This window comes from Gordionus sp. m RMFG-2023, chromosome 3 (assembly GCF_954871325.1).
Source record: "Gordionus sp. m RMFG-2023 chromosome 3, tfGorSpeb1-WG-v2, whole genome shotgun sequence".
Taxonomy (NCBI): domain Eukaryota; kingdom Metazoa; phylum Nematomorpha; class Gordioida; order Chordodea; family Parachordodidae; genus Gordionus; species Gordionus sp. m RMFG-2023.
This window is the reverse complement of record NC_088777.1, coordinates 45431334-45503422: the sequence shown is the minus strand read 5'-3', so window position 1 is coordinate 45503422 and position 72089 is coordinate 45431334. Positions and strand designations below refer to the sequence as shown.

The 72089-nt window shown below is 26.2% G+C and overlaps 2 protein-coding genes across 2 annotated transcripts; both read right to left on the bottom strand.

Moving 5' to 3' along the window:
* Nucleotides 1-50068: 50068 nt before the first annotated feature.
* Nucleotides 50069-50966, bottom strand: LOC135927506 (uncharacterized). Its single transcript, XM_065463523.1, has 4 exons — nucleotides 50875-50966; nucleotides 50709-50827; nucleotides 50562-50666; nucleotides 50069-50170 (listed from the first exon to the last, which is right to left on the bottom strand). Exons 1-4 carry the CDS (start codon nucleotides 50921-50923, stop codon nucleotides 50129-50131), a joined length of 315 nt encoding a protein of 104 aa, XP_065319595.1. The 5' UTR covers nucleotides 50924-50966; the 3' UTR covers nucleotides 50069-50128.
* Nucleotides 50967-58670: 7704 nt separating this feature from the next.
* Nucleotides 58671-61686, bottom strand: LOC135927034 (chorion peroxidase-like). Its single transcript, XM_065462970.1, has 10 exons — nucleotides 61461-61686; nucleotides 61158-61328; nucleotides 60952-61110; nucleotides 60816-60917; nucleotides 60640-60768; nucleotides 60472-60592; nucleotides 60044-60256; nucleotides 59271-59432; nucleotides 58847-59046; nucleotides 58671-58780 (listed from the first exon to the last, which is right to left on the bottom strand). The coding sequence occupies exons 1-10, from the start codon at nucleotides 61684-61686 to the stop codon at nucleotides 58671-58673; spliced, it is 1593 nt and encodes a 530-aa protein (XP_065319042.1).
* Nucleotides 61687-72089: the final 10403 nt, after the last annotated feature.

Genomic DNA, 72089 nt, shown 5'->3' with positions numbered 1-72089 from the left:
CGGACCCTTACAGTAGGGTAAATTACTGTCAATCAGCTAATTACACAAGAGTGAATGTAATACTTCTTTAATTCAATTAAACGGATCCTGATATCAGGGTGATTACTGTCAATCAGTGGATGTAAATTCACTGCACTGGGGGGCGGTGTAAGCCATTTAATTCCGTGCTTTTAAAGATACGATTTTTTATCATCCTTTTAAGTGGGTACATCTATATATTTGAGAATTTGATATGTTTATAAAAATATATTTACAAAAATATATTTACAAAAATATATTTACAACATAGAAATTCAATTAAGGATATTAAATGAAAGCTACTTTAAACTACATTGCAATAATCTACACTCTTGTTTGAAATATTTCAAATATATTTCAAGTTGACCAAAAATTAAAATCTTAACGAGTAAAACTATCATTCCAAAAAGAATGAAGTCTCTTCCCCCATACACACCAGACCCATGAAGATTAAATGGAAACTTGACAAAATATCGTAACTTATTAGGTTAGGTGGACTGGAAAACGTGGTTGGAGGGGGGGGGAAGACAAATATAACAGTCATCTTTAATGATGAGATCCAGCTTTAAGAAAATATATAAATTATACAAGGATTCTAGTAAAGCGAACTAAACAAACTAGGAAATCCTATAAGACGGTATATATTAAAATCTAATCCGGTTTTAAAAGATATTTGGTGATAAACCAAATCAAATTATTTTTTAATCAACAATATTTTTTTTATTAGACCAAAACAATCAATCTTCCAACTATATAATTTTGGGTTTTGAAGATTTATTAAATTTGAAATGGCGTTTCGATATTTTAAATTGTATAGAAAACATTTTAGTCCTTAGCTAAATGCATGTTATTATAGAAAATATAATAAAGTTCTAAAGATAATTGAAAATATAAGTGATAAATATATCAAATTCAAGTTAAATACCAGACTGCAGACCTGTAACCCGGCCCTAAGTCTGGGTGCATTGACCAAATTATTCTTTTAAAATACCATGGCAAGCCTAAAATTACCCGGGCCGTATTTTTAAAATGAAATATTTTATATCGCCACTAATACAATATAATTGAAAAAATCCGGGACGAGCCTTGCATTGCAAGTCTCTGATAAATACTAACCATCTATCAAATATTGTTGGCTAAATATGTACAATTCAATGCTTAAACAAATTAAAGAACCTGTTTGTCTAACAAATGTTTAAATATTTTTCAATAAAAAACCAGATCGAGCCTGAATGAAAAAATTATACTAGTGAAGAAACTTCTGAACTAAATGGGAATAAAGTTGTAATAAAATATTTTGTTTTAGTTTTTTGGGGGGAGTATTTAAATTTTATAGTTCGATTTTTCATCTTTTATTATGCACATATTTTGTTTTGGATAAATTATTATTTATAAATCGTAAATCGTTTGTTTTATGCGTATTCAAATTTTTATATGAAAAAATAAAATTTGTAAAAAAATAAAAAATTTTTTAAATAAAGATTGAAATTGATATATACTTACAAGGATTACTCCAATATTTGCTTTATTATTTAGAAATTATAATGGGAGATCCAATATTTATTAATATTAATTGCATTGAATTATCTCGAAAGGTAACAATAACATAACCCAATTAAAAGTTATCAAAGAAAAATTACTAGAGATATAAAAATGATCTCCAATTGATTCACAATTTTAATATTTTTACATTCCAAATTCGAATATTTATTTTTTATTTTACTCCATATAAACATAATTTATCGGAAAAAGATGTTAAAATCATTTATCTTACAATTATTTTTATCTTTTATAGTATTTATATTCATCAAACAAAATTAAAAATGCTAAAACTATTGGCAACTTTATTATATTTACTTAATTGCTTACTTATATTTTAATTAGATTTAAAAATTGAATATCTAGAAATATTTTATTTTATTTTCCTTTCTTGATTTTATGTTTTTGTCCCAAAATTTTATTTTATGCATATTCCTACTATATTTTTTTAGCATATTAAATCCAGGGATTTGAACCGAACCTGAACCCGGAGGAGTAATCCCGGGTTTTTGATAAATAAATCTGAACCCGAACCGAATCTGAACCCCATTTATAAAATTTTTAAAACCCCGAACCGAACCCAGGAATTTTTATGAACCCGGGTTCAAGCGGGTTCAGTGTATTGTTTAAAATCATATATTAAGATATTTGTATAATTGTAAATACAAATATTAATAATTTAGAGATTTTATAATTTTATCATAATACCTTTTAAGTGAAGTGATAATAAATTTTAAGCAACTTAATTCATTTAGGCCATTTTTTTTTAAAAATTTATTTTCAAAGATTCCTATTGGAGTGTTAAATAAATTTAAAGCAATTAAATACATTCACGCCATTTATTTTTAATTTTTAACTTAGTCTCAAAGATTACTAATTAAAGGAATGAACAAGTCAAAGTAAAAATTATTATATTGATTTATTTTTTGTTCAGATTAATTTTTAATATATATTAATGAAGTGTATATTATAATTGAAATTAAATTTATATATCTGTTTTTTAATTCTATGAAATCATTGCTATTTAAAATTTATCCTCTTTAGCTCTTTTATTTCAAGTTTATGACTGTTTTGTATTTTTAAATGTATTTTGCCTATAAATAAAATAAAAAATTTATTTTTATACCAAATTTATGTCTAGTTTTTTAATATCAATTCAAAAATTCTTAAACCCGAGCTGAACTCGGAAAAAACCCGGTTTAAAAATATTTCCATAAACCGAACCCGAACCGAACCCACCTTTTATTTTTTTACTTAAACCGAACCCGAACCGAACCCGGGCTAAAATTTTGCTGGGTTCGCATCCCTGAGTAAATCATCATTTATAATAAAATTTTACTTATAAAATTAATGCTTAAAATTTAAAATATGCGGAGAAAATATTTATTTTTCTTGAATTTAATTATATAAATTATTATTCTAATATATTTTTTTTCGATATCTTTAATCCTAAACCTCAAATTTAGCAAAAACATTGGGGTTTTAGGTACGTATTCAGGCTCATACTTAGAAATCATTTCTTATTAACTAATATTTTCCCTCCGAAAATCTATACTATATTTCCATAGATTTTTTGAAATTTTAATCACTGATTATACAACTAATTGTTACAATATTAACGTTAACTCAATTGATGATTACTATAGATAACTGTTTTTATTCGACTTTTGAATACATTTTTTACTCAACTTAAAAACGTGTTGTGATTCATCAAATGACTCTTTCCAATTTACAAATATTATTACCTATAAATTTGTCTGAAGTTTATTTAATCTTGATATTGAAAAAATTTAAGATTTTAGCTCAATTTTATTCAGATGATATACATATATCTGAGACCAATTAATTTCAGAATTTAAATCTTGGTAAAAAGATTAATTTTAAGTAGATTAACCTCAGAAAAATATGGAGGCATTGAATTCTAGTAAATATATTTTGGAGTTTTTTCAGGCTACGCGCCTGGGTGAACCTATTCAAAGTATTGAAAAAAATAATTTGGAATAGCTAAAAAATCCCGGGCCGCATTAATATTACATGATTTAAAAAAAATTTACCGCAAATCTAAAAAAATTATAGTTATTATATCATCAAAATATTTTTTAAATTTTTTTATTTTACTTTATTATGAAAAAACATATTGTAATGTATATAAAAAACTAGATTAAAAATAATATATACGAAAATTCCAAAATCAAATCACATAAATTTGAATTAAAAACCAAATGTATAATAATAAAAAATAATGAATATATGAACGTATAAAATAAATCTATATTAAAATGCGACAAAAGGAATATGAATAAAAAAATTTAAAAATACCAATGAAGAACAGGGATGGTATGAGAGGAAAAAAAAGGATTTAGGATGGCTCTTTGGCTATTAGACCACCATTGAAGCTGATATAATTGGCTTTAAGGATTGCTATGGCGAGCCTTTGTCCAAGAAAAAAACCCTCTCGAGGTTCATCCGAATGTTTGCTGATTTGAGATCCTAAATTTTTGAAAAAGCTAAAGCAAGTTTGCCGCAGGTGGCAAGTGTGGTTGAAATAATTGGAATGAAACAATGGTCATTAGTAATTTCTGTGTATTTCGAGGTTTTATTCTTTCAGGTCAATGATGTTGAGTGTCTGGTTAGATGGGGCAAGGAGATCAATACAAGAAAAGTCCCATACTAATAATTGGCCTCTCCTCCACGGAATTTGAGTGATGCCGTCTGGACCTTTACCATCAGGTCTAAAAAGACCCTGAGGTTCAAGTATGGATGGGATTTGTTCTGATTTCAAGGCGTGGATTGAATTACATGCCTGTGTCTTATGAATCGACCATTGCAGGAGCGACAATGTAAACTATGTCATTTTTTAAAAAAAAATGAACAATGAACATTTTTGTTAAACTATTTATTCTTTCTTTTGTTAACACTTCATAACGTAGAGAACAGTGTTATACATGTATTTGGGTTTAATAGGTATTTATAATAGATTTTGATTAAAATTTAATCGTTTTTATTACGTTGCTACATATTAAGACATTTTGCACCATTACCAAAGGGTAATGTTAGATCTATATATTTAGGAAATGCATATTGATTAGTTTCTATCATAAAAAAATGAAATGATCTTCAAACTGCTCATTAAAATTGAAAAAAAGAATTTAAGGGCATCTTTTGTCAAAATAAGGGAATGGAATGATCATGTTTGTTCAATTTTTTTTTCCCAGGCTAATATTTGTCAAAAACCTCTCCTTTAACAGAAAATTAAATGGTATCTAAAGATAAAATTTCTTTAAACTCGTTTTAACTAGATTTATTTAAGAGCAAACAATATAATCAATTAGCTATTATTTTAGGCAAAATTTGAACATTTAAATATCAACTATTTACAATTCACGTTAGGGGTTAGGTAAATAAGATAATATTGTTAACATTATTTTGAAAAATTAAAAAAAAGAAGATATATTATATTTTATAATTTTTACAAAATTTCAAATATAAAATAGTCTCTAAATACTCATTATCTTTTCTTTTCTTTTTTTAATATTTTTTATTATATAATAACTTTAATTATAGCCTTCTTCATCATAAAAAACCTTTATAAAAATTGGAAAAATTAAATACAAATGCTAATATTAAAATAAAAATATATTTAAAAAAAACAAATAAGAATATTATAAAAATTATATATATTTTATAAAGAAAATCATTAAAAAGATCTAAAAAAATATATTAAAAGAGGTACATATAACCCCCAGAGAAGAGTGGATGCTTAAAAAATTGGAGCGAAATCTGAAAATCTTTTATTAGGGTCCCTGAGATCTCAGTTATATTTTTCTTATAGTTCAAATGAAATTGAAGGCCTCACTTTCAAACATGCCTAAGGTATTGGTAACAATTGGTGTGAACACTGTGTTGGTGAGGCCAACATATTTGTTTTTTTAAAAGATTTCTGCCTTATCGATGGCAGAAAATGAGAGGTTGGACTTATCAGCAATATAGACACAAGTATAGTCCCAAGTCAGCGGGAGACCTTTAGTTCAGGGAATAAGGAACATACCATCGGGGTGAATGGCGTCTTCATTTGAAAGGCCCACTGGTTCAAGGGTGGAAGAATATTAAATTTTTTGAGGGCACTTAGAAGAATGTTGTTGATTATTTATGATGCAGTTGTCGCCTGCGGGAGAACCTACACAAGGGATTATAAGCTTTCGATTTGTTAGGCTGGCCACAATCGATGAAAATGGAGGGTACTTGAGCATTACAGCCAAGGCAAAGTGGATATACGTAGCTGTTTGCCAGTTATGAGGAGGTCAATATTGTAACTGGGGATGACTTCCAACCATTTATAGTCTGAGTTTGCTTTTAATATTATGTTATCGGGATTTTCCATAAAGAACCTGTTCCAATTTAGGTATTCAACGGAACGGGAGATCAAAGAAGCATCCTAGTCTTTTTAAATAATGAAAGAAGGACGACAGATGGTGGACAAGCTGTTGCTACTCCAAATGGTAAGGGCTTGGGATAGGTCAGATCTATAGGAGTTGATACATTATTTATGATAATTTGAGCAGTTAGACAATGTGAGATAAAGGCTGAAAGAGAAAGTTGCAGCGGGGAGATGATATAAATACCATGATTTGCTAGGGAGGGAGGTCTGAAGCCAGGATGAATCGAAAAATTTTATATTCAATATATTTTCGTCGAGGAGATCCTTGATTTGGATTTCATGTAAAATAGTAAATCACTTCATTTGAAGATGAGTGAGGATCTCAGGGCATAGAGGATTAAAGTATTTTTGATTAAAAAATAAGATTGATGAGCAGGGAGGTAGTTAAATAATATGTAATTTTGACAATGTTAAAAAATTTATTTAAAAAACTTTCGATGGCCTTTTGAAACCTTATCGGAAATACAAGATGTGTATATTATCTCTGTTAATAACATGGTATGAAGTGATTAAAGGAATTGATGTAGGATTTGGGAAGCAAATATAAGAGGGAATTGAGTGATACTCCTGTAATATATGACGATAATGGAGGAGATTGAGTGATAGTCTTATAATATGTGAGAGATACTCGAATGGTTGGAATAAAAGGCCCGCAACAATGACATCTTCGAGACACCATGAATTTAAGATAAGGAAGGATTTGGATTGACAATTTCTTAATTATTTTGTGAATCCTAATGAAGTCTTGTTGAATACACTCTTGAGATTTGATTATGTTATTACTGAATTTTAGAAATGTAGGGATTGAATAGCTGTAAAGAATATATGATGAGTATTCAGGATATTAGCAACACAAAGGAACAAAGTGTTGACGTTTTATTGTAATGAAAGAATTATTGAAATCAAGTTTTAAAATAACGTCATCAGATACACTATTTGATATAGTTATACTATCAAGATAAGTATAAATTTCTGCGTCTCGGGAACGCCAAACCCTAATTGGAGTGGCGATAGGAATGAGGAAAGAGATTCCTTGATTCGTGAAGCTATGATTTTTAGAAACAGCTCTTTAGAAGCTAGACACTATTGCGATTGGGCATACCTACGTCCATTTTTTAAGAGGCATTAGACCTGCAGCAAAAATCATAGAAATGATGGGGTGAAAGAAGCCTATTAAAGATATATTCAATAACCTTGTAAGGTTCTTGTTGGGTTTCAAAATATCTTATATGTAGATAACATAAATGCCATCAAGGCCTCAAGAAGAGTCGTTTTAAAAGATCTAACAGTTTTAATTGCCTAGTAAATATTAATTTCAGGGCAATATGATTGTTTTTATTTGATTAAACAAATTCTGAGTCACCTGGGGGTGTTTTTGTATCAAAGCCTCTAGGGTGGACTTGTTTATGAGAGCTAAGTAGTCTTCAGAAATCATAGCACGAAGAGCTGAGTTTATGTTAGAACTATATATGTTATTTAAAACTATAGGGGATTTTAATTTTTTTTACAATATAAAGTACACAAATCTTTCAAAACATATTCTTAGGAAATTGATTTTTTCTTTCTTTCTTTCTTTCTTTCTTTCTTTCTTTCTTTCTTTCTTTCTTTCTTTCTTTCTTTCTTTCTTTCTTTCTTTCTTTCTTTCTTTCTTTCTTTCTTTCTTTCTTTCTTTCTTTCTTTCTTTCTTTCTTTCTTTCTTTCTTTCTTTCTTTCTTTCTTTCTTTCTTTCTTTCTTTCTTTTTTTCTTTCATGCTTTCTTTCCTTCCTCTTTCCTTCCTTCCTTCCTTCCTTCCTTCCTTCCTTCCTTCCTTCCTTCCTTCCTTCCTTCCTTCCTTCCTTCCTTCCTTCCTTCCTTCCTTCCGGGCTTAAAATCTATTTTAAAATAAGATTCCCTATAAATTTAACTTTTTTTCCCCTTAAAACCACTTGGTGATTTCCAAATATAAAAATTATGATACCCGGTCTTTTCCGTGAACAATTTCATAAAAGTGTTGGCATAAAAATAATTTTTCCAGAGGGCTACAATTAATTTTAAAATTAGTAATTTTTATATAAATCAATTTGATTAATTTTATAAAAATTAATTTGGTGAATCATCTCAATCATTCACAATATACTTTTAACCAATACCTAACAAATTAAAAAATTTGAGGACCTTGTTTTCGGTTCAACTTTATGAATTTTGCTTCTAGCAATAGGAACCCTTCTATTCATAAGCACATAAACACTATATATATTATCATTTTATTTAATATCAAGTCTTGATCTGAAAATAGACAGAACAATATCGTCTTCAACTTATTTATTATTACAATTGGCATAACTCCAATGGAACAACACACGAATAAGAATTAATCACTACACACACAATGATTTATTTGTTCAACGATACATCAATTTTGATATAAAACACTAATCAAATAATTTAGAAATCATATATCGATTCAAAACTACCAACCCCAACTATGTAATATTCCATTATTAAAATCTTCTCCTTGACATCGATATTTATACATATCCCGAAAGCCTTAATATATTTTTAATTAAAAAATTTCTTTCTTTTAGTTTACTCAAATTTTATTTTTTGTTCATCCTTCATGAATCGTATGTTATAAAAATATATTCCTTATTAAGATGAGAATGTTCATGTCTACAATGATCTCCTCAGAGTTTCCTGCCCATTCTCAGGAAAACTTACAACATACAGTATCATTCTGTGCTATGTTAAATTGATTTTAAAAGAGCTTTATATAGAAACTATTTCCCGATTATTCCAATTAATTATTTTTATTGTCAGAATTCTTTCTTAGTTTTGGGGATGCGGAGGAAAGTATTCATCATTATGATCACTTAAGCCCACTCTTCCTTTACCTCAACTAAGCACCCATGATATTCTTTATAATATTAAGACTTAATTTAATATAGACCTAAATTGGTACTTGAACGATGTAACAATCCCTGGTCCAAAAAATGTTGGAGAGGCTATTAATTTCTTATTAAAAATCCCAAGGTATATTTCTTATATCAACTATTAATAAAAACTGAAATTATGGTTTTAAATGATCGAAATATGATAATTTTTATTGTTTTAGGGTTATTGATCGGGATTCGGGAATCAATCCTTTTATTAGGATTCCTTTTAAATAGTACGAACCTCATAATATTAAGCTTGAAGGAAGCAACATTTTACTTAATAAAATTGGTAAATATATTGCGATTATTGCTCATCAATCATTATACTTGATAAGGAAATCGTCATAACTTCCAATTATTTTACATTTTTTGGGAAGGGTCTCTTTATTTTTAAACTTTTTCCTTTCCCCCTTGATTTAAAAATAAGAACTTACTTGAATTTTAAACATTTATTCTTCTGAATTTAATTAGGCGATAGTTCAACTTCTGACCAAATAAGGTGGTTTCTCCATCCCTTCTTTTTTTATTCTCTAATGCTTGGAAGTTAGTAAACTTGAGGAAGAGATAGTCTATATGGAAGAAAATATAATGCCTTGCTTTTAACAGAGTAATACACAAGGAGACTTTCTTGACCCTCTTCTGACAAACTTTAAGAAATTGGTGGGAATTGATCCTTTCATTAAAGACACTCCTATCCTCTCAAATATTTAAGAAAAACTCGGGCTATGAACGACCTTATGCGGTTTAAATGTCAGTTATGGTCTTCTGATATCAGATGAGGAGTTTAGGGAGATCATAGAGTATAGATTAATCTGCGACCTATGTCTACCTCATAAATGTAAAGTATGCGGAAAATAGTTAGTTACCGAAGGACAGACATGGTCTAAATTCTAAAAGGCTGTTCAGTCACCACAGAGCTATTAAATTTATAATTTCGAATAAATTCGGTTTAACTAACTATCCAAATTTTCTGGAATTTTTTAACATACATTATGTATTAAATTAAATTATATTATATAAATTAAATTATTAGAAATTTTAATATCACAAAATGAGTTGTTTTACTTTTCCAGATTTTTATTTAGGATTTAGCAATATTATATCTTTCTTACTTTAAAACCAATAAATCATTTTTAAATCGTGCATACTAAAATAATAAATATAATTTACAATGTAAAATTATTCCATAAAAAATAAAACTCTCACTTTGTTATATTAATCAAATAATTAATTAAATATAAAAAAACACAATAAATAAAATGGCAGGCTCACTTATAAATGAGTATAGATTTGTAAAAAAACAAACCAGTAAGAGTGGAGTGATAAAGTTAAATACAAACAAGTATTATATTGTTAAGAGTAAGCTGTGCCATCATGTTAAGCAGTGAAAAATATGTTAGATAAACTGAAAATCGTGGAAAAAAATGACAAATTATAACATAGTTATTTTTAATGATGAGCTTCTATCTTAGTTGATTGAAAATCAAATATTAAAATACAAATTGTTATACGTAAATTTTAGTGAAGTGAATAAAACAAATCAGGGATTCATATGAGTTTGTATAAACTTAATCGAATTAGGGGTTTGAAGATATTTGGTGGAAAACTTGATCAATTTGAAATTTTTGATAATTACCTTTTATTCATCAATTGATTTTTTTGCGAAACCGAAGAAAATTAATCTTACAAGATAATGTTGGGATTTGAAGATCTACCAAATTTAGAATGGTTTTTGAATGAATGTGAAGGTTATAATTATAATAGTAAAATCTGTTTTTCGATCATTCTAAACTGATAAAATATTAAAATTTTTAAGTTAAAAATACAATAAGAGTTACCCTATTATTTCGAAAAAAATTAGAGCTGATATTATAAGTTTGCACAATCTCTTTCAAATATTTAGCTATTGGTAAAAGTTTTCATCACAAACGAAAATTATTACTGATTATATCAGCGTGTACATTAGTGTTGTTAAAGTTACTTTTGAAACATAACTAGTTACAGTTACTAGTTACATTGGCAAAAATATAACTAGTTATTACAGTTACTAGTTAGTATTTTTCAAAAGTAACTAGTTACATTATAAGTTACTTTATACATCATTCATATAACGCATTTATTTACTGAACGAATTTATTTAATATAAAAAAATTATGATATACAAATTATAATCATTTGTTTAAAAAAATATACAATTTATTTATTTAAAAATAATTAAACCGAAAAAAATATCGGATAATAGAATATTTATATTTACATCGAATAAAAATATCCTATATATTTGCATTGAAAAAAAAACATATTTATTTTTCATAAAAATTTGAGTGAATGTTTATTTGCTTTTAACAACAATTGGATTTCAAAATTTTTATCTAGGAAACGCGCTCGTTTCTTTCCTAAGATGAGTTTCCCTAGACTGAATAAACGCTCTACAGGTGCACTTGATTTAATAACAACATTATATTTAATAAAGAGTATTTTTAAATTTGGAAAATCGTCACTTAAAGATAATGATGTGCTGTTATTGGATTTAATAAAATTTTCAATAAATACATCATTATCAATAATATTTTGACGCTTTAAATCAAAAAATCCAACTATATCTAATGATGTTTATTGCGAACATGAGCCATTTGTGTTAGATTCACCGAGAGGTATTAAAGTATTTATTAAATTTAAAATTTCCATCTTTTTTGATCTATTCTTTTCCTGTCTTATCCAAGGCCAATCAGTTTTAAATATTTTAAATAGGGGATGAAGAATAGCAGCAATTATGTTATCATTATCATAAAGATCATGAAACCTATATATTGTATTATTAATTTATAAATAATAATTTATTTAAGTTACCTTTTTTTAATACTAGCTAATATAGCATCTTTTAAAGGTTGACAATATTTTAATTTTTGAAAACCTTCAGACAGATAAGTATCTGTGTTATTGTTGGGATATAATAACCTAGATACATATATTTTTCACCTTCTAGTATATCAATAGCTTTAGCTACTGGTTGCATAATCTATTTTTTTTAATTGTAAATTATTTATAAACATTAATTTAAAATCACTGCAATATTCTTTAAAATCACGATCTTGTGATGTAAATCTATACAATTCTAATTTATCACATAATAAATCTAAATTTAAAGGCATTTTATTTATAAGTGATAATATTTTAGATAAAGATGTATAAAAAGAACCCCATCTTGTTACATTGGTATACGGCAGCTGAAAATGTAATCTCTTTTTAATTTGCTCAGCTGATGGTCCAGATTTGTTTTGTGTATTCCACAAACGTTGACATTTAGATAAGCAACCTTATACACTTTCCTATAATCCTCATTGTTTAAAAGTATTTTATTGGCATCTTGTGATGCCACTAAGTATAATGTGTTATAGGAACATCGATGCCTGGGAAGGTAGTCGAAGTCATTTATATTATAATTGACTAGCCCAGAGGAAGACATTATATCTTCTATTAATGTATTCAATATCTGAATCATTATCTTCCTTTATTTAGATTTATACATACATATTTTTAAAAGTAACTAGTTACTTTTAGCAATTACATTGGTAAAAATCTAATTAGTTACAGTTACTAGTTTCAATTTTTAAATTATAACTAGTTACCGTTATTTTTTAGCAAAAATGTAACTAGTTTTAACAACACTAGTGTACATATATCAATCGGTATAATCATATAAGGGTATTTTTGTGTGCCAAACACCTTGTTTTATCTATTATTTGGAGCATTCTCAGCCTACTTTTGCCAGTTAAATATTTAGAAAAGATAGCGTGGGATAGCGCATCCATTTTATTTGATTTTTCAAGAACAGCTGATGTCTGGTGCATATTATTATATTTGCAAACTAAATCATTTCCTACTTTTCTCCTTAAATAAATAATTAAATTCCTAATTTTGCTTAGAACATAATTTAATAACTTTATTGTCAACTTCCTCACTTTGATTTTAATTTATCGAGTTCAGCTTTAATTTTCCATGTCTGTACTCAAAAATAGCCTTCTCTAATTGGTTTCAGTTATCCTTTTTTAATATAATTCGTACCTCAAGAAAATTCTCTTGTTTAAACTTTTTATTTTTAAAGTTTTCTTGTTTTATTGTGGTCTGATTGTAGGATAAGTTTTGTTTACCTAAAAACTCTAATATCTTTTGTTTTATTACATAGATTTATTGTGATTCTGTTGATACTGTTGATTCTTTTCATTTATTATTTCAAAGCAAATTGAATTCTATTTCCATAATGTATTACAAAAATGATGTATAATAATGTAAATTATTATATTCGTTTAAACGGAAACGTATATCTTTCTAAAAAATGGGAAATAACACTTAAAAAATAATATTTAAATGTACATAATTATATTTTTCCGATTGGCCTAAAATAAAATTTTTTAAGGGCTCAGGGGCAAAATTACCATTTGGTTTTATAAAGAATTGCTTATATTAAAAATGGATGGATCTTTTATTTTAAAAAAATTAAATTGCTTTTAGTATGTTGATATATGTAAGACATTAAGTACTATTGCCCGGTAACTACTAAGGATAGTATTAGACAGATGTGCATTAGATTAGCTTATATTATTAAAAAAACTACTGAAATAATTTCAAATTCGTATTTTGATTTAATAAACTGTAAATCAATCAATTTTAAATCTTTAAAATTATTGAATTCTCATTATTCTATTTGCACACTTAAATATAAAAAAATTAAAGGTTGTTTTTGCCAGAATCCTAATGTTTGTTCAATTTTTTTAAAGCTAATATTTATCGAATCCCCTCCTATTTTATCAATTGATATCTAAAAATAAAGCCTTTAAACTTGTTTTTTTTTATCTTTAAAAAAAATACTAGATTCATTTGAATGGTAAACAATTTTTTCTAAAAATAATTAAAAACTAATTTGAAACAAAGATCATAAAAAACAGAAATCATTATTATAATGATATAGCTCGCAATTAATTAGATCAATTGCCAATTATTTTTAGCAAAAATTGCATTTTAATACCAGCTATTTACTATCCACGTTAAGATAGGTTACGATAATATGCTTAACCTAAGGTTTCTAAATAAAAAATAAAAAAGTAGAAAATGTTATATTTTATTATTTTTATAAAAAAAAATTAAAAAAAAATTTTATTAGCTTCTTTTTATTTAAAAAAAATGAAAATATTAATTGCTTTAGTTTTATTTGTAATAAATATTGTTAGAGCTGGAGGTCAAATATCCCTTCCTGATATCAAAGCATTTAGTAAATTAAAAATACTTCAAATTTATACCTTTTAAACATTTCAATTCAAGATTAATTACTTATATTTTAATTCAACAGAAACTGAAGGATATTTTAAAATATAATTTATTCTAATCCTTTGCTATTTTTTTTAGTTAAATTTAAATATATTTCTCTTCATTTCAGTTAATTAAACTAAAAAAGGCAGTTTATATTAACTAAGGTTACAAATTAACATATAAAAGTAAGCGTATATTATCAAATGGTACAAATTTAAAAGTAAAGATTTTGGGTAATCATTTAATTAGAAACCCTTTCTTTCTTTTAATAATTACAAAATTTTAAAATATGCCCAGTGTTAGTTAAATTTTAAACAGAATGAGAATATAAAACTTGCGTCTAATAGATTTCCTATTCCCTGGTTGTAATTTAATTTTTTTTAAACAGATGAACATCGCTTTTCAGTAAACAATGTTAAAATTCGTGTTGACACAAATCATAATAGTACTAAAGATAATGCCCCCAATCAATATTCAGTGCTTGTCAATTTTAAAAGTCCAAGAGGCTCTAAAGAATTACTTAAAAAGCATCATATATTTATAAAGTTTGGAGAATAACTAATGGAAATGCTGAATTCGTGGCTACAGGCGAAATAAGGCAGGTTAATTATTATATTATTTGCATTGTAAATAATAATTTATATTATTTTTTCCATAATCAATTCTCGGTACCTGGCATAGATAAAGATAAATTTCATTTTGTTCGAATATTTACCATAATTAATAATGTGTCTATGGAAAATTATTCAGCTTTAAAATTTTTTACAAGTATATTTTTATTCTCTTTTAGTATAATAATTTAGATCATATTATAAATTAATAACATGAGAATTAGATAAATGGTATAGTGTTATCTTTTATTTCAAAATATTAATCATTATTTGAATTTTACGATTATTTAAAACACAAAAATTTAAAATTATTTATTAGATGATTATCTACGACCAAAAAAGCCATTTAGAGTATTCGGTATAATTTAATAAAAGTTTGTAAGTTTTTTATTTTTGCTCCTTCTATAGATCATTACCCATTCATTCCTGCAATTCAATTCCAAACATTGGTAAAAGATTTACCAAACATGTGGTATTCCTTTGCTTTGAAACTGAATATGTCAACACCTAGGGATAAAATTGATTATTTCATGTTTATTGTAGAAGAAAACAATAGTCCGATTGAAGAAAGACGCTTAAAGAAGGTTAAAAATTAATTATTTTCGGTGAAGGTATATTGTGGCTAATATTATTTTCTAATTAAAAATTTATTATATCAGAAAAATAATGAAGTAATATTTAGTGTTCGTTTAAATAATTTAAAGTTCGAAATGGACAGATATAAACAATGAATATGCAAATATAATAATAATAAAAATATATACCTGGACCACTACATACATATTTATATCGGCTAGAAATGTTCCAGAAAAAAAACAATGAAGAGATTCGGGTAGTAAATCAGGAAAAAAAAGATAATGAATATAAATAGCCCTGGAAATATGCCTATTCCAAATCTTCTTTAAAATGTTTATAAAAAATGGAGGAATGTTAAAAGTATAATGTTTTGGATAAGAAATCAATAAGCATATATTTACAAAACTCGATTAGAAATAGGGTTATCTATTTGTAAGAGATATCTAGTATTAGATATAACCGAAATTAAAAATATATAAATACTGATCTGGGCTACGGCAAGTAATGATATCTCTTTGAAATAACTGTGTTGTTAAACGACTCGATTTGAGCCGATTTATAAAAACGGCTAACTCCATATTTTAGGCAGAAAAATATTGCCAATGCCTTGGGATTTCGCTAATAGATGTCAAAATGAGCAAAATATTCAGGCTTGCTTAATACTTATCTGTGATATATTGAGTTAGCCGTTTTTAAAAATCGGTTCAAATTGAGCCGTTTAACAACACTAGAAATAACTAAGGCTAATAATATTTAATTTATTAATAAATATTTGGGTATTTTTTCCCCTTGAAGTATTTATATTTTTGGATCATTTCTTTGATTTTTCCCTTTCATATTTATATATACAACTATATTTTGACGTTAAGATCCTTTATTTACATTAATTTTAAAATTATTTAAGAAAATTATTTTTTTTTATAACTAAATTCTTTTTAATTTATAGGATACTAAACAAATAAGGTTCCATGTACCATTCGAATCTATGGGAGATATCGCTATAAAAGTTTACTCTGTGTTTAACTCCAGGCTAACGAGCGAATATTCGACCCGAAAATTTTTTCAATTTGCAAAAAATATCCATAAACCTGCCATTCCTAAAATAATGTAATCAATTTATATTTAAAAAAAACATTATTTTTCAAATTTATGATATTGGGACATCGGGATATCACTATTTGTTTCTTTGATTTTATTTCGGTTATTAATAAATAAATAAAAATCATATATATTTGATCTTTAGGAATAAAGTTATACAAAAATTAAAGACATTTATTTAAGTGATGGTAAAATAATAAACATTATAACAATTTATCAGTATATATATATATCTTTCGGTAAATGTTAATTGTATATAAAAAACATTCAAATATTATTTCAATAAGAATAATAATTTTTATAATTATCGATAGTTTGAATATTTGAATTATAGCCGCAAAACATTATATAAACATATAATATAATATTATAAATAAATGACCATTAAAATATGAAGAAGAATATATATAATACCTACATAATCTTAATTTATTTGATTTGTATATTGGTTATTAAATAGGAGGGTATTATCATAAATTTATAATTTATATTTATATTCACATCGGAATCTGTCTCACCCAGGCTTATTATCTCGATATCCATTTACTTCTACAATTTTAATATATTATACTAGTTCATTTGGGTTTACGAATTTCTAAAATATAAATAAAATTATATTCTAGTTTTGGTGTTTAAAGTTATATTTTTAAAAAGCGCTACTCAACTACTTTTTTAAAAAAGTAGCATCAAACTCATTGCTACTTTTTTAAAATTTGAAAACTCTGGTCTTAATAAATGGTATTTGGTATCTTTTTTCTCAGAAGGTTGGGGGGGGGGGGGTGGGTTGGTGATATGATATTAAAAATTTAATTTGAATTTCAAATGAAAGATAATTAAATTCGACTTACAGGATACTTTTAAAAATTTAACATAACAATAAATATGAATAATAAATAATATCAAATTGTAAAATTTTTTGCTTGCAATTTCAGTATTCACACTTGATTTAATGGGCGGGACTCTGTCATGTTTAGGGTTATATCACATAAATTCGATAAAAAGTAAGTGATTAGATGATCTTTTATCATCGATATAGTTTTCTCCATATCTCCTTTAAACTATAATAATAAGTAGACTTGGTTAGAATGTAATATATTTAACTATTGGAATAAAATACCACCATCAACAAATTACTTATAATATTTATTTTTTTTAGAATTTATATTTATCATAAAATTGCAACAAGAAATAAACTAATCTATTGAAGTAAAATTTATAAAAATATTCAAAGAATTTTTTGATTATATTTTTTCTTATTTATCTATTCTTGCCAATAATCTATTCGATCTTCAAAGAGGTACCGTAATTCCTCTTTAATTAAAAGGACCCTGAAATTACGAGAAAGTAGTATCAATTAGCGGATGCTAATCCACAAAGGGTAATGTAATTCATCTTTAATTTAACTAGCCCTGATAGTAGGGTTACTTACTGCCAATCAGTGGATGCAAATTTACTATACTGGAGACGACAGGGCGGTGGAAGTTATTTAATTATCTAATTCCCCAGTGAATAGTACAATGTTTTATTATCCTATTAAGTAAGTAGATCTATTATTAGAGAATCTGGTATGTTTAAAAAAATATATTTGCAACATAGAAATCTAATTAAGGATGTTAAATGAAAGCTATATAAAATCACACTACACTTTACTCTTGTTTAAAATATTTTCAATATATTTCAAGTCGTGAAAGTCCCAACAATTAAGAGTGCTAAGAGTGAGACTATCATTGCACTCAAAAAAGAATTCGAAATCTACAGCAAAAAAATAGGGGTTATAGGTCCAGATTAAACTTCCAATTTTTTTGGCCCACGAAAGTTTAAAGTATATTTTATAAATTTTTTTTAAACCGTAAACATCGATTATACATACAAATTGTATCAATATTAACGTTGACTTAAATGATTACTATATAAAATAACTGTTTTTATTCCACTTTTGAATATATTTTTTACTCAAATTAATTAACTCGTTGCGATTCATTAAATGACTCTTTCCAATTTACAAATATACTATTACCTATAAAATTGTCTAATATATTAAATCTTGATATTGAAATTTTTTTTAATTTTAACTCAATTTTATTCAGAGAATATAAATATATCTGTGGGCTAATTGATTTCACCATTTAAATGATGGTAAGAAGATTAATTACCTCAGAGAAATGGAATATATTTTGGAGTTTTTTCTCAAATATATTAAAATTATTGTATCTTGGCAACGATACCAATTTGTTTAAATGAGAGTACCATTTTTTAATGCGGAGAACAACAATTTATCTCAGAAATACTAAATCTAGTTTTAATTAATATAGTGATTTAATACCAAATAACCTACCCTAAAATAGCTCAATTATATAGAAGATTAAATTTCTATCTATTATTTCAATTTAAGAGTTTATTCTATACTTTATTGTGATTTACATCCTGGTTTATATATAAATTCTTAAATAATGTGTATTCCAAATTATTATTCGTGTTCAAAATTGTCATTTTTTTAAAATATGTTTGGCTATAATAAATTTAATGATGATTAAGTTATAAATTTTTAATTTTCCAAAAAATATCATATTATTATAAAAGATATTATCTTCATTATGCCCACACAACCACCCACCCATTAGAAAATTTTTGGCTACACACCTAGGTGGAACTATTCAAAGGAATATAAAAAATAATTTGTCAAAATTTAAAAACACAGGCCACAGTAAAATTATATGATTTTTAGAAAACACTGATTGGGCTTGAAAATATGTGCCTTAGATCTCTAAAAAGATAAATATAGGTAATTACATATAAATAACTTTTTAAATTGTTTTTTTAAATATAGTTTTTCAAGGTTGTACAATGAACATTTTTGTTAAATTATATACACTTTTTTTGCTAACACTTTATAACATAGAGAACAATGTTATGCATGGGTTTGGGTTAATATATATTTATTTATTTTGATTTTTATTAAAATTTAATCGTTTTTATTAAGTTGCTACATATTAAAACATTTTGCACCATTACCAGGTAACTTTAGGTTAAGGGTAATGTTAGATCTACATATTTAGGAAGTGCACATTGATTAGTTTCTATCATAGAAAAATTGAAATAATCTTCAAACTGCGCATTTAAATTAAAAAAAATAGATTTAGAGCATCTTCTGCACAGAATAAGGATAGAATGATCATGTTTGTTATTTTTTTCATGCTAATTTTTGTAAAATACTTATCCTTAAACAGAAAATAAATTGACTAGAGATAAAAATTTACTTAAATTCGTTTTAACTAGATATATTTGAGAGTAAACAATAAATCTATTAGCAATTATTTTAAGCAAAACTTGTACATTTAAATATCAACTATTTACAATCCACGTTAGGAGCTAGGTAAATACGATAATATTGTTAAACCTATTTTGAAAAATTATAAAAAAAAGAGAGAAGATATATTATATTTTATAATTTTTACAAAATTTCAAATAAAAATTTAGTCTTTACACTTATTTTCCTCTTTTTTCTTTTTATTATATAATAATTTTATTTAAAATTATAACCTTTTTCATAATAAAAAATCTTTAAAAAATGTAAAAAAATTATACGAACAATATTGAATTAAAAATATAATTTAAAAAAAAACAAAAACAATCTATTAAAAATTGTATATTTTATAAAGAAAAACATAAAAAGGATCTAGAAAGAGGCACAATCACCCTAAAGAAGGATGAATGCTTAAAATATTTTACCGGCAGTTTTCGAGAGAAATCTGCCGAGGAAGGTAAATCCTTCATTGAGGTCTAATGAAATTGAGGGTCTGGTTAGGCCATCATATTTGTTTTTTCAAGGATTTCTGCTTTTCGATGGCAAATGAGATGTTGGAATTTGCTGCTTGACACAAGTATAGTCCCAAGTCACCGAGAAACCGTTAATCCATGGAATAAGGAATTCACCATCTGGGCAAATAGCGTTTTCATATGAAAGGCCCATTTGTTTAATAGTGGATGATTCACTTTTTTGAGGGCTCCTAGAAGAATGTTGTCGATGGATTTATGGTGAGATGGTCATCCACGGGAGAGCCTGCAGTGCAAGGGATTATGGACTCTCGATTCCATAAGCTAACCCCAATCGATGCAAATGGAAGGTACGTGAGCATTACAGCCAATGCAAAGGGCTGGATATACGTAGCCATTTACCAGTCAAGGACAAGATTGGAACTGGGGATGACTTCCAACCATTCATAGCCTGAGTTTGCATTTAAATATTATTGGGATTTTCCATAAAGAATTTGTTCGAAATGAGATATTCAACGAAGAGGGGGATCAAAGAAGCATCCCAGTCTTTAAATTCTGAAGGCAGGACAACAGATGATGCTGTTGGTGCCCCAAATTGTAAGGGTCTGGTATAGGTCAGATTTATAGAAGTGAATACATTAATGATGATAATTTAAGCGATGAGATAAAGGCTGAAAGAGAAAATTGTAGGGGATCGGATATCAATACCATCTGACTTGCTGAGGAGGGTGGCCTGAAGCCAGGATAAATCCAAAAATTTTGTGTATATTTACGAGGAGACCTTTGGATTTCATGTGAAACTAGCAAATCATTGAATTTGAAGAAGAGTGAGGATTTCAGGGCATAGAGGATTTTGGGTATATTAAAGTAGTTTTTGATTAAAAAAGGATTGATGAGCAGGGAGGTAGTTAATTAAATAAATGTTTAATTTAGATAAATTGTTAAGGGGTTTGTTTAAAAAACTTATAATGGTCTTTTCACCCCCCTATCGGTGATCCAAAATGTGTCATCTCATCTTTGTCAATGACATCGTATGAGGTGCCTATAGGAATAAATCTAGGATTGGAAAACAAATCTCACATTTGGGGAGATTGAGTGATAGTCCTGTAATATGCGAGAGATCCTCGATGAAGGATGGGATGGAGGACAGGATTGCGGAAAGGTTAGGGGTCTCCCTATTGAATCCCCTATTGAGATTTGATTATGTTATTGTATTTTTTCAGGATATTTGTTGCGAACAAAGGAACGAAGTATCGACGTTTTATTGATTGCATGGAAATCAAATTTTAAAATAACCTCATCAGGAATATATTAGCGATAATTATACCTGTAAGATGAGCAGAAATTTCTGTTGGGAACGCCAAACCCTAATTAGAGAGGCGACAGAATAAGGAAAGATATTTCTTGTTAGTGAAGCAATGATTTTAGAAATAGCTATTAGGAAAGAAAGATCCTACTGCGATTGTACGAATGTGACAAACTTTAAAAAATTGGTGGGAATTAATACCTCCATTAAAGAATTCCCATCTTCTCAAATATTTGAAAAAAACTCGGGCTATGAGCGCATTGATGCGGTTTCAATCCAATTTTGATCTTCTGCTATCAGCTGAGGAGTTGAAGAAGATCATGAGTATAGAATAGAGCTGCGATCTATGTCTACCTCATAAATGTAAAGAGTGCGAGAAATAGTTAGCTATCTAAGAGCAGACATGGTTTAGTTTGTTTATATTTTAAAAGGCTGTTCAGTCGCCTTAATTTTATCATTTCGAATAAATTAGGTTTAGCTAACTATCCAAATCTCTTAGAACTCTTTAATATCTTTGTTTGATAAAAAAAAGAGATGACCTTTCAAATATTCCATGGGTTTATTAGAGGAAAACACCGTATATCGAACTTCACCTGGGCCTCCCAAACAATGTCCCGATTATAACAGCCGAAATGTCAAAAATTAGAAAGTACCTATCAGATTATTATTTTATCCCAATATTTTTCCAATTAATATGTTTACAGATCTCTTAGACTATAATGTATATCTAAATCAATGAGGATCGTAAATTGTCCTTTAAAACTTTTCAATTAACTGAAATTGCTGTTTCGAGGAAAAACTCTCTTAGTTTCTTCGGACCTCAATGAGAACATACTTTTTCTCTTTTTTAAATTAATTGTTTTTTCCATGTCTTATATGTTTTTTAAAATGTTTATATTTATATAGTTTATATTTATATTTTTAAATAGTTTACATGTTTATTATATTTTATTTTTTTAGAGATTTTATATGTTCTTAAATAATTATCATCCTCATTTTTGAAACTTGGTATTGATCAATTCAAATCGATTTCACAAGAAAAGGCGGTCTAAATTTGACTTATATATATGTGCATAAATTTTTTAAAAGACTCGATTTGACCTAAATTAGGTATATTTATTTATTTGATAATAACATAAAATGAGTTGTTTTACTTTTACAGATATTTTTTTAGGATTTACCACTATACTAAATATACTTAAGTGCCTAAACCATGAATATCGGCAGATAGAAATGCTGCTAGCTTTGTCCACCAATGAAAATGAATATACAGCGTTTAGATTTTTAAGATAAAAATGTTTACAAGCAAAATAAAGTCGGATCTGAACTGAAGCAAGAACTTATGTTCCTCACTCAAAAAATTTAAGGTACATAACAAAATATCATAAAAATTATTTCTAAATTTAATTTTAAAAAATAATATATGTATCGTCGCCAAATCCACTCAAATTAAAATTCAAATTATCTCAAGTATATCTTTCGTATTTCAAAGTAAGTCATTTTTAAATCGTGAATAATATAATTATAAATATAATTTCCAAAATTATTCCTTAAAAAATAATATTCTCATCTTGTTTTTTTAATCAAATAATTAATCAAATATAAAAAAATACAATAAATAAAATGGCAAGCTTATTTTATAAATAAGTAGAGATTTGTAAAAAAAACAAAACAGTAAGAGTGATAAATGGTAAATGCAAATAAGTATTATATTGTTAGGCATAAGCTGTGCCAAAATGGTAAGCTGTGAAAAACTGCTATTAAAATGTAATACTTTAACGCATTGTTAAGTTAGATAATCTGAAATTCGCGGAAAAGATGACAAATGATGCCTCACTGATGAAATCTTCTCTCTTAGTCGATTGCAGCAAATAAAAAAATAGAAATAATGTAATATATAAATTCTAGAAAAAAAACAAATGGTTCCGTTGTTTCTGTATAAGCTTAAATCGGATTGGGTTTTTAAAGATATTTAGTGGAAACTTGATTAATTTGTGATATTTGATATCACATGATTTTTTTTGCGTAACCGAAAAAAATTTTATCTTTCAACAATATAATGTTGAGATTTGAAGGTCTACCAAATTTCGAATGGTTCTTGAATGTGAAGGTTATAATTATAAAAGATTTATACTGCTGTGTTTTTTGATCATTTCCCACTGATAAAATATTAAAATTTTTAAGTTCAAAATCTAATAAGAGTGGCCCTATTATTTCAAAGATTTTGAAAAAAATTAGAGCTGATTTAACATTACAAGTTTGCACAGATTCTTATTCAAATATATAACTATTTATAAAAGTTTTTATCTCAAACAAAAATTATCATTAATTATATAATGTATAGCATCTCTTTGATTTTAATTTATAAGGTTTAAGCTTCTTTCCAATTTTTCACTCAAAAATAGAATAGCCTTTTCTAGTTGGTCTCTGAATATTTTAACCTTTTTTGATATAAGTACCACATGATTAAATTTTTTATTTTTTAAAATTTTTTGTGGTCTGATTCCTGTAGAATAAGTTATGTTTACCTAAAAACTTTATTATCTTTAGTTTTATTATATGGATATTATTGTGATTCGATTCTGTTGATTCTTTTCATCTATTATAAGGTGAATTGAATTCTATTTTTATAATGTATCATAAAAAATGATGTATAAAAATGTAAATTATTATAAATTAAACCAAACTTGACTTTCATTTCTGAGGAAACGTATTTCTTTCTAAAAAAATTGGATAAAAATTCTTATAAAATAGCAGTGTTTAAATGAACATAAAAGCGAAACTTTCTCAAGGCCTCAAGGGCAAAATTCCTATGTCTTATGGCCAATCTGTCTCTAAATATTAGCATATATTAAAAATGATTTATATTTATATTTTAAATAGAATTTAATTGTATTAGGTTGCTATATGTAAAACCTTAGGTACTATTGCCCGGTAACTGCTAAGGATAATAGACAGATGTGGATTAGATTTTATATTATTTAAAAAAGCTTGATTTCAAATTCGTATTTTAATTTAATAAACTGAGCAAATCAATCAATTTTAAATCTTTGAAACTAATGCATTCTCATTATTCTATTTGCTTGCACCCTTAAATAAAAAAAATTAAAGGTTGAATCCTAGAATGGAATGTTTATGTTTGTTTAATTTTTTTTAAGTAAATATTTATCGAATCCCCTCCTATTTTATTAAATTAAATTGATATCTAAAAATAAAGCCTTTAAACTTGTCTTTTTTTCTTAAAAAATACTATATTCATATGAAGAGCAAACAATTTTTTTATAATAATTGAAAACGAATTAGAAACAAAGGTCATATAAAATAAACAAAAATCTGGATTATAATGATATATCGCACAATTAATTGGGTCAATTGACAATTATTTTAACAAAAATTACATTTTAATATCAGCTATTTACTCCACGTTAAGATTTAGGTGAATACAATAATATGCTTAACCTAAAAAAAATAGGGTTCTAAATAAAAAATAAAAAAGTATAAAAAGGTTATATTTTATAATTTTTATAAAAAAATTTTAAATAAAAATTTAGTAGCTTCTTTTTATTAAAAAAAAGATGAAAATATTAATTGCTTTAGTTTTATTTATAATAAATATTGTCAAAGCTGGAGGCCAAATATCCCTTCCTGATATCAAAGCATTTAGTAAATTAAAAATACTGCTAATTTATACTTTTAAAACTTTCAATTCAAGATTAATTACTTATTTGAATTTAGCAGATACTTTAGGATATTTTAAAATATAACTTATTCTAATCCTTTGCTAATTTTTTTGAGTTGAATTTAGATACATTTCTCCTCCTTTCAGTTGATTAAACTAAAAAGGCAAGTTTATATTAACTAAGATTACAAATTAATATAAAGAAATAACCGTAATATATTATCAAATGGTACAAATTTAAAAGCAAGATTTTATGTAATCATTTAATTGAATACTCTTTCTTAAAATTTTAATATATCCTCAATGTTTGTAAATAAAATTTAAACAGAATGAGAATATAAAACTTGTGTCTAATAGATTCCCTTTTCCCTTGAACGATGGTAATATAATTTTTTTTTAACAGATGAACATCGCTTTTCAGTGAGAAATGTCAAAATTCGTGTTGACGCAAATTATAATAGTACTAAAGATAATGCCCCCAATCAATATTGTGTTCTTGTCAATTTTAAAAGTCCAAGAGGTGCTAAAGAATTGCTTAAAAAATATCACATATTTATTTACAAAGTTTGGAGAATAACTAATGGTAATTCTGAATTGGTGGCTAGAGGCGAAATAAAGAAGGTTTATTATTATATTCTTTTCATTGTAAATAATAATTTATATTATATTTTTCCAGAATCAATTCTCGGTATCTGGTCTGGAAGAAGATAAATTTTATTTTATTCGAATATATACCGTATTTAATAATATGTATGTGGAAAATTATTCAACTTTAAAATTTTTTACAAGTATATATTCTTATTCTATTTTATTATTATAATAACAGTTAATTTTAATTGTAAATTAATAACAGTAGAGATAGATAAATAGCGTAGAGCTATCTTTTATTTTAATATATAAATCACTCTATGAATTTATACTATTATTTAAAACAAAAAAATTTATAATTATTTATTAGATGATAATCTACGAGCAAAAAAGCCATTTAGAGTATTCGGTATAATTAATTTAATAAAAGTTTGATTTTTGCTACTTCTATAGATCATCACCCATCCATTCCTGCAATTCAATTTCAAACATTAATGAAACATTTACCAAATATGTCGTATTCCTTGGCTATGAAACTGGACATGTCAACACCTAGGAATGAAATTGATTTTTTTATGTTTATTGTAGAAAAAAACAATAAGCCGATTGAAGATAGACGCTTGGAGAAGGTTGAAAACTAATTATATTTTTTTTCGGGAAAGGTAGATTGTGGCTAATATTATTTTTTAATTAAAAAATTTATCTTATCAGAAAAATGTGAAGTGATATTTAGTGTTCGTTTTATTTAATGTTCGAAATGGACAGATAAATACCAGGATAATAATAGTAAAAATATATACATGTGGACCACGATCTATCTGACTGTATCGGCTAGAAATATTCATGGAAAAAATTAATAAAAGTGAAAATCCAATTCAAAATCTTCATTAAAATGTTTATATAAGATGGAAGAATGTTAAAAATAAAATTTTTTGGATGAGAAAACAATATCAATATATTAATTAAACGGAAAAGGATTATTCTATTTTTAAGAGATGTCTAATATTTTATCGAAATTAGTTAGATATATATAAAGCCTAATCTGAGCTAGGATAGGTAATGATACCTATATAACTAAGGTTAATATTTAATTTATTAATAAATATATGGGTATTTTTTTTTCCGAATTATTTCTATTTTTGAATTATTCTTGGGATATTTATTTGCATTCACTTTGATTTTCATTTATAAGAACTATATTTTGACTTTAAGATTCTTCATTTACATTAATTTATATTATTTTAATTAATTTTTTATAAAAATTTAAATTTAAAGGATACCAAACAAATAAAGTTCAATGTACCATTCGAACATATGGCAGATTACGCTATAAAAGTTTTCTCTGTGATTAACTCCGAACTAGAAAGTGAATATTCAACCCGAAAATTTTTCCAATTTTCAAAAAATATACCTAATCTTACTATTCCTAAAATAATGTAATCATTTTATATTTAAAAAAAACGTTATTTTTTAAAATTAATGATATTGGGACATCGGGTATCACTATTTGTTTCTTTGATTTTTTTTTCGATTTCGGTTATTAATATTTAAATGAAAATCATATATATTTGATCTTTAGGAATAAAGTTATATAAAAATTAAAGATATTTATTTAAGTGATGGTAAAATATTAATCTTTATTACAATTATATATATATTTCGGTAAAGTTAACTGTATATAAAAAACATTTGAGTATTATTTCATCAAGAAAATAATCGATACCTTAAATATTTGATTTATAGCCGCGAAACAATATACAAACAGATAATAATGCTAGTCTTACTTAATTATAATAGTCGTAATTTATAATCATAATTTCACTAATGGATTAGCATTTAATATTAAATTACAACAGGCTATTAATAAATATGTAATTAATCATATAATATCCTATTATGGATTAAAATTATATATACATTTTAAACTTGCATAATAATACGATTAAATATGTTCTATATGAAGGGATTAGGAATCGATTTCAACAAGAATTTCTATTTAAAAAAAATAAAATAAGCAGTTCTTTTTTTAGTAAAATCCCATGCGCGGGAATATACGACAATTGTTTCCATGTCTTATTTAATCATCAATTTATCTTTTAATAAATTGTCTTTGTCTTTATTAGCATGCCATGCGTGGCCTTAAGTACCATACCATGCGAGCGCAGGAATTACACGTGTACCTTCCACACAAGCTTGCAAAATGCAGTTGCCCCTATCCCTTTAAGGATTAGGAAAAGAATTAAAGATATTAAGTGATGGGAAAATAATAATCTTTATCACAATTTATCAGTATATATATTGGTTGTCTCCTTATTAAAATGAATATCCACACAAAAAAAAACGTAGGCGAATTTTTATTCAAATAAAAATTTTAAAAAAATAAAATAATATTTTCATCACAATTCTCCCCTTTTATAGGAAAGCTCCTAATGTAAAAAAATAACAATTTAAAAATTCATTTCTTTATAATTTAAAAACCCCAAAATCGCCCAAAAAAATCATTATTATCCCTAAAAATAAAACTATATAAATTAAAAATAACTCAAAAAGCAAAATACAGGATAATTTCACGAAAGTCGAATTTATAAATCTTAATATATAAATATAACTTAATCCAAACAGCACACCATGTAATAACCGATTAACATTTTATCTTGGTAACTAATTGACGCTCATCGTTATCGATTAACGATTGTAGTATGAAAGTCTTGACAATTTGTTCTAGCTAGTCGCTTGTTTTTTAGCGTTCTCTAAAAATTGATTAGTACTTTATCTCGGGAAACGATTTATAATAATTGGTCTGTGATTAATGATTGTTTTCAAGAATTCTTGTTCCTTTGTTTGTTTACTTCCGTATCATTTACTAAAGTTTGCTTTTGCCATCAATTCTGTTGTTTTTTAATCTTAATTTGATCTTAGTCTTTAGTCCTAACTAAGTCGTTTCCAAAATTTTTACCTAAAATATTCTATTAAACCTTTCATAACTACTGAAATAAATTCTATCACCTTTCTTACAATCATTCTTAAATTTTTAATGCATAGTCCAGTATACCAATAAATTATATTTCAAATTCGTTATAATGTGTAAGGTTGCCGCATCTAATCTTCCGCCTATCTATTAAATTGCCTAAATTCTACTAACTCAATATTTGCTCCTTTTGATAATATATAGAAAATAGTAAATAAAGTATATAATTATGTCAAATTCTACGTAGCCTATCCTTATATCTTCATTGCATTTGTCCAGAGTTGGGCAGGTCCTCCAGAAAAAGAATCTAGATACAGATACAGATTCTTAATAAAAAAATGAATCTTAGATACAGATACTAGAATCTTTTTCAAAATATCAAAAAGATACAAGATAAAAGATACTTGTATCTTTTACTAAATTAGAGTATTTTAAATACAAGATACTTTTAAATTATCTTTACCAATCAAATTAGAATAGTTTATAAAATAAAGTTTTTATTATTTATTTGTGAAGAACATAGCATACACATATAAGAATGAAATTTGCAATAATTAATAAAATATTTATTTGAATTAATTATAATAAACAGGGATTTAATATTAGTTTTTGCCCATTAATAGCTTAAACAGGGAAGGGAGAGTAATATAATTAATGGGAGTTGAAAATTTGCAAATAAGAAAAAAAATTAAATCAAATGTTTAATTAGAATTTGCAGGTTATTTTCTGTGTTGTTTTAAATATAGCTTATATTCGAAGTATATGGCTAAATGGCGTCTCTAAAAAAATATACTAGTTTTATTTTATTCATTATCTTTAATAAGTATTTATCATTACTTGTTTGTGATATTTTTGTATTTTTTAAATTAGTTTATTTTCTAATATGACTTATTAATTCTTGCGTTTGTAATATCATATATATAAATATCATTTAAATATCTTTTCAAATTTTTTTTATATATTTCTTGCAAAATTATTAATTATATATAAAAATTATGAAAATAATGTATAACATTATATTATAATTATTAAATACATAACAATTTTATTTAATGCATTTTAAATTGATTAAATTTTGTAAATAAATGCTGTAATGTAATTTTACTTATATCATAAATAAATAAAAGTAACTAATAAAGTTAAATTCTACTTTATTATAATTATTTTATTAAGAGCCTTTTAAAATTATCTAATGTTATATATCAAGTGTAGCTTAAATATTTTCTCTAATAAGAACTTGCTAAAATAATTATATATAAAATATATTAGGGATGTGCCGATATTTTTATCGGATCGGGCCGATTTCACTCTTTAAAATATCGGTTATCGGCCAATATTATAAAAATTGATCCGACATAAAATGGCTTCTTTAACAATAAAATGTTATAAAATTAAAAAAAAAATTATAAATATAAAATCGAAATCCATTTTTATGTATATTTTTTTAATAATAATAAAAAATTAATAAACAATCTGCCATATTGTTATTTTTTGCGCATTCTGTTTATTATAATGTGCAAAATCGAAATCCATTTTTATGTATATTTTTTTAATAATAATAAATAATTAATAAACATTCTGCCATATTGTTATTTTTTGCGCATTCTGTTTATTATAATGTGCGAAATTTTCTTCACAATCTGTTTTTAGTGAAGTTGGTGATATTGACAGATCTCCGCAAGCTGACCTCTTATAAATTGGAAATATTGGTATTTCTAAAAAGAAATCTTCGATATATTAATGTTAAACATTATTTTAAATATTTATTTCAAATTTCATAATATAATTGTTTATTACTTATTAAACATATATATTAATGTTACTACTTATTATATAAAAGTGAAATGTTATTACTTACTTATTATATAAAAGTGATTTAACAATAAAAATATTTTATATTTTTATAGAATTGCAATTGAATTGAATATAAACTATAACTGATCATTATAATATATTTAAATGACATAAGTTATGGTATAGTTAAATAGACGTTATACTAGTAAAAATTATATTATAAATGCCATTGGTATCTTTACAGAATACATCATTAGATATGATATCTGCTCGGTAATCGACCGATATCAATTTAATATTGGGAATATCGGATCGGCCTCCAAAAAAGTGGTATCGATACATCCCTAAAGAATATATATTCAAAATGATTTTAATTTGATATTCAACCATCTTCTATAAAAAATTTTAATAACAATTATCTAAGAGCGACTTAAGTATAGGTATTATTATGTTAATAATTATAGAATAAAAATGTATAATATACTTTAATATGTTTAATTAACAAAGTTTGTAGAGGAGTTTGTTGAACCTGTAATAACTTTTTTACTTGTGCAATTTTGACATTCAGGTTGTACCTTGTTCTTTTTCACATGAATTACTTTATAAAATTTTCCATCTAGAATTTTAAGATTCGGATTTAATTCAGGAGAATCTATCTCCATAATTTCATCTTCACTACTATGATTGTTAAACATTCTACAAATTAAAAAATATTACATATGAAATATATCCTTATATTTAGTTTTGTTGTTGTTATTTTTAATCTATCAATCTTTGTGACCTGTAAAACTTCCAACTAATTTTGGTTATCAATATATTTAAAATATAGCGGGAAAAAATAAAGAAAATAATACAAGATTTCACGAAGAAAATAAAGTTACATTGTGTGATACATAGGCGTAGCCAGGATTTTCATAAGGAGGGGTATTCCTTAGGCCCGCTTTTCCCCGGCCTTCGGCCGGGTTCGTATGTTGTCAGGGACAGATCGCAAGATAACGGAAAACTATATAAAAGATTATATTATATTATAAGAGGCTCAGGAAGTAAATGAAATACCATCGACCAGTCAAATTACGACTGTTGTTAAACAAACTGAATCGTTTTATGACAAATGGGGCGATGGTAATTCTGGTAATATGTCAATACCCGATGATGAATATTATAATTACAAAAATAAAAAAACGGGTATGCAATTCCTGCTTCAAGTGCAAGCTGAGAGCGGAATTTTTCCACTACTGGGAAAATTCTTGAAGAAAGAAGAAGTAATCTTCAACCTGAAAAAGTAGATATGCTTCTCTCTCTTCATGATAATTTGTGAATTCTTAATATCTTTCTTGAGTATAGGGTTTCGTCAATCATGCTGGTTTTTTACTTTGCAAACTGTCAAATATTTATTGCATTTATTATATTTTACCTTGATTCATAAAAGTTTTAATCCAACATTTTGCATTATTTTTTTTTACAATATTATATAATACAATTATCTTCTTTTGTTAAAAATTTATATTATAAAATAAATTATATTAATATTGTGCAATTGGATTATATTTTCAAAATACTATTTATTATACATGCATTTTTTATGATTTATTTTTATTTTTATTTTATAAATTAAATAGTAAATTAAATACAATATATTATATTCTCAAAATATTTCCCATTTTTATAAATTAAATATTAGTTTTATTTCTTTTAAATGCAATATAAAATATAGTATATGCTCAAAATATTATTACCATTTTTATGAATAGTTTTATTTTTTAAATTCAATATAAAATATAGTATATGCTCAAAATATCCATTTTTATAAATAACAGTTTTATAATTTTTATAAATTCAATATAATATTCTCAAAATATTAGCTTTTTACATGTATTTTTTAAATAATAAGCTATAATACTTGCTGAAAAGTATGGTAAAATACCTCATAGGTAAATTTTTGTATATACCAGGTCGAATATAATTTTAAAAAAATTCCGAGCCGGGCCTGAAATTTTTTTTAAAAAATATCCGGGCCGGGCCTTAAATTTTCAAATCCGGGCTGGGCCGGGCCGTAAAAATTTTTTTAAAAAAATATCCGGGCCAGGCCGGGCCGGGCCTAAAAAATTTAAAACCGGGCCAGGCCGTGCAAATGGTGCCTCTGCAGGTCTCTGGTTAATATAAAATAAAAATATAATAAATTACTTGTATTGTATATACCTTAATATAAGAGCATGGTAATAATTTATTCCAAACAAATAAGAAATTTATTTATAAAAAGTAAGTAGACATATAGTTGATTTTACTCTATTATATAGAATTAGTTATAAAATACTAGGAAAAATTCCACTTTTACAGACATATTTGACAGTTAGAGAATATATTACAGTTAATAATTTAACAAATTTTACTAATCAATGCTCTTGATATTAAATATAGCAACAATTTGCATTTAATTATTTAACGCCATCTATTTATTTTAAGTAAAAATGATATTTAAATTTAATCTTTTTCTTTATATTATTCATCCCACAATGTCTTTAAAAAATATTTTCTGATGTCCTTATCAATATTTTATAGTTTTCTGTAAAATATATAATTCGCTATATTGGTAAAAATTACTTGATTGTCATTTGATAATTAGATATACTGTAAATCTACGACATATAATATTCCACTGTTTGTATTGTGCTTTAATATTTTTTTAATTTATGATTTAATTTTATCAATAGTTTTATAATTATATTTTACTTTTATTAAGATAAATAAATTAAAATTACTCACTTTATAAAAAATTATAATTGATATATTATATTATTTAGTAATTTTATGGATCTATTATTAATAATTATAATACATTTCACTTCTGTCTTAAGACTTATCTTTGGCTTATATCCCATTTATTAAAAAACATTTTTGGTTCATTTTATATAAATTTATTTTCCCAAAAATCTATAAATTATGATGAATAGTTTTATAAAAAAATATCAACTTTTACATTCTTTCTTTCAAATTATTATTTAAGATATATGCATACATATTTGAGGGTCAGGGAGTGGAGGGAGGACTAAGGGGGATATTTTTTATTAGCTAAAAATGATATTTACAAAAAGTGATAAATTTTTGAAAGGGGGGGGGGAATTTCTCCTTGCCCCCCCCCCTCCCCCACTGGCTACGCTTATGGTGTGATATGAAAATGTTTTAAACATGAATATTAAAAAGAATCTGTATCTTTTTAAAGAAAATGAATAAGATACAAGATTCTTTTAAAAATAAAGGATCTTAGATTCAGTACTAGTATATTCTTAAAAATGTCAATAAGATACCGAGTACAAGATACAAAAGGATCTTGTATTTTGTATCTTAGATACAAGTATTCGCGGTACTGCCCAACTCTGCATTTGTCTATAATCGTCCTTTAGCTATTGTTCATTATTTGGTTTTCAACCATGTCTAATACTAAATTTATATCTAAAGTTCTTTTTTTAATTTTTACCTAAAAATCTTATTCTAAAATATATATCAAAATATCTTCTTTTCTTTAAAAAAATAATTGTCATTGCGAATTTATTTCCTCATACTTTATGCACTATTGGATACTCAAGTCTTTAAGGAAAAACATAATATCTATTTGTATTTCTTTTTGTTAAAAAAAACTAATCAAATATATATATATATATATATATATATATATATATCTCTTTTCACACATACGTTGTTGAGAAATTAATGAAGTCTAATTATTATAGTTTTTGCACTTACGTCGTTGAACCACCACTGTGCACTAATCATTATGGTTTTCACACCCACGTTTTTGATCAACTAATGAAATCTTATATTTTTCACACACCCGTTGTTGAAAAGTAACTAACATATATATTTCTAACGAATATTTTTCTTTTTGCTATTGTTAGAACAATGATTATTGATCTCAATCTTATTAATGATTCAAACTAAAAATCCGATCTCTAATTTGCGGTATGAATTTTCTAATGCTGAAAGCCGTTTCTCTTTACGAAGATTCTGGTTAATTAACAACCTATATTATCAACCTATGTATACCTTATTCACATATCACATTGAGGCTGTTTTATCTCTCGCAGTCCTTAAAATAAAAGTTAAAAATCATTAATAAGAATTTAATTACAACATCAACATATTATCAAACAATAAATGTATAGTCTTAATCTCAAATCATATTCATTGAATTTTTAAATTATCGTATCTTTTAAGCAAACTATTTGTATTTGCGTTTTTAATTTAAATATTCGCATATTTTCAATTATATTTTTACAAATAAATTTATTTAATGTCCACAATTTATGTTCCTTTCTCTTTATCAATTTAAGAACTTATAATAATTTCTAAAATTTAAGTATCAATTATATTAAGTTGGTTTCTAAGTTTACCAATAATCTGTATTTCAAATTATCGCCTTTAAATAACTATAATAACAATTTCTTTATATCTTATCTACTATTAATCTTACATTTATAATTCTTTTTTAATTACATTTCTCTAAATATTTTTCTTACCCTTTTATTTTTAGAATTTTTGCATTAGAATGCAGTCTAACACTACTCCTTGACACCATGTAACCATTGCCTAGCATTAAACTGAAAATTTTCTAGAGTTGCCCAGGAAAGCGTCCTCTCTTCAGCACCACTATTAAATTGCAAATTTTGAAACACTCCAAAATATAAATTTATTAAATAAAAAAAACGAAAATAATTATTTATATATTATCAAAAAAATGTCTATTTATACAAAAATTATAAATTATATAATAACAAGCGTCTCAAAAATTATAAATTGCATCATAAAATCGTCTGATTATTTATAAAAAATTATAAATTGCATCATAATCATCGTCTGAATATAATCTTTCAGATTTAAATTAAAACTTTATTATAAAATGAACTCTATATAATTATTCAAATTTTAATTATATAAAAAAAACTCTTTTAAAATAAATGTTAAAAAAACTATAGACATAATCATAAATTCTATTATCACATCATAATTAAACTCAATTATGACATCTCGCCCCTTTTCCTAATTCCTTATAACCTTGGCAATATTATTCTTTAAACACCACTGGGATTTTTTTCATCAATCCTTATTTTTGCCATATTGTTGTTGTCAGTGGACACTCGACCATTATTTGTACATTCATATTTCAATAATTAGCGCTTTTCTCTTGTCCATTCTATATCGTGAACCTAAAATATTGACTACCACTTTTTTTAAATTTTATTATTCAAAATAAAATTTCTATTAACTCACACTGGAAATACCTCCCCACTTCTACGACACATGCTGAAAATACTACACCATTTCCGGCGAACACGCTATAAATACTCCCCCTTTTCTAGCGACACCCGCAGGACATATTCCACCACCTCTGACAAATCATCACTACCACATTGTAAATACTACATTATCCTTTACCCTCTCGCGAACACAAACTCGTTACTCCATCTCTTATTCATACCGGGCCACATACATACTTTTTAACACACTATTTTAATACGCTCCAGACCTTGGTGACCCGTATGCAACATTGTTACCGTTTCCCTAATTTTCCTGGTACCATGGCTCCATTCTCTCGTACCACACATTCGTCCATAACTGTTAACTCCATATAGACATTTTTATATTCTGTATCGTCTTCTTTACGAGGTTTACGACCCATTATACATTCCTGTACTCAGCTCAACTCCTTATCTCTCCGTGTTTCTCTCAGAATTTTCTTCCATGTGACTGGACCTATATCATCGATAACGCTATACACTACCTTCGTCTCTTTCATTATTTCTGAACATTTTTCTTCCTACACTACCTTCGTCTCTTTCATTCTTTCTGAACATGTTTCTTCCTCCTCTCCCACTCTAAATCTCGACATAATGTCTGGTAAATAATTCTCCCGGCCCGATATCTCTATTCTAAGGCAAAACTGACGTCCAACAGCAACCATCTCTGCAATCTCTGTGACATCATTAACTCCATATTATCCTTCTATAATAAATGTAACAACGGCTTGGTGGTCCATATACACTAGAAACGACGTCCAATTGTACTCCCTAAATCCAAAAATAACTGTCAAAATTATTGTTCAATAACTGAATATCTTTTCCACCGCTCTAAAAATTCTTGAGAAAAACAAAACAGGAACTAGTTTATCTATGCAATGTATTAACTCTATACCTACACCTTTTTTATATGTATCTACCGTTAATACAACTTTCAAATCAAAGCATACTAAAATGGGTCATCTTCCAAACCTGCATTTCAATTCCTCAAAGGCCTTCTATTGTACATATTTCCACTCAAATATTTCTCCTTTCTTTAACAATTTATACAACGGCGCCGCTATTTGCGCTGAATACCATATAAATCGGAGATAATAATTAACATTCCAGAAACAACTGCACTTCAGATTTGCATTTTAGCCTTAACATGCTCACAATTCTATCCATATTTTTATATAACGGTGTCATCTCTTCTCCACTAATTAAATGTCCCAAATACACTCCTTCCGTCATTCCTAACACACTCACTTACCCCCAACCATTTGTCTTCAATTCTTTAAATACCTCTTTTAATCTTCGTGCTCAGAAGTTCTTCCCGTCACCAAATCATCCTTATAATAAAATACTTCCTCTAAGCCCTGATAAACAGCCGTCATTGTTTGTTAAAAAATTGGCGCCGAAATGCTAAATTCAAAAGGCAACCGACTAAATGCATATAACGCCATCGGCGTAGATAGTCAATAGCTTATGCCTCTCCTACCTCACTCGTAATTTTAAATAGGCACTCGAAAAATCCACTTTTGAATACATTTCCCTTTAAACTACCAATATCTACTAAATTCGTGGCAACGGATATTTGACTTTCACCACCCAAGAGTGTAGCATGACCCTGAAGATCAGCACAAACGAAGCTTCCCGTTAGCCTTCTTCGCCGGCGCGCCTCGCACAATCTCTGTATTCAACTGGGCAGACTATGCCTTCCTTTACCCAGTGATATAATTTTTGGCCTCCACTCAAAAAGCATTTGCAGCACGGCACAAAACTTTGGAACACACCCATTTTCATCATCCGAATCTCCACTTCATAATCCTTCAAACAACCTAGTTATTTATAGAAAATCTATCCACACCCTTTCATGCTCTTGTACACATTAATTCCCACTCTAGACCCAATTCTCAGCATTTTCTCTGTTCTATAGAATATGTGCACATTCTACTAATCTCTAGCTTCTTTACCTTGTTTCTTCTCTCTTGGATATATTCCATCTTTCCTTCTGCATAATTAGAACTTTCCCAAAGCTCGTCGTTCGTCTTCTACTCACTTTAACCCCAAAACAAGGACTTCCCCTCATTTACATCTATATTGTCTTTACCCTCCATTCATTCATCATTTCTTTCCAGGTCTTTTCTCCTCCTTATCTTCCTTGATCATCCTCATAATTTCCTTTCTAGCTTCTTCTTCTACAAAATCATATTCAGGGCCCACACTCGTAATCCAGTCTCATCCCAAAACCGGTTTTCGCTTCTATTAATTAACCACAAGTCCAGCACCTTCCAGCCTTCACTACATCTTCTATCTGCCCCCTTTAATGATTATGTTTGTTTAATTTTTTTTAAAGTTAATATTTATCGAATCCTTAAAAATAAAGCATTTAGCTTGTCTTTTTCTTTAGAACTAGATTCATTTGAAGAGCAAACAATTTTCTTAAAAAATAATTAAAAATGAATTTGGAACAAAGGTCATATAAAATAAACAAGAATCTGGATTATAATGATATATCGCACAATTAATTGGGTCAATTGACAATTATTTTAAACAAAAATTCAATTTTAAGATCAGCTATTTACAATACACGTTAAGATTTAGGTGAATACAATAATATGCTTAACCTAAAAAAAAAATAGGTTTCTAAATATAAAAAAAGAGAAGATAAGTTTATATTTTATAATTTTATAAAAAATTTAAAAATAAAAATTATTAGTTTCTTTTTATTTAAAAAAAAATGAAAATATTAATTGTTTTAGTTTTATTTATAATTAACATTGTCCGAGCTGGAGGCCAAATATCCCTTCCTGATATCAAAGCATTTAGTAATTTTATTATAATACTCCAAATTTATACTTTTAAAAACCTTTCAATTCAAGATTAATTACTTGAGATTTGAATTTAACAGAGACTTTATAATATTTTAAAATAAAACTTATTCTAATCCATGATATTTTTGTTTTTATTTGATTAAATATATTATTTATATTTCTTCTCTTTTCAGTTAATTAAACTAAAATGGCAAGTTACATTAAATAGGTTACAAATTAACATATAAAAGTAAGCATATATCTTATCAAATGGTACAAATTTAATAGAAAAATTTCGGGTAATCATTTAATTGGATACTCTTTCTTTCCTTCTTTTAATAAAAATATAAAATTTTACAGTGTTTGTTGATAAAATTTAAATATAGGTGAATATAAAACTGGTGTCTATTATATTCCCTTTTACCTTAAACGTTGGTAATTTAATTCTTCTTTTTTTACAGATGTACATCGCTTTTCAGTGAGTTATGTTAAAATTAGTATTGATACAAATCATAATAGTACTAAAGATAATTCACCCAATCAATATTCAGTGCTTGTAAATTTTAAAAGTCCAAGAGGCTCTAAAGAATTACTTAAAAAATATCACATATTTATTTATAAAGTTTGGAGAATAACTAATGGAAATGCTGCATTGGTGGCTACAGGCGAAGCAAAGAAGGTTTATTAATAAGCTTTGTAAATAATAATACATATTATTTTTCCCAGAATCATTTTTCGGTACCTCGACTGGAAGAAGATAAATTTTATTTTGTTCGAATATTTACCATAATTAATAATGCGTATTTGGAAAATTATTCAACTTTAACATTTTTTACAAGTATATTTTAATTCTATTTTTAGTATAATAATTTAGATAATTATAATTTTAAATTAATAACAAGAGAGATAGATAAGTGGTGGTACAGAGCTATATTTTCTTTTAATAAATAAATCATTATTCGATTTCATACGATTATTTAAAACAATTGTAATTATTTATTAGATGATAACCTACGACCAAAAAATCCATTTAGAGTATTCGGTATAATTAATTTAATAAATGTTTTTAAGTTTTTTTATTTTTGCTCCTTCTATAGATCATTACCCATCCATTCCTGCAATTCGATTTCAAACATTAGTACATTTACCAAACATGTCTTATTCGTTAGCTTTGAATCTGGATATGTCCTCACCTAGGAATGAAATTGAATTTTTCATGTTTATTGTAGAAAAAAACAATAAGATGATTGAAAGAAGACGCTTGGAGAAGGTTAGAAGTTAATTATATTTTTTTTCCAGGAAGGTAGATAGCGGCTAATAATATTTTCTAATTAAAAATTTATTTTATCAGTAAAATAATGAAGTGATATAGCTTATTCATTTAATTAATTTAATATTCCAAATATTTAGACAAATGCATAGAATATGCAGATATAAAATAATAAAAAAAATCTATAAACGTGGACCACGATCCACTCGCTTATATTGGCTAGAAATGTTCCAGAAAAGAAATAATAAATAGGATCTAAGAGTAGTAATTCAGGGTAATAAAGACAATGTATATAAATACCCTTGAAAATATGCCAATTTAAATATCCTTTAAAAAGTTTATAAAAGATGGAGGAATGCTAAAAATAACAAGTTTTGGATAAGAAAATATTATCAATATATTAAAACTCTATGGGGAATAGGGTTAGTTTATTTATAGGGGATATATAGTATTAGATATATATTACCGAAATAAAATGAATATATAAAGCCTGAACTGGGCTAGGGTAAGTAATAATACATCTATAAAATAATTAAGGTTAAAATAATATTTAATTTATTAATAAATATAAGGATATTTGTCCCCTTAGTATTTATATTTTTAAATTATTTCCTTGGGATATATATTTTGTTTCACTTGAATAATCATACACTATATTTTGACGTTAAGATTCTTCATTTACATTAATTTATATTCCTTTAAGAAAATTAATATTTTATGAAAATAACTATATTCTTTTTAATTTAAAGGATACCACACAAATAAAGTTCAATGTACCATTCGAACATATGGCAGATTACGCTCTAAAAGTTTTCTCTGTCTTTAAATCCAGGCTAGCGAGCGAATATTCGACCAGAAAATTTTTCCAATTTTCAAAAAATATCCATAAACCTGCCATTTCTAAAATAATGTAATCATAATATTTAAAAAAATTTTTTTTTTTTAATTTATGATATTGGGTCATCGGGTATCACTATTTGTTTCCTTGATTTCACAGTTTCGCTTATTAATATTTAAATGAAAATCATATATTTAATCTCTAGAAATTTTAGGAATATATTTGATTTATAATCGCAAAACAATATACAATACAAACCGATAATATAATATTTTATATTATATAGATTATTACTATATAATCTTAATTTATTTGATTTATATATTGGTTATTAACTAGTTGGGAATTAGTATAAATTAGTAATATAATTTATTAAAAATATATTTGTGCATATGTCGTAATTTTTGTAGGAACAGAAGTATATAAAATTATCAGTGGTTTTTAAAGGATATACCTTCAGGAATTTAAATTTTAAAGGATATGAAACATTGATATGATTAAGTTTATAATCGATTATTATATGATGTTGTATTTCACTGTTCTTCTTAGGTGTAGTATTGTTTAAAAGCCCGATTTGAGTCGACTTTTAATAGCGGCTTGATTAAGATTTTAGCCAAAGCAATATTATGTAAGCCTCGAGATTTGGCAAAGAGAGATCCAAACCTTGTTGCCATCTATGAGCAAAATCTTCATACTCACATAATAATATTTTGGCTAAAATTTTAATCGAGTTTTCATAATTTTTAACAATACTATTTAGGTGGATTTTGGTAATAGGGGATGGTTAAACATAAAAACTCGATATGACTTTCAAATAAGTCATATAATCACATTCTTTTAAGTACACTTTAACATCATTATATGGGGGAAGGTCTATATTTTGCTAGTAAGTAAGGATAGAAATTTAAATATTTCACGCATAAAAATTCAGGTATATGTCTAGAAAATGAAAGCTAATTAAAATATCATTAGATTGCAATGATAGCATTCAATATTAGTTGTAGTCAGTATTATTAAATGCTATTTTTAAAAGGAGTAGCTAAGGCTATTTGCTAAAAAAGGTAGCGCGCTACCACTACCTTACTTCAAACCCAAGTAGCGCGCTATTAGCTACCATTACTTAGAAAAAATTTACTAATAAATCTTTTTGTTATATTGTATTTTATTTGTGTATAAAAAAAAATCAACATTTATAAATTATACCAAAATTATTGAAAAATCTTTTTGAAACAATTTGCATGAGTAATTTAATAAATAAAAATATGATTAGAATTTAAAAATAACCTTCAAATGTTTTTTATTGCTCGAAATATTATAAGATATTACTTTTTCAATTTAAACCAGAGACCTTCATGGGCCGGATATGGGTCTAATATCATATTTTCTAGCGGGTCTGAGTTTTTTAAATTTTTTTAATGAGTTTAAAATTATTAAATTTAAAATATTTAAAACAGTTGCTAATTTAATGAATTATTGCTTTTTTTTCTTCTATTAATAATGAATTTCAGTATTGTAAACAAAATGATTGCCTAAATATATTTAAATATTGTTTATTTTCTTAAAATAAAAAAAATTAAATTTTTTATATGGGCTTGGGAAATTTTTGTGAAATTTATTATGGGCTTGGGAATTTTTTTTAACATTAAATATGGGCCAGGCCGGGGTTGGGCCAAAAAATTTTTTTACGGGCCTGGGCAGGGCTTGGTCAAAAAATTAAGACCCACGAAGGTCTCTGATTTAAACATAAATTTATAGCCCAATTTTGAATTTTCATACATTTAAAATATTTTGGAAATGGAAACTTATTAAAGTTTACAAAAATTCACTTTCGTGTAATTTCCACTTGACTTTTACCTCATTCAACTACTTAAGCAATTTAATATTTTATACTAGTCCATTTGGGTTTACAAATTTCGAAAATTTAAATAATAAAATTATATTTTAATTTTGGTATTTAAAATGCGCAACTTAACTATTTTTTAAAAAAAAGTAGCACGCTTCAATACCTATTTTTTAAAATTTAAACTCTGGTTGTAATGAGTGGTACTTGATATTTTTTTTCTCAAGAGGGGAATGGGGGGGGGGTTCAATATTGATTCAAAATGTAAGGTAGTTTAAGTATGCTGATCTCTGTTTTGGGCGATATTTTAAAGAGTATTTTTTTCTTTTAAGCTTTCACCTTTTTCTGGTGGTAAGCTCCTTCAATATCTCTCTCCACTTTATGTTATTTATGCTATCTCTTTTTATCTAAATTATATTTCTGATATCCCACTAGAGTATTTTGTAAGCTTGATCTCCCACTGGAGTATCAATCTCGATGCTCTTACCGGAGTATCGCTATCGAGGCCATTGTATCTTGATCTCACACTGGAGTATCAATATCGACATATCCCACAGGAGTATTCTTATTGATTCTACTGAACCTCCCACCAAAGTATCAATCTTGATGGATCTCCCATGGAGTATCACTATCAAAGCCATTGTAGATTGTTACCCACGAGGTCACCAATATCCTAGAGCTGGAGAAGAGATTGCTATTATCCTTGAATGATCAACGATGTCACTATTATCTTAGAGCTGGCTATCTTCCATTGGTTTATTGGACAAGTATTCTAGCAACTGGCTCTCCAAGTCTGTCGGTGACCGGGGTGTCATTTCTAAGCTCAGAAATTCATATTATCATATGTCTTTACACATCAGTCATCAAAGAAAAACCTAAAATTTTTTACAGTTTCTTTATCAGGATTAAACCTGGTACCATCGGCTTCCAAGCATACATCTTAAACCCACTTGGCCACTCCATGGCTAATAAAAAAAGCGAATTGAAACTTTTTTGACTGCGATGATAGTATTCACTCTTGGTTTTAAGGGACTCCGTCAGGTTTAGGGTTATATCATAAAAATTCGATACGAATTAGCTGATTAAATGATCTTTTATCATCGATATCGTCCGCTTTTGGTATTTCTCCTTCAAAAAATTAGCTGTACGACCAATCAGTAGATGCAAATTCACTGAACCTTAAGGGCAGTGGAAGCCATTTTAATGGCGCTCCCCCAGTGAATGATGATTTTTTATCAACTTTTTAAGTGGGTGATTCATATATTAGATAATCTGGTATGTTTAAAAAAACATATTTACAGGATAGAAAAATTAAGGAAATTAAATGAAAGCTAATTAAAATTTGTTAGAATAATCTTAACTCTTGTTTCGAATATTTTTAACATATTGTCGAGAAAGTGCCAACAATTAAGAGCTCTAAATGTCATTGCACTCCAAAAAAAAATTTGAAGTCCATATCTAATGTTATAAACCCAACCCTCTCCCTACCCGCCAAACTAAATCTTACCCATGGAAATAAAATAAAATGTAAGCTTGAATGTACATATCAAAATATCGTAATTAAAGTTTTAATCACATGAAATAGCCTAAAGGAAAAACATGTTAAATGCAAACAAGTATTCTTGTATTGTTTGTGCCAGTAGTGAACTGAGAAACAGCAATATTAGTTAAGGTAGACTGAAAAAAGTGGTGGGAGGAGGGGGGAGACAAATAGAAGTCATCTATAATGATGAGAATCTAGCTAGTTGGTTGTTGAACATATATATATATATTAAGCTAAAAATATTTATACATGGATTCTAGTCAAGCACACAAAACAAACCAGGAAATCATTTAAGATTATATAAACTAAAATCGAATTCAGTTTTTAAAGATATTTGGTGATAAACTTTCTCAAATTATTTTTTAATCATAAATTAATTTTTTTACAAGACCAAAACAATCTATCTTCCAACAAGATAATGTTGGGTTTTGAAGATTTATCATATTTGAAATGGCTTGTTAATATTTTATATTGTATAGAAAAAAATTGTAGTCCTTGGCTAAATGTATAATATTTTAGAAAATGTAATCAAGTTCAAAAGATAATTGAAAAGAGAAGTGATAAATAATTCATTTCAAGATAGATACTAGACCTGCAGGCCCAGCCCTAAGTCCGGGAACATAGGTTGGGTTGTCATTTTATTTTTTTTTAAAAGCATAAAAGGGCCATATTTATAAAATCAAATATTTTAAATCGCTACTATTAGCTATAAAAATTATAATATTTAAAAATATGAGCAGGATACCTCTGCAGGTTAGTAAATACTAACTTCCTATCATACATTGTTGACAAAATATATACAATTCAATGCTTAAACAAATTTGAGAACTTCTCTATCTAACAAATAGTCGAATATTATTTAATAGGGTTGGGGTGTGACCGGCAATGCTGGCATCCTCTTCCTTTAGGCATCTATTGTGGCAGAGTTTATGCTCAAAAGTTAAGATTTTGATATACCTACTTAAACCAGATCATGCCTGAATGAAAAACTTGAACTGGTCAAAGAAAATTCTAAACTGAATGAGAATTCATTTAAATAAAGTTTGTAGCAATTAGTTGAAAAACCAAATGCATATGATGCCAAATCATTAAAAAATTCCTCCCTAAATCCTCATTGATGAAATCATTGAAATATTAGAAAAATATTAAATACTTTAAAAAAAATTAACACCATTGCAAAATTATATAATTTCAAAAAACACAGGCTGGGTGAAAATATTTCTATAGGTCTTTGAAAAATAAAAATGGTTGATAATAATAATATAAAATTGTCCATTTTTAAAATAATAACTTATGGTTGTGCAATACTTTTAAAAGTATCGTAATTGCAATTTTTTCAGAAAAAAGTAAATAATTTTCTGATTACCAGTTCTTTTACATAATATTTACTATCGTTCAGCGTCTACATGAGCGGGAGGGGTAGGAACAGTTTGCATCCTATTTTTTTGAGGGGGTAGGGGGTAAGCTGCTTTAATGAGGGTAGGATAAATTTTTTTGGGGGGTTATCTATTAAATTTTGAGATGAAATAAGACAAAGTTTATTGCTGTAAAAATTAATACTTTTATTATAGTATTATTATAATACAATTCATCGACCAAATCAATATTGCAAACAATCATACACATTGTTTTCCAAATAAACTATTCTTTTAAATATAATTTAAAAGGTTTAGATATTTCAGCAAGCTCATAATGCCATAATAATTAATTCATTGTAAATAATGGAGGTTTTAATTAAATTTATTATCTAAAAAATAAATTCTTTATATTCACAAAATATCGATTGTTGGTAGTAGATAGATTAATTTAAGTTATCCTAAATTATTTGAAAAGAGTATCAATAAATAAATAGGTGAAAATAATGATAAAGAGACATCGCCGCCGAAGACGGCGGGGATTTTTTAGGGGGGTAGGCATAGGTTTTTGAAGGGGGTTTGCATCCAGTGAAAATCCTGTCATGTAGACGATGCTATCGTTTCTGAATATACACTTTTTAGAAAACATCTATTTATGTAGCGAACAGTGTGTGATATTATGAAATAATTATAATTGATCTAAAAAATCTTAACATTGTGAAATCATAAAGGTAAAGGGTTAAAAAAAATAACCTAGTATTCTTATGCAATTAAAAAATAGAATTGGGATTTGTCATATAATATGGGTAATTCCATGACAAATCGACCAACGATTCGGCCGACCAACTCAAAAAGGAATGAAACTTGGCATGTTAGTTATTTATGTTGTAAATGTTAATAAAATCTTAAAGTGCTAGGATCCAAAGATATACGCATTCAAAGTCAAAAATCAGGAAGTGCGTGATTCATTAAATCTTGTTATTTTAAAAAATATTTAAGATGGAGTTACAAATTATATATCATTTTATAGCCCTTAAAATTATACGTTGGAAAATATAAAAAAAATTAAAAAATTTCAAGTGTTTTCTTATTTGGTAAAAATAAAAAATTAACATTGTTAGGAAGGGATTTTTTTGAGTGTTAATATTCAGTAAAAATGTTTATTACCTTTATATTAAACGATTTAATTATAAATCTCGATAGCCATTTTTGTTTTTAATTTTATTTGATTTAATGCAATATAGATGGCGTTATATTAATTTTTTTTATAATAGTGTTGTGATTAATATTAAAAATCAATTGAGTATAACCAAGAATGATGTCCTGGGGCGATATGTAAGCAGGCAGCCGATATAGTTATGATTTTATTAGGACGCTATATTGTAAAATAAACATATTTTAAAATTTTATACACAAACAATTAAAAATAAATACCTCTTGTTTTAATCTTAGCCCATTTTGTGCTTATTAATAGAATTTCTTGAGACGATAATTTGTGGGTACGTCCTGTCACTGTAATAGGATCTACTATTATTATTATTTGATATGGGTAACCATATCTTTTCCGCAATTGTGGGATAAAAGAAGGATGGTGATGTCCAAGGTAGTTTAATCTCTTGTAAATATTGTTCGTTGGTTATATATGTAAAATTTACTGATGGCATGTTTTGTTTTACAAATTGATAAATCAACTGGCGTTAAAATGTGTCAGAACTGATGCGCTGATGGCTTGAACACACTGCTAATCTTTTCAATATTATGCCAAACCCATCACATGGTCCTTTTCCGTGGGATGTAGCTTAAAAATGCCATTTAGCTGCTACACCAAAATCTGTTTCATGATAAAACAGATTTATAAAAAATTTTCTATTTTTATATTGTGCAGCCAGAGTTGTTAAACGCTATTTTTAAAAGTAGCGCGTTACCGCTATAGCTATTTGCCAAAAAAAGTAGCGCGCTACCGCTTTCGCTATTTGTCAAAAAAAGTAGCGCGCTATTAGCTACTTTTAAGCTAATTTTTATAAAAAAAATTTTAGAAACAAATTTTTTTTATTTTTTTTTGCTTATAATGTAAATGTATAATAAATAATATATAAAAATCAACATTTATAAATATAAAAATATAGTTAGTTTAGATTATAAAAAAATAAGCAATATAAATAAATATTTATTTTAATTTGTTTCATTTTAATAATAATATCATTTCAATATTATCATCCCCATGTCTAGAGCGACGATCAGAAAGTATAAGCTTTGCTTTACTAAATATTCTCTCGACACTAGCACTTGAGGGCAAGGAAGCTCTAAAAATATTTAATCAGATCAATTTATAAATATAAATAAGTTTTTACCTTCTGTTATGTGTCCAACTATCTGCCGTGGTACATACATAAGATATATCTGATAACTCTGTCGTCTATTTTATCATAAAACTGTTGTGCCAGGGGATAAAGTTTTAATCATCATAGTAAATGATGGATTATCAACCAAGGACAATGGCCGAACTGTGTCAATAATAAAATCAACAATTACTTTATCAGCCAATTTTTGTGAAATATTGGCATGTTTATTATCAGTTAATTTGGTTTGGATAGTATTTGTCTTTTTGAATGAAGATTCTCCTATACCAAAATTTTTTATATGTTTCCCTATTTCCTTATAGAAATTGGCGTGAACAGTCTAATAAAATAAATAATATTATAATGTAAAAATAACAATTTACCTTTAGGTGTTTCTTCAGGTTATAGCTACTCGATTGATTTGATGATATATTTTTTTTACATTTTAAGCACAGGAATTTGAATCCAGATTTTGTTTTAATATTTATTTAAAAAAATTTTTCAAATCTAGGGAATGGGAAATCGTTATTAGAGTTATTAAGTACATTTTCTTCCATTGAATCTTCCATGTCTGAATCACTTTCAAGAATTTGGATATCCATGGGCGATGCAATTTTAGATTATTAACACAGATTGAAAATATAAATTAAAAATTGAAAATATATTTAAATTTCCAAATTAAATAATAAATTATAATTAATTATGATATTATATTTAAATTTTCATGTTTATACTTACATTCATTATATTTTTTAAAAGTAGCGCGCTAAAAAATTAAATAATTTAAAAAAAAGTAGCGGCTATTAGCTATAGCTACCAAAAAAGATAGCGCGCTAAGTAGTGCGCTACAAGTAGCGAGCTACTTTAACAACTCTGTGCAGCTAATCCGGAGCAAAAATATATTTTGTTTGGCTTTTTGCTGAATAGGTTGGTGAAAAATTTTATCATTTTAGTCTGGTATAAATGTACTGCAATAACATTATGTTGAATTGACTCTGATATTACCATATAATTAAGGTTTTCTGTATTGCCCTTATTATTATAATATGCTATAGGATGGATAGTGGCTTGATTATTATTCCAGTGGAATCCTTGAAAAAGGGTTGGATTATAAATGCATAATTTTATGAGAAATCACAAATATCATGAATTCATTTGGTTGTAAAAAATGTTTAAGTTTTGAAATATATGATGATTGATTGGTAGCGATGATAGGAATAAAAAAATAAAATAAACTGATAAAATCACTATTTTCAAATAATAAGATCCACAATAATGAAAGGATATGTATATACAAATTATGGCCTTAGGAATTTCTATTAATCAGTGCAAAATTATATTAGTTTGAATATAAAATTTTAAAATATGTTTATTTTACAATATAGTGACAATAAAATAATATCTGTATGGGCTGCCTGCTTACATATTGCTCCATGACATCATTCTTGGTTTTACTCAATTGATTTTTTAATTTTAATCACAATACTATTCATATTTTTATTAAAAATTATATATTATAAAAAAAAATTAATATAACGTCATCTATATTACATTTTTTTATTGATAAAAATAATAAAAATTCAAATAAAATTAAAGAAACAAAAATGGCTATCAAGATTTTTTTATTAAATCGTTTAATATAAAGGTAATAAACATTTTAATAAATATTCCAAAATAAATCCATTACTAACAATGTTAATTTTTTATTTTTACCAGAAATAAGAAAACACTTGAAATTTTTTAATTATTTTTTATATTTTCCAACGTAAAATTTTAAGGGCTATAAAATGATATATAATTTGTAACTCTATCTTAAATATTTTTTTAAAATAACAAGATTTAATGAAATAATGCACTTCGCGATTTTCAACTTTGAAGGCTTATATCTTTGGATCTGATTGAGCTAGCACTGTAAAAATTTTGATTTTATTAATATTTACAACATAAATAACTAACATGCCAAGTTTCATTCATTTTTGAGAAGGTCAGCAGAAAATCTCGTTTTTTGGTCGATTTGACATGGAATCACCCTAATTTAAAAAAAGGCTAAAATAAATTTAAAACTAAAACTACAGAGTTAATGGGTCAAAAATTAAAAATAAGAAATAGATTAGGCATTGATATTTTTAAAAAATCTAATTTCTACAATTTTAAAAAGTGTGATCTATATATCAAATTTGTTAGATAATCCTTTTTAAAATATTATGGCATCAAAAGGATGAAGCTGTTCATATTGACTATTTAGAGTTTATTTCTGGTTCAAGTGACAAACATTTTGATGGTTTAGGTTCTATAAATAATAATGGTAATGGTTAATAGCTGTTAGTTTGTTGAATTTTCAGGTCGATAATATAAATAACACAACATTTAAACAATATATAAAAATTAAAAGCATCTTTTAAAAACCAGTTTCAGAAAAGTTCATGCTAAATTTAAAATGGGTTATGACTCATAGAATTGTCTCAGTTCCAGACTTTACATTTTGTTATTTTTTTTTTAACTTTAAGGGTTAGGATAAGTAGTAAAGTTTTATATACAAAATATTTCTGACTTAAAATAATTATTAAGTTATTCAACTAATTATATGCACAAAATAATATTGATTACATAGCATCTGACAAATTTTATATTTATAATCCTTAACTAAGTACATAGAAAGATATATAAAAATATATTCAAACCAAATATTTCCTTAATAATTTATTTAATTGTTTGGTGGGATATCGAGTTTTTCCAGACAAGGCTATTATATTTTCATTTTCAATTTTTTGTTTGGCTAAGGTGTTCTTAAAAGATATGTAGAAGTTTTATATTTTTTTAAAAATTACTTTATGGTCATCATAACATGTTTGGAAACCTTTAATTTCTATGTCACAATATTCTTGAGAAAAATCATTTTTCTTTAAACAAGCTAGCAGATTAAATATCTCTTGCAAGCAAGATACACCTGTATAATTATTATAAAACATTTAGTTTTTATAAAAAAAATTAAACTTTTATGAGATTTCTCTACTTTATAACTCACTTCTTGTTTTAATTTCATAGGTAATATAATACTATTAGCATAAAGTTCTTTCCTAGCATAATGTTTTCGCATATAAAAAGAAGGGGTATACAAACGCATTGCTTTTTTTTAAATTTAAATTTATAGGAGCTTTCCTAAAATGTGGAGATTGATGACAAGTCACGTTAAATTAAATATTGAAATATCATTTATAATTTTTTAAAGTGCGATTTACAAAGATTGTTCGATTACATTTTTAGCCATTTGAACCTATAATAAACACTATGAATGATCACTCCTCGTTTTTATAAACATGCACTTCTACCAAAGGTCGGGGGGGGGGATAAAATCCTAGATGATGACATTTTGCTGAAACAAAATGATTATTGAGCATATTTAGATATTTAATTTTTGCATTGGGCCACAGTCGAGTTGTCTTTTAAAGCTAGACCCTGGTCCGAATCAAAGAAAGAGTCTTCAATGTTCAACCCTGATCCCATTCCAACCTTTGAGCAGTCCCTTTAGTCTCTAGTTGGGGGGTGATGATTATGATACAATGCGAGAATGGCCCAATTCAGGAATTTTTAACATAAGATTCATATTTATATGAAATATATTTTAAATTAAAAAAATATATGAAGCACGGGGTAAAATTTAAGGTCATAGATATGGTTTAGGGTTAATTAGTTTGAGAGATATGGGTTAGAGTACATATTTTTATTCTTTTTTATAATCTATTTATAGAATAATAGCAATATAAATCAGCGATGCTAACGACAATTTCCTTGGATTAAATTATAATTAAAATATTTTTATAAAATGTAATAAAATTTTATACAGATAAGAAGATTTTCATTTTTCTTACTAATGATATTGGCTAACTTTATATAAATTATTAATTGATAAAATATATAAATTATTAATTAAAAATATACAAACAAATTATGATATAGGCTTTCAAATTATCATTGACTTCTTAAAAATAAATTTAAGACTAAAATATGATAATTTTACATTAAAAAGCTAATTCATTCCTTAACTTTTCTGCATATGCAATGACGTAAGAATTTATTTTTGTATATTGATTGCGATGATCATGCATAATGAGGCTAAACTTTAAATAAAATTTTAGTCCGAATTTGTTTTGATTTGTATTGATTAAAACCTCTTACCATTCTAGACGTCTTAATATGTAGTTAATAATTTATGTGATACTTTTATGTTTATCACTAATTTCGTTTGTTTATAAGTATTATTTCTTTCCCTTTTCTAAAATATATAATGTTTTACCCTAAAATGAAATACCCAATTTTAATTCACTTTACATAAGGTGAATAATAGTGTTTAATTATAATATGTGACATCTTTTAGCAACTTGAAAATATTAATTTGATTAAAATTAGAATATTTATTTGGAAGTCATATCTTTTTTAAAAAACATAATTTTTATAAATAAGTTTAATATTAAGTGAAACATTGATAACATATTTTAAATAGCTAAATCGTTATATCAAAAGTACAATGAATTAAATTAAAAATGACATATGTAGGTTCTATCAGCTTTGTCATATAAATTCTTCCGTTATGCTTATCAATTATAATAAATATTAAAATTATGCATGAATGAGTATAACATGACTTCTATTAAAGAAATATTATCATATTTAATTTAGATTATTAGTTATCTATATTAAATCTAATCAACTATAATATATATTAATATAAAAGGGTATAGTTATTATCTATCCGATATGACCGATTTTTTATGTAGAAACACATTTTTGTGAACAATTATTTCAATTTCAACTTTATTTAATATATAACTTTGCTTCAATTTTAATATATTTATTTGTAATTTTAAAACATTTAATTGCAGGTACATTCTTTTTGCACATAAAAAAAGTAAGAATATTTATAAACTTAGCCATAGTGAGAAAAAGAAACATATATTTTTTACTAATTTTGAATTGAAATCAATTTCCCCTCCTTTTATACTTTTATGAAAATATAAATATTAAAGTAGAATCCTTTCTAAAATAGAATTTAGATCCTCCCTTTGACTTGCTTTCTTTAATGCACTCATCCAACATTCTTCAACCTTTTAAAAAATAGCGATTTCTATTCCCTTCACTGGGTTGATATTGTGAGAGATGATAGACCTACGCCAAATGGCGTATTAGCAAGAAATAAAAGATACATTTTTTCTTATTTATACGCATTTTCCGAATCGATAAAAAGTTCCGAAGTTTAAAAAACGAAGTTAATTGCCCAATATTTTTTGATGATGTTCGCAATAGTTCTTAGTTCTTACCAAAGGTATATTGTTGATATAGACAAATTTATAAACCTTTTTAATTAGATAATAAAAAAATCTTCTTTAAACCTTTTGAAGAATCTTCAAGGGACCTAGTAGAGGTAGACTTTGTACACTCAGGCTCAAAGTTAAAAAATTGTAATTATTTACAGTTAATTATAATTATTTACAGTTAATTGTAATTCTTAAAAATCATGATTAATTTACTTTTTTAAATATTTAAAGCTATAGATGACACATTCATTAAAATCATTCAACATACATTTAAAATACATTTAAACATTTTTATAATCCAACTACCAATATTTAGAGAAAATATGCTTCTAAAATTTAGTGTCAGTAAAAAAGAAAGTCCCCCAAAATATAGGAAGTGTGCTAACTGTTCCATCACAGATGGAAACAATTGAACCAGAAAATTTACCTGATTATATAGGTTAATATTTTATAAATTATAGTTGTATTTTTTTATACTAATATTCATAGGATATGGTTTTGTTTCTTTCTTTACCTTAAATTTTAATGATTATATCCTATATTCAGAACATTCTTTTTTTTAAAGCATGATTGATTTTTAGATAGTAACATTTTATTTTTTTTTAAAAATAATTAGATCTGTTTACAGGAAAACAAGACTCCTATGGTTTGATTAGATCACATATGGTCCAGAAAAAAAAATATATTAGATTATGCTTAAGGTCAAAATACATGTGAAAGTGATGTACAACAGTATATAATAGAAAAGGTAAATAAGAATACTGAATGGGTAATGATGCAAAGTGTTGCCACATTTCACAATACCCCGATTATGGTGTATGCTAACTATGGAGCTTCATTTTGCTAGCAAATGTATCCGCTATTTAAATATGATGATGGAAATATAAAAACATTATATTAACAATTCTGGATCCCATGGTTAAAGTTATTGATTTTAAAGATTAATCACAAATGTTGATAATTTTACTAAAAGTATTTTAGTTGATTGTATTTGTCTAGTTTTTATGCCTATCTCTTTTTATTTATCTTATTTTAAGCATATTATAAATAAATATATAGAATAAAGATATATTTTTTAATCATACCATTTTTATATACATTTCATTACAACACCATATAATCTAACCAATTATTACGTTTACTTTAGATTAATTTGTATTGCTTGTACAATTTTTCCCAATTTCTAAAAATAAATTTGGAAATTTTTTTAAAATCTAAATTAATCTTTTTTTTAAATCATCAACTCAAAAATGACTATATTAATAATTTAGTATATAACATGAATATCATTTTTTAATATAAAAAAAATTGCCGCCAAATAAGTTTTAATAAAATGTTAAAATTCATAATGAATATTTAAATGGCAAAAATTTTGCCAAAATACATAATTTGACCAGTTTGAAGTAATTCTAGAAACCCTGAAGAACCATAAGAAAATCTCAAGAAGTCTTTTAGAAATTGTTATAAATATTTTCCAAATGGTAGGCAAATTAATTAAGAAGATTATGGGAGTTCATTAAGAGTAATTTATTTTTCTAAACTCTCTTTATTAAAAAAAATATCAAAAGATAAATTTATAAATTTCAACATAAATTCAATAAAAAAATTTATATAAAAAATGAGCAATTGTTTGTAGATTTGAAGCTTGCTAGGGATTGTTGTGTGTCAATTTTAAAGAATAAGTCATCACAAGGTAAAAACTTTAATGTTTCCAAGTAACCTTTAAAATAAAACATACAATATAATTTAAAATGTATTTCTTTATATTTATTATTTTCTCAATCATTCTAAATTTCCTAATTCATTGCCATCTTATTTTTATTTTATAAACAACTATAATTACTTGGAGTGACCAAAATTTAAAAAAAATGATATATAACATTACTGAAAAGATGGCAATAAATTCTGAGGTAATTGAATTCGTTTACGATATTATTTATACATCCATTTTCTTGACCACTTAGTAACTTTTTATCGATTCGGAAAATGCGTATAAATAAGAAAAAATATAGCTTTTATTTATTGCTAATAAGCCATTTGGCGTAAGTCTATCATTTCCCTGATATTGACATTATAATTTTATTCAACTAAAACTTTTAAAAATAATAATGATTAGACTCAAAAAATATTGATAATTATTGAATAAGTGGCATGGATGAGGGATAAGGTACTTTAATATTGATATCAACACGAAAATTAACTTTTATTTTATTAAATTGATTAAACTCTCCATCTTAATTTTGTATTTCCATGTACGGGAAAATATCCAAAGGATCTATGATTAAACCATATTATTGGCGCATTTAATATTGTAATAAAATTTTTACATTAAAAAAATTGTAATAAATTTAATAAAATAAATTAAAGGTGACTACCCATAGATACTATAATTAGTATTAAACCTATTTACCTTTTATATTTCCATGTGTAAAAGTGCATAGTATTGCTTTACGAAACAATCACTCAATCATAACGCTTGAGGGAAAATAAATCTTCATTGTAATCGTTCGTAATTTTACAGTGATCATTTTTTTCTTATTTTGGTATTGAAATAACATTTTTTAAAAAGGCCGCCCATCTATTTGACTATTTTAATAGTAACGCTACTAAAATATATATCAAAGCTACTAGTGGCATCGAGTCTCATAATTTAAAATACGTTAAAAAGAAATAATAGGTAATATTTATGCATATATTTTGCTTAATGATCTTAGGGCTGTGTAAATATGAGTATCAGATTTGTATCAAATTTTTAAAAATATAACTCGATTCAAAATATAATATAATTTGAACCAAAAATTAAAATAATTTTGATGAAATCTAAATGTATTTTTATGTAATTTTTAGATTCGCAATCTCCCGATATTCAAGACCCAATGCGTACTGTTATAATTTTTATTTTTTCGCATAATTAGTTTCTGTTATTGGCTGGAAATATTGATTGATGAATTAGTATGTACCAATAATATATTTTATATAAGTATACCAAGATAATCAGTGCTAGTAGTGTTATTAAACGGCTCGATTTGATTTGGATTTTAAAAACGGCTAACTCAATATCTTGGCTAGTTACTCAAGCCTAAAAATTTTGGTCATAGATGCCTTATAGATTAGATATTTATTAGCAACATCTTGAGGCTTGTGCAATATTTTTCTGGCTAGAATTTTGAGTTAGTCATTTTTAAAAAATCTGCTCAATCGAGAGTGCTTACATAATTTTCTTTCTTTGATTTTTTTAAATAATGCATTTACGTTTAAACTATCTCCCAAACGAGTTAAACAACTAAAATATAATATGTACCTTGCACTAATTTATTTATAAGCACTAATAAATCACAAAACATTAGATTTTTATATTAGTACTAAGATATAAAGATATTGCAATTTTTAAAAAAAATATGCGGAAAAATATATTAATTTTATTTAGAAATTTTTAAGAAAAAAGAAGGGAAGCAATGCTTTCCATGCTTCTATAAACGCTTTGTCGCTGAAGGTAAACGCCTCTATTTGAGCCGATTTAAAACGGCTAACTCAATATTTTTTCTAGAAATATCTCGTAAGACTAAAGTTATATCTCTTAGAGGGCACAAAGACTTAGACATCCATTAACTAAATATCTAGGCTTAGGTTATATTTTACTGCCTTAAATATTAAGTTAGTGTTTAATAGCACAACCCATATTTAAAGTAAAAAAATTTGACATAATTTTAAAAGGCTACTAAAATAGATTCGCTACATTTAGAATTTATTAGCTATAGCCCATTATTTTTTTTGGAAAAGTCTTTGTAGCCAGATAGCTACTTTTTACAGTATAGCCATGAATCCTAGTCATGTCGTATTTATAGATGTTCCTTGATTTTATCCTTGACTTTGAATCATTCAAGCCTCTAGATAAATTCTTTAATACACTTGTTCATTATTTTAAAAACCAAACATTTATTAGCTAAAGCCCATTATTTTTTTGGAAAAGTCTTTGTGATAGCTACTTTTTACAGTAACGCCATGAATCCTAGTCATGTCATATTTATAGATGTTCCTTGATTTTATCCTGTTTGACTTTGAATCATTCAAGCCTCTAGATAAATTCTTTAATACACTTGTTCATTATTTAAAAAACCAAACTACTTGCACCTTATTTTCACCCCTCGATACTTTTCCTTAACCAACATCTCATTTTATTTTATTTCATTATATTCTTTTGATTTTCATCGGAACTCCATCATTTTGTATCATGGTACTTTTATTTGATTGAACTCTAATACTCCATGCTCGCTTCTTAATCATTCATGTAAATTATTTCACATCAAAGTCATATACACAATTATACCCATCTTATTTTTATTTTCCGATGTGTTTTACTCGGAATATCTAGCTTAAATTTATATTTTTATCATCAGTGATTATTACATTATTTATTTTAAACAAGTTTTCTTTTAGTATGAATTAAGCATTTTTCTTTTGATCTTTGCATAAGAATTACATATAATACTTATTTATGGGAAAATCATTTTATTGTACAAAAAATTGAATATAGAAAATATAAAACATGATAGACTATAAAATCTGTACATTTTTTAAATGCAAAATAATTTATATACAATAATTATATATTTTCGGTTTTTGGCGCATTCCAATGCAAAAATAAAAATGTTACATAATTTGTGATTTTATTCGTAAAAGGTTTATCTGTTCGTGCTTTATTTTTATCTTACTTTCTTCAAAATATATAAGTCTGTTAATTATTCACGCCAATGTCTGAAATCAATTCCTTGAACATCTCTACAATAAACGACCGGGTTTCTAGATAAAATTGAATTTAAATTTTACATTATTATGCAAATTATTATATTTTTGTTTTCTAGTATGTAATTCAATAAGATATATAATAACGAAGATTATAATTATAACATCCATTCCTTTATAAACTTATATTATATCCCTTCTTTGTCTTTATTTATTATATTATATTTTAATTAATTAATTATTTTTTTTTGGGGGGGGGGGGGGGTTGGGTATTTTTTGTAAATTTAGATATTAGTTAATAACTTAATTATTATAATAAAACAAAATTTAATTTATTTGCCTCATTTCCGGCTTACCATTTTCACAATATTTGGCATCATATTGTACAGCATTACTCAACATATTATTATTTATGTTAGAAATTTATGAAATATGATTAGTTCTAATAAAAGTTGTATGATGGTTAATTATTCCTTTCTCCCCTCTCTCTTGTAGCTCGCCTATAATAATAGTAAAGTTATTACTATAATAAATTACAAATAAATTGTCTTTTTTACACCAAATTTTTGTTACACAACATGTGTTTTAGAATAAAGCAATTTGTAAAAAATTTATTTTAAAGACTGAAGTATTATATAAACTTGCTATAACCCCAATTCGCTTATATCATAGTTTAGCATCATTATTTAGCTCCACCCGGTACATATATATTTTATTTTATATTTAAAAAAAATCCTACTCGAAATCAGGTTTAATGAACACGTTTCTTGATATCGAGTCTATAGTATAAGAATTATCGCAAATCACCCTACTTAACCTGACTTTACGTATTTCTTGTAATTGTCCTAAAATATTGTTAGTAATTGAAAAGGATTTTGTTAAACAACAATGATTTTTATAAAATATTTTACTTGGTGTAAAAGCGTGACTAATAATGTTAGAATTATCGTTTTCATACCAAAATCTATCACCATACCTGAAATTTTTATATTGGTTACCGATTATGCAAGAAAATGTAGGACCCAATATACCGTCACTCTCTTTTGCGCCATTTTTTCGAAGAACTATTTCCGCAACTCCCCCAATAAATATATCTACGTCGTCAACGTTCCTATATAAATTTAGACATTTTAATACATTTGCAATATTGTCGTGACTTACAATTTTATTTCAAACTTATTAATATGAATTTTCGAATCATTTAAATCAGGCAGAAAGTTATCTTTAGTGATGGAAGTTTTGTGAATAACCAAAAAAAATTGTTAATTATATTATAGTGGTTGCTTTCAGGCAATCATAAAAGTTTAATTTAAATATGTTGTACATAATAATTACTCATATGTTGCTCTCATTCCATCAATAGCCGAAGGAATTATGTGATTCCTCATATCATCCCAATTCCTATATCTTAGCAAGCCACAAAATTCTCTCCATTCATTATAGCTGGGGACCCCTTGTTCTCTTCCTCGTAGTAATTCAATGCAATCAAATCCATTCCTATCCAAGAATAATAGGTGTTAAGTTATACTATAATTAAAATCAGATGGTCTCTCTATTCTTAGAAAAGTATATTTTTTAAATTATATTATAATTCCTTATAATGTTTCAGATGATTGTATTTAGATATTATGATAATTTTCGTTAAAGGTAGGCGTATTGTAAAAATATTCCCCTCTCCCTATCGAAAAAACCAATCCTAATAGCCTCCTTCTCGTAATTTACCACTCGAAGCTACTGTATCTACCAAAATTTTACTATTTGCCCTTGCCATGCTGCATTGCAAACACCACCGTAATATATTTAATGTGATAATTTAAAAATATTAAATAAACCATATTTTTCATGGGGAAGTTTAAAGAGATGATTACGAACATCTTCAACTATATGATTGTCCATATTTTGAGCATGTTGATGAAAAAAGCCTCTTAAAAGTGGATCCATTCCCTCGGGTATATTTCTGTAAACGTGTTGTGGTTGAAAAAAATCGGTCTTTAGGCTCAGAGTAGACATATGCACATTTTTGCTGTTTATTCTAAACATGTCTTTGCTAAAGTTTTATAATCAGTTATAAAATAATTTACAAAGGAAAAAAAAAATTAAGCTTAAACTTTATCAAACTATGTCCAAATCGAAAAGCTGCCGTTACAAATCCATGATCAACCGAAGCATCCACTTCTTGATTATACCCTACAAAATATCCAGTGTTCTTAAGTCCGAGTCCAAATTTTTCCAAGTTACTTTGACCCAATAGGATCGGTATAAATTCCTTGAAACATATGTGTTGAATTTCTGCAATCAAGATTCTTCTAGATTCTTGATATCTATCAAATATTAAATTTAATTAAAATATAAATTAAAAATTGCTCATAGTTATATATTTATCCTAAACATAATATATCACTATAGATAAATTTTTAAATTCGAGTGTAAATGGAAAAATTAATTCGAGTGAATCTGCGATCTTTTGATTATTAATCTATGCACTGTTATAAAAAATAAATAATAAACTAAAAAAAATAAAATGATATTTACTTACAATCTTTCATCATTCCAGCGAGGATTTATTTTTTGCAAACTTTGTGCAATTCGATTGTGTTCTCGAAAGAATAAGGTATGGAAAACAATCAATAAAGAATTTTCATTAGCTCTTGCGTCTCCTGTGTTACGAACATCATTAAATTATAAGTGAATTTATAGAATTTACCAGCAGCAAAACATTTGTAAGGTCCAGCTTTGCGTCTCATTTCGCATTGATTTGTAGTCGATATATTCGCGATAGGCATTAATGTTTTTAACCTTGGATTTAAGCTATTTTGTTGAACTTTTAATTCGCCTAAAAAAATTATTATATAACACATAATTATTATTGATAAATTTTACCCCTAGAAAAAGCTCTAAGTCTATTATTCACTTCTATTGTAGACCCATATATCGGGGAGCCATCAATATAGGAAGTGACGTCATTATTTTGATTCCTAGGACCTAAGATTTTATAATTTTAAAAAACCTAATCTACAGTCCGTATCTATAGCGGGCAAAGATCTAACCACCTCCATGCAGGTTACTTTGTATTGACCGAAGAAGGCATCGTCTTCAGGAAAATCCATTTTCATACATAAAGGATGAAGTTTAGCACTTCCGGTATTGCAACATTTTACATTACCAAACATAAATCCTGATATGGAATAAAATAAATTTTTTTATGATTATACGCTTAAAAACCTGTTGGGCTAGAAGCGAATGCAACTTCGTGATCCATCAATAATCCAAATATCATCATCATATTGGTCACCGTTGAATGATTTTTTGGGTTAGTTTGCAGAACTGCATTACTAATAATTCTAGCATTTGGTAATTCCTCACCCTTTACAGATCTCCTAGGTTCATTCAAACCTATAACAAATAAAGGTAAAATAAAACAAATATATATTATGTTATGGTCAATACGCTTATAATTTTTTTATTTATTTATTTATTTGTTTATTCTTTATTTTTATTATGTATTTATTTATACTATATATATACCATCTCCATAATCAGCCGGAATAAATCTTTGAGCTGGATAATTAGACGAACCTCTGAAAGGATACTTTATATTGTTGCAAAAACCGTCTATTTCCCTGTAAGGTTGGTCGAAACTACATTTCCTCTCGCTCCTCATTGGGTCATAATTATAAGGACATTCGCTTTCCATAACCGTAGAGTTAAGGTCTAAAGAATGCAAATATTCTGCTAATGTATTTTTATCCATTGTCTGGTGTTGTCTATTATAAATAAATAAACAGAGTGACATAACATCTTAGGCTGACTCATCCTCGCAAACGCGTAACCAATGGGGAGAATCGCAAATTTGACTGTTTTCATAAATATAATTTTAAGCTAATAAAAAATTTACACTCCTCCCTCCCCCCCCCCACTACGTCATAATTTTGCAATATCAATTAGAGTTTATCTTTGCTGCTAGTTGCATTATTAAATTTTCTTATATGAACAGGTAAATATGAATATTTTCATAATATTTATCTAGACGTTGAATTTCTAAATCTTATATAACATTTTAATTAAGCCTCGTTACCTAGGCAATTGATGTGATATAAATGCTGACTCAATTGAAGAATATTATAACATATCCATTTTCATCCGATTCTTAGATACTTTTTTATCGCAAATTAAAGTATTTTTGGATACAAGTCTTTAGCACTCTTCAAATTTTATTACCTAAAGACCCTTTTTCGCTTTCCGATGCCACTATTGGTAAAATTATATTTAGCATTTTATTCTTATGATATTGATAATAAAATCAATCAGTGAATTTGAATTGTTGTATAAATATTTACTACGTTTGGTTATTTTACCTAAGCATGCTATTGATGCGCTCAATCGGTGTAAGTAAACCTTGGCTCAATTTCCAAATATTTTGAAGTTGTTTTATATTCTTGAATTTCCTATTACAACATGTGCGAATGTAAGGACCTTTTCCAACTTGAGAAGGTTGAAAACTTATTTACGAAATGCTATTACCGAATTTCGGCTAAAAGGGTTAGCTTTGCTAAATATCTATAGAGATTTGGTTCCAAAGACAAACGAAATTCTTGAAGAATTGGCAAATTTTCCACGAAAATAAAAAATCACATTATAATTATAGTATTTAATAAATTTTTTGTATAATATTTTACTTGATAAGAAGTTATAAAAACTTGTTTTTTAAATTATTTTCTGTCAATATTTTATACACACTACAATTAGTATTTTCAATAAAATTTTATTCTATTTATATTGTATGAGAATTTAAGCTGTGGCTAGGTTTTAAAGCCAATTTTATAAAAAAAAATGACACTAAATTTTATTTCAATTTTATATTTAAAAAAAATTTATTAAATATAATATGCCTAACTTAAAATAATAAAAAAACCTTTATTTCTTCTTTAAATATTCGTAATCGCGAATTAGTAAATAAAAGCTAACCTCGCAAGATTTGCGAATGCAATTCTAAGTTATCAAAATACTTTATTTCAAAATTATAAAAGTAAAAATGTTTTGCAAGTATGAACTCAGACCAACAAATTTTAGATAACAGTTTCTTGGCCTTCTACAAGTAATTGCTTTGCCACTAAATTATCAGTATCAGAATCAGAAAAAAAGGATATAAAATATGGCATCCCTCTACCAGAATTGTTAAATATCCAGATGCATTTTCAGCTGTATCTGTATCTATTTATAGATTTATTTAATTTTATGTTTTTTATTATATTAATATTTTTTAAATTTAATCCTATTAAGGATTTAAAATATTATTAATTTTATTCAGCACTCCTAAGAGCATGGTCGGGCACTTTACTCTAAAAATTTAATGGTTACCTTCGCAGTTATTCAATGAGTAATGATGTTACTCTCGTCATCTTAAAAAAAATTAAAGGTTACGTTGCCGTTATTCAGAACATTTAAGGTTACAAAAACTCGCCGTTATATTAAAAAAAATTGTAATGCCGTTATATTAAAAAAAATTGTAATCCTTCATTTCTCTGCAAGTCATTTAAAGTAATAAAAGGCAATATAAACTGTAGCACTAGTTTCTATATATTATATCTTTATTAATATAATAACAATAAAATATTATAATTTTAAGTATTTGATAAAAGAAAGTATAATTAGTCTATTAATCGAATTAGCAAAAAAAAAAGGTGGTTAAATATGTAATATAACGAATAAAAATTTCTTGATTATGGGATATTAATGTAGTATATATTAATTTCAAATGATGGATCATGAAGATATAAAATTACTTCATTCTTAGCATCATTTAAATATTTTATATAGTCTAGCTCCAACTAGGAAATCAAATTTTTTTTGTAGGAGTGGTGGCATCTTGAGAACTGGACTTAGAAATAAGCACAAGAGATTTTATCTAGTGTTGTTAATTGGTTGGTTGTGTAAAACCCAGACCCGCGGCTTGGGTCTAAAAATTTGACCAAAACAGCTTTGAGCACGAACCCCGAGCACAGGTCTGAACCCTGAGATTTATTTTTTCTTACATTTCATTTATCCTAGCCCCAGGTGTAATCCATAGGTAGGTCTAAACCCCAGGTCTGAACTCTGGGTGGCCTGAGCACATAAAAGAGTCGTAAATTTTACGACCAAGCAAATTAACAACACTAATCTTATCTCTAAAGAGATATCTACAATAAGTTTTCAAAAAATTATCATAATTCATGTTTTAAATTTTATCAATTTAGGGTGTAAATAAATGAATGAATAAATTAAATTACCAAAAATAAACGACGTTACTCAAAAAATGTAACGATTATAGAAATATTCGTCGCATTTTTGTAAAGCTACGTGTAACGTTGTTATTGAAATAATTCCTTTAGAATACGATAAGTAATTTCGGGGTTAATTATAATTTTTATAGTACCATCATTAAGAACGACTAAAAAGAAAATAAGAAATATAAAAGGTCTATTAAAGTCATGGGATACACTTATTGAGAAAGATCCTTCTAGAGAAAATCTATTTAATTTTGAAAGTGGGTTTATGTCCTCAAAATTTATAATATATCCCGAGTGTTATTACGTGATAACAGTTAGGTAAAAAAAATGGCTTCCTGTAATTGGATATTATATATGTTTAGGTTCACCATTTTTTAATAAGATTTATTGTAGTGGTTACAATCATTAATAAATTTATTATCAACCTCCCAACCCCACCTAACATAACTGCTGTAAGATTTTGCTAAACCCCAAATGGGTAAGGATATAAATTTTAGCACCCATCAAACTATGACTGATTATTTTAAAAAGGAGTCGTGTTTTACTACATTCAAAGGATATCCAAAAATATATGAAGCTACCCTTCAGTGCACCAGTTAAATTCTTTTTAGGTGTATTTATAAATATATTTAAACGGAGCTGCCTTACTAAATAATTAAAACTAAGAGTATTTTTTATATAATATTTTATATATAAATAAAATATAAAATATTGAACAGAATTAAAAAATACTTGGTTCAATTCAATCACAATTTGAGTTTTAATGTTAGATATTCAAGTTGGCATTATGCGTACATTACATGATCATAATAAAAAAATATATCTTGATTTGAATCTTTTTATATTTGAAAATTATATCTACATTTAGCTAGATACATTTTTGTTTTGAAAAGTATCTTTTAACACCTCTACACCCTACCCTTTTATCCTAATGCCGAAAGCATCTTCAACTCGCTATACGCCACTTAGGTTTCAATCAAAATCCCCCCCCCCCCAACTCCATTCTTGGTAGAAATATTTATCTAACATATGATATAAATCTTTTTTTTAAATACATCAAAAATCAAAGAACATTACTGCATTAATTTTTTGAGACCATCGGCTGCCATGGTTGAAACAAACCCCATTTTTATTTTCATGTTCTCGATAATCTCTGCTCCTCCGGTGTTTGGGTTAGCTGTTTTATAAAAATAAATGAGGCAATTATTTATTTATTTTTGTTTGAAAAAGTGGGAAATATTTTATGACTAGCTAATAGCTCGTCAAGAATGACGGGGAATAAGGATTTTCTCCTTTATTATAATTTGCTTCTATTTGATACCTTTAAATATTTTATGTGTACACAAATATTCCTTATTTTATGTGTACACAAATATTCCTTATCTCCCCTTCGGAGGCTTAGACTCGCCCTCATTACAATCAAAAAAAATTTAATTCCCTTTTATTTGATACCCATATCAATATTTATATTCCTCCCCCTCCCCCTCAACCCCATACCAAGTTTGACCCATTAAGGCCAAGAGTGAATACTATAATTTCACTTATTTGATACCCATATAAAATTTTTATTATCAACCCCCGCCCCCCCCCCTCCTTCAACTTAGAGTGATAATTAGATATATTTTTAGAGTTAAAAAAATAAGCTTAAATTACAATTTTTGAATTCCTTCCAGAGACCTGCCGATATCATAATTTAAAGCCCGACAAGGATTTATAAAATTTAATAATCAAACCCGGCCCAAATTTTAATTTTGATTATTTTATGGCCCGACTCGAAATATTTTAAAATGTTGTTATTTAGAACAATTTCGATATAACTTTTATTTACTATTTTTATCGGGGGCCCGGGTTTTATAAAAAATATCTTAGTCCCTGTCCGGATTTATTTTATATTTTACCGGGCTTTGGTCCGAGCTTACAGAACTCTGATTCCTTGTAATTCAACTAAAATATATAGCCTTACTTATAAATAACACAGCCTTGAGCTCTTTTTGAGCCATTTCTTCTACTCGCCGCATTGATTCATCGATGACATTATTAATATCCCTTCTGGATAGCCTAAAAGCTCTGTCATCAATGCCTGACACCCTTCTCACAGAATTAAAATCATTCCCGCGGAAATTCAAAAATTCTAAAATCGATTCTAATTGACAATGAGCAGAATATATTTGATTGAATATCAGAATAAACTGATGAATAGCTATGATTGATAATAAACGTTTTATCGTTATATAAAGATATTTGGAATTTCTTTTATAAGCTAATTGAATGAATTTCATGTTATATTCTATCCACAAAAAAAATGAGTTAGTATTTTTAAAATTTTTTCAGTCTATATTAATAGTATTTTTTTAAAAGAAAATTTAATTATAACTTTAAAAGCGAAAAACAATGTATTATCAATTTTATGCTAATCTAAACCTTTTTATATTAATTATATTTATTTTAATATTATTTATTTAAGGTTATTTAATATTTTCATAATTTTTTCTAGGAAAAAGAAATAAATATAAGAAAAAATATTTTTAAATACCTCTTCAAAATCATGATAAAAAAAAAAATATAAACTTCTTAGAAATGTTTATGCAGTTTTTAATTAATCAAAGAAATAATTGTAATATTAATTTTTTTCAAAAATGATTTTAAAGGTTTTCTTCTAAAAAATATTGAAAATTTTGAGGATTTCTTGCGTTTATTATTAATAAACTGTTTTATTCAGAGAAAAATAAAATAATATGTTATTGATTGTGAGTCTTCGAATTAATATATCAATGGCATATTTGGTATTTAAATTTTAAACCCACTTTTTTTCCTGAAAATATAACTTGATCAAAGAAATCAGTCACGCGATCCGAATTTCGCCTTAAGGAAAGGGGGTAATTTAAAGTATCATTTTGGATTAATTTTAATTTCAAAAGGCACATAGCAAAATTATCTAAAATTCATAGGTTAGGTATTTCAACAGTAAAATCAGATTTTAAATTTTTTAAAAAAATTGCTTAAAAAATGATTTAAAATTGAAAAAATCACACATTTCCTGAGAAAAAGCATATTGGCGCTAACATACATGTAATTAATTCAATTTATAAATCTACTATTTTATCAGAGCTAAATAAACATAAATACACCGATATAGTTAAGTATAACCGCTTTAATAAATTCTATAAATCTAATATAATGTCGATAATATAAATAAATAAATACATGCATAATATATTGCTATTTGCTATACTAATATATGAGTGTGCAAAGTCTAATGGATAAAAAAAAACAATTAATTAAAAATGTCAAATAGCTATGAAATAATTGATTTAAAAAAGGAGTAAATGGAATTTTAAAAAATATAAGTGGGAGCAAAGTGTTCCTACGAAGCACTTGTAATTCCCTCATAGAATTCCAAATAATTTTTGTTTTAGATAAAGGGATTTCCAAAGTCTTTATTTATATTTTCTTGCGAAAATTTCATAGATTGGGGAATGGGATTTCCCAAAACACTAAATATTATGGAATTAAAGATGAAAAATTTAATTGAACCTATATTTATTAAAATTTTTGTCATCTTAGAAAGCTTTTACCTGATTTTCATTTTCTCATCAATATTTAAGTTTCTAGCCCCTCCCCCTCCCAGATTCCACCCTTATATTCATTTTCATTAATTCTAAATCGGCCCCTCCTCTTTACATAATATTTGCCTCCTAATCGTTATATTTCGCCATATTTCATAACCATTGTATCCCCAGATCCTTCTAATTCACATACCATACACTTACTATGTAACCTAATATTTTACTCTCCTCCTTTATCCGTATGTATTTCTTTATCGGTTGTTGCTTCTCTCGGGGGGATTATCATTTTTTAATATGTATTTTTGTTATTTTTTTATGTATTTTTTTTTCTCTTTATTATTTTATATTAATATTAGATTGGTTCTTTTCCTGATTGGTTAATTTTTTGAGTATATACACCTACTTTAAAAATATTTATTTAAAAAAAAGGGAAAATAATATTAAGTTTGTATGGAAGGAATCATATTATATATACATAATACAATTTTTTTACACGTAAAACTGTTTATTAATTTAAATCCAATTATTAGCTATAAAAACCGTATTTTTAAAATATTACAAAATGTAAATTGTATAAGAGTTATTTATAAAAAAACATATTTTTAAAAAGTTTATAGGCAAAATTCTCCTACCCCCCACGGTGAGAATAATCGGAACTAAGAATTATTTTAAAAAAAAATATATTTTTAAAAAATTTGTAGGCAAAATTCTCCTACCCTCCCCGCCCCCTTTCCCATATATAAAACATAAAAAAATTACATAAAAATTAACACAAAAAAAACATTAAAAAAATAAAATAATAAGCCCCCAGAGAGAGGTAGCAACCAAAATAATAATAAAACCACATTTTCTGGATACAAACACGTTCTTCTTTGTTTTAAAAACCTTCCAGAAATGCGAAATCCCCGTTCGGAAAAAGCATTGATTGCTGCTAGGCCAATATTTTTTTAATCTTGATAACTTAGATTTTTTACTTGTCGTCTCCATCAGGATATCCGTTTGAAGTATATCTTCTTCTTCTTCAAGTATGGTTTTAAAATGGTAATTTAAATTAATTGTTTATAAATTGTATACTAAACTTAACCGTCTTCGTTAAATTATACAAATCAAACTCGTTACTTTAAAACTTTAATATTTTATTATTTCATTATGCGGTGCACGCTCTCCTCTGTTACAACTTCACCCTCTCATCTTTATGGTTTAAATTTGACGTTAATGATTTATTTCAAACATCTAATAAGTAAAAATAAATTCTTATTAATTTAATGCTAAGCTAATTTTATAATTTTATACCCTTTAATCGAAATCTTTGCTTTTGAATCGGTTTTCATCCACATAGATGTTATATACTTCTATGCAAATCAAATCCAACATGTTATGTTTTTTTTAACTTCAATAAGTTCTTCCGACGATTCCTCATTTGTCGGAACTTTGGTATTAAAAATGTGGAAATTTTATGGAGCATATGGATTTCAAATTTTTCAATTAATTTTTAGCTCTTTTCTATATTAAATCTATTTCTTTTTCGCAGTTTGTTTTTCTCTCCATTATAGCCGTATTATATTTAATACTAGAAGATAGCCCGTCAAAAATGATGGGGAATGAGAATTTTCTTCTTACTTTTATGATAGTTGTTACCTGTTATTTGAAAATAATATCCAATTATTATTCTTTTAATCCCTCCCCCCCCCCCTTCATGCCAGTTTTAATCCATTAAAACTAACTGTAAATACTATGGTTTGGTAAAATTAAATTTAAAGATTTTACATGATAATACCAATATTATTTGATAAATATTGATCATCCCAGGCAAAGTAGAAAGCCATAATAATTTTGAAAAATTTTTCCAAGCCCAGTGAATATAATAATTTTGGTAGTTGAGAACTGAAATAAAATATTTAATTAATCATAATGTTAAAAATACAATCAAAATCATTTCATGTGCCTAGGTTTTTTGATCAGGCCGAGCCCAGGCCTGCATAAAATTTTTTTAGGCCAATGTCTGACTCATAGTTAATAATAAAAAAATTCTCAAGCATTCTAGCTCATAATATTTTTAAAAAATTTTCCCCAAGCCCAGCCTAATATAATTTATAAAAATATTTCTCAAACCCAGCTCAACCTATATTGCAATAGAAAAAATAAAAAGACAGTCTAAGTTAACAAATAATAGGAGGTTAACTTTAATCATAGTCAAATTATATATAAGTAAAACAAAAAAGTTATACATTTAATCAAAAATGTTATAAGTTATGAAAAATATACATTCTACAATTAAATTATGAAGTTATGAGAAAATATACAAAACTATGGAATGCATGTAGAAAGGCCAATTTCAGAAAAGATAAGAGAGATGCAAATATTTACTTATGCATAAAAATTACCTAATTAAGAGATATAAAGTTGTATAAAATTCAATGTGGAATAAATCCTTCTTAAGGGTTTTAACATAAAACTCTCATCAAGCAATAATAAAATTTTAGATTATAAAATTAAAATTACTAAATATATAATTTATTAACATATTTTATAAAAATAATGGAAAATTTTAGAATAACCCCAAATCAATATAAATTTTTAAATAACACCTCATAAGATAGGAAAATTTCTGATTCGTCCCTCATCAAATAAAAGAGAAAATTCTGATTCCCCATATAATAGTTTAAATTTTAAATTATACATAAATTCAAGAATTAAAAAAGTATTTAAATAAATCTCGTACTTGAATTGGTACTTGATGCATATAAAGTTCTAAATGTATTTAATTATCTTGTGCAGAAAAATAGTTTGAATTTTAAAGTAGCTACAAACTTTGAATCGTATCTATTTGATTAATTTTATCAGATTAAGAAAAAAAAACATTTGCTTGGGTTCGAACCCAAGTCCAATAATCTATCTAGATTTGTAAGCGAAGTCTTGCCCGATCATAGGCACTTTTCAAAATTAACGATTTTTTGAATATATATATTATAAAGTGTGATATGAAAAGTGAGACATGAAAAGTGCGCCATGATTTTTGTGACAAGGCTTTTATATATATATTATAGATGCTAATGGAGAATAAGATCATACCTAATTTTTTTTTATAAATAAAGAAAAAATGTGCATAAATTATCAGTTTTTTAAAATCTTCTTTTTCATTGATCCCATTTTTTCAGTCTATAACGAGATCTTACAAACAATAAATATTCATCTTATGCTAAGTATTCCATATTATATCTATATTTTGTGCCAGGGTCTTGCTCAGATGTTTTACAATACCACTTTGTTTAAAACAAGTTGTCAATGATTTTAAGGTTGTCAAAATATTATTAATTTCAGGAGAATTTTTTTAAAATAAAGTTTGGCTGGAATGTATTGCGAAGTATTGTGTGCAACATCAGTTTATGTATTAAATATAAAATTTTAAAAAATAAAAGGAAAATATATTTATCTAAATATATGAATATTTTTTATTTGGCAGTATATCAGATTCAGAATCTCTAAAAAATAAAATTATCTAATATATATCCCAGTTGGCTCTGTACAAAGATGAGCTTGGTAAATTATTCCTAGGGAACACCAAGTTTTAGATTTTTTATACAATTCTTTAAGGATATTCTCTCTAAAATTATGAAATAATTTTTTTTAAATGTAATTTTCAATCTTTTAACAAATAGATTGATAAAGATATGTAATCGGCTCTTGTAAAATCCTCACACCAATTTTAATCATTCACTAAGTTTCAGAAAATTCTTATTTAAGATCATTAGTTATTTTCACTACGTATCTGCTAACTATTGTAAGGCATGGAATAATTTTTTCAACATCCAATTATCTACATGTGGCACCTATGCCGACAAATTCTTGTGAAAGATTTATAAATCTAGGTCCTTGAATGGTTTGAATTGGTCTATAAAAGGTTAGAATAATTTAATATAAAATGTCTCTAGCATAATATTTAACAAAATTGGTGATTAGACCTAATTTCATCGTCCTGTTTAATTGATAATTATATTTTTTAAATACCCGGTTATTTTTCCGTTATTTACCAAACCATCATAATTTGTAGACGAGCATTAATAGCTTAGAAAGGGATGTTTCCGATATGTTATTATATTTATATATGGATTCTCAATCCTTCCAGCAAATCTTTAGCTTTTTGTCATTTTAATTAAATATGATTATAAATTATTTACATATTAAAAGGTAATTATTATCTAATTCGCTTTCTTTTATAAAAATTATTTTTTAATTATTTAGATAAAATTTTTTAATTCCTTATATAATTTAAAATTTAATTTATTTTCAATTATTAAAAATTTAAATAAAATATAAATTAA

Coding starts and splice junctions, on each gene's coding strand:
- LOC135927034 (XM_065462970.1), bottom strand. CDS start 61,686: ATGGATAAAAATACATTAGCAGAATATTTGCATTCTTTAGACCTTAAC. Junction 60,593..60,639: donor TTACAAATGTTTTGCTGCTG/GTAAATTCTATA, acceptor TTCGTAACACAG/GAGACGCAAGAGCTAATGAA. Junction 59,433..60,043: donor TTTGGACATAGTTTGATAAA/GTTTAAGCTTAA, acceptor ATTCTTGGATAG/GAATGGATTTGATTGCATTG.
- LOC135927506 (XM_065463523.1), bottom strand. CDS start 50,923: ATGAAATTAAAACAAGAAGTGAGTTATAAAGTAGAGAAATCTCATAAA. Junction 50,667..50,708: donor CATGTTATGATGACCATAAA/GTAATTTTTAAA, acceptor ATATCTTTTAAG/AACACCTTAGCCAAACAAAA. Junction 50,171..50,561: donor AATTATTAAGGAAATATTTG/GTTTGAATATAT, acceptor TATTATTTATAG/AACCTAAACCATCAAAATGT.